We start from the raw sequence: 63,962 nt of genomic DNA, 5'->3' as shown, positions 1-63,962 counted from the left end.
GCTTAGGTTCGCAGTGCGGAACACTCACATTGTCCCAGCTTTGACTGCACACCTAGTACTATTCCAGACCTTGACTCTGGATGCACACTTGGCCTTGCTCCTAGCCCCTCTGCACTGACAATATATCTGTCCCACACATAAAGCCCCATATCTGACCCCCTGGACTTAACCTATTACGTTCAAGTCCACCGGTGCTTATCTAATGATGTAATCTTTTATGGGGCACTTCACGGACCAAATTATGCATAACATAATTTGCTACAGTCATTGGCTTCCTTGTTATCTAACATGCTAGTTACTTTGTCAAAGAAGTCATCAATTGGTTAAACACAATTTCTCATCCATAAAATTATACTCCCTCAGCTGTATAAATATTCTGTTACCATTTCTTTCAATACCATTTTTTTCCCCCAATATTTTCAGTATTTTGTTATCCTCCTCTCAGCTGGGGCTTTTCCGAAATGCAAAGTCCAATAACTATATATTTAAGTTAATATTCCATTCAATGTAATTTTGAGAGTACATAATATTTTATGTGGTATTCATAACACAACAATGATAAAAATATCTTTGTTTTGATTGCACCTACCAACATGCATACATTATTACATTACAGTTAATATGTACCAAGGGCAACTTATTGGTCCAATGCTCCCCTTTCCCAATTACTTTTACATTGAAGTGATTGAAATCCAAGTGAAGTTTAAATGGCATTAAAAAAAAACCCTTCGGAATGGATGATGTTCATTACGTGGTTGGTTAGAGTCAGTATCAGCACAATTACTATCTTAAACTTTGAATCTTCAGATGTCCTAGTTCAAGCTAAAACTAAAGACAAATAATAACCTCCTCAGACATTCCCCTGCAGGTGTATCTGTCATTTTAAAGTATGCCCCTTCTTTGAACAAGCTCTTAAACATCACATCTGAATCAGTTTCCATCTGATTACACTCCTTAAGGATGTTCATCTACGTGTGAATTAATAAAACAATGAGATTGGGGGCATTTCTATTCAACCTGTCAAAGGAATTTTGGGGGTGTGGGGGGGTGTTTAGAAATAGTCAGTGAGGTAAACAAACATAATCGTTGAGTAGCAAATGACAATAGTGCTACCTTCCCAATATTTAACTGAAGGAAATAATGGGTTATTGGGGCTGTATGTTGTGACAGACAGCCTGACACCTTGCATGTCATTTTAATATTACACTTATTCCATCCCCCTGGATATTCCAGATTAATAAATCAAGCTAATTACAAATCAATAACATTAGCCAATTCTGAAACATGACGCGCTGAGCATTGGGATCCAGACATCATGGACAACTGGCCTCAGTTCCCCGCTCACATCTGGCAGTGTTCTCCGTCTGAACCAGGGGCCGCGGAGCGTTTTTGAAAGTGGGGGGGCTGCGCGATCACTGATCACTGGCCTTGGGGATACCCGTTGAGGGAGTGGAGCAACCGAGTGGGGCGAGGGTGTGGAAGGGGGGGTGTCCCCCCTCCCAGGGTAGGGACTTGTTGAAATTTGATGTATTCAAATCATGTATTCAAATCATGTTATAGAAGTATAATTTCAATGTTTTTTATATGAAGTATTTTTAAGAGGTAACTTTTTAAGGGGTAACTTTTTCCACACCAAGGATGGTGGGTGTATGGAACAAGCTGCCAGAGGAGGTAGTTGAGGCAGGGACTATCCAAACATTTAAGAAACAGTTAGACTGATACATGGATAGGACAGGTTTGGAGGTATGGACCAAAAGCAGGTAGCATAGCTGGGACATGTTGGCGGGTGTGGGCAAGTTGCACCGAAGGGCCTGTTTTCACACTGTATCACTCTATGACTACATTATACCTCCACCATGCATGAATGCTTCAAAATCAAGTGATCGAGTTTTATTGCCATATACTCAAGCATAGAAACATAGAAAATAGGTGCAGGAATAGGCCATTCGGCCCTTCGAGCCAGCACTGCCATTCAATATGATCATGGCTGTTCATCTAAAATCAGTACCTCTTTCCTGTTTTTTTCCCCATATCCCTTGATTTCATTAGCCCCAAGAACTAAATGTAACTCTCTCTAGAAAACATCCAGTGAATTGGCCTGCACTGCCTTCTGTGGCGGAGAATTCCACAGATTCATAACTAGCTGCGTGAAGAAAGTTTGTCTTCATCTCAGTCCTAACTGGCCTACCCTTTATTCTTAAACTGCGACCCCTGGTTCTGAACTCCCCCAACATCGGGAACATTCTTGCAGTTACAGTAAGTGAAAATCTAGCAGACAAGCAGGATGCTTTCACCAACCACCCCCATTTCAAGGCCACTATCTTCCACTGCGTCTACCCAGTGCTTGGTACTTACTTCCAGCAGCCACTGGTTGCCCTCCAGGATGCACCGAGCCACAGCCTGATCCATGCTGGTCACCTGGACGAATTTGGCACAGAGACTCTCACGGCAGCAGTGCAACGCTTCCGACGCCTCCGACAGCCCGGCACTCTTGCACTGAGGCTACTCCCTGGCCGGAGCTGCAGTGAGCGACTCGCCAGCCTGGAAAACACTCGCCAGACCCACTCCCCATCCGCATCCGTCCCCGCCGCTGCTTCTGCTTCCAACACCCGTGGCCCATGCAGTTTATATGAGTTTTGTAATTTTCGTTGATCACATAATTTCTCACGACAGGGCGTGAGAAATTTATGATCAGCGTGAGAGCATGAGAATTTGTCCAAATGAGTGATTTTCACGCTCAAAGCGTGAGAGATGGCAGCCCTGCTTGTACCGAAATGCAGTGAAAATCTTTGTTTTACATGCTATCCGAGCAAATCATGAGTACAACTGAACCATACATAAGTACAACAGTTAATGCAAAAGAGAAAGGAACAGTGCAATAGAGTGACAGTCACAGAGAAAATGCAGATTAAAAAAGTGCAAGAGCTGCAATGAGGTAGATTGAAAGATTGGGACCATGAGGGGTCCATTCAACAATCTGATAACAGTGAGGGAGAAGCTGTTCCTGAATTCGGTGATACATTTGTTCAAACTTCTGCCCGATGGTTGAGGGGAGAAGAGAGAATGAAAGGGGTAACTTTTCCAAGGCAACAAAGTGTAGATGGAGTTGATAGGGGGTGGGGGGAGATTGGGTTGCGTGATGGACTGGGTTGCTCCACAACTCTCAGCAATTTCTTACTATCATGGGCAAAGCAATTACCAAACCAAGTTGTGATGCATCCTATCAAGTGTTTTCTATGGTGCATTCGTACAAATTGGATGGAATCACTGGAAACATGCTGAATTTACTTAATCATCTTGGGAAATAGAAGCATTGGGTTTGTTTTCTTAGCCGTAGCATCAATATGGTTGGACACGGGGACATTAGAAGTAATATTTATGTCGAGGAAATTAACCACAATAATCTCATTTAAATATTTATTATTTTTCTTGTCAAGATGGACAATTTACATTTTTCCACATTATATCTGTGTACCCACCTATACATCTTTAAACCCGTATACACTCCTGACATACAACTTTCCTACCTACCGTTGTGCCATCAACAAATTTAGTCGCCATAACTTGAGTGCCTTTATCCAAGGCATGAATTTAGAGCTCCAGGACCAATCCCAATTTATATCACTCATTGCACTTTGCCATCAATAACATACCTATTGGGGCCTGTAGTCTGTTTTCTGTTAACCACACAATGTTTTATCAACCCCCATATGTTATTTCTTATACCTTTATTTCCTTTAATAACCTTTGATACACTGCCTTATCAGAAAATTGTATGGTACAACAACCAGCTCCTCTTTATCCATAACAGAGCACACTTGAGCTAGTTTTCTTCATTTCTTATGTTTTTCTTTACAATAAAGTAAATAATAGCAACAAACGAAAATGATCTTCAAATACATCAAATAAAAGCAAACTTTTCTGGATAAAGTGAACGTCAGACAACATCAGCCAAAAGGTCAATTGATATTTTAAGTGAAAGACCTTTCAACAGAACTTGTGGGAATTCCCATTTCATAATGTGGCATTTTCATAACCTCAGCGCACTCCTAAACACTTTACACAATTTAAAGAACTATTGAAGTGCAGTTACTTTGAAATGAGGAAATATGATCTCCTATTTCCAAATAGAAAGAGAGCACATAGTGCAATATGGTAATCATTATGTAAACGGTTTTAATCAAATATATCGAGAGATAAATATTACCCAGCGCAGTTTATCCTTTGGATGCGGGCCAAGAAATTAGTACAATAATCTAGTGCAACTCTTCCGCCTATTGAAATATTAACCAAGATATTTTGACTCAAACCTCTGAAGTGGGATTAGAACTTGGTTTAGTGTTGTTGAGGAGTGGAGATTGACACAACAGCCTGCTTCTTCTTGTGTATGGCGTTCACAGTCTAAAGTTGTAAGACAACTTGTTCTGTTTGATCTTCTGTTTGTGCACGCCAGGTTGATTGCATTCGTCGAAACAGGGTGGACCACGTGAAGGTTGCAATCTTCCACCCCGACACAACAGTGTAACAGCAGGATCTTTAAATTTAGTGTCTGTGATCCATAGGCATGTTGTTTTCCTGAAGCTTATTAATAGGGAATTTGCAATTCTTTGCACAGCAGCTTTGATTCAACACACGGGACACTTGGTCCAAGTGTTCTGTTTTCCAGCAATGTTTTTTTTCCAAATACTGGAGGGAAGGGAATGAGCCAGACTGAGTGGTCAGATTCAGATTCAGATTCAGATTCAATTTTAATTGTCATTGTCAGTGTACAGTACAGAGACAACGAAATGCATTATTGGTGGTGAACCAAATGCATGAGTGGTGAACCGAAAGGTATTCCACTGTGGTGGAGAACAGGTCCACGCTGAACATATAAGAAGCAGAGAGTCAGTTAAATGGAAATCCACCACATTAGAAATAAGTACTGCAAAGCCACTAGTCCTATTACATATTGATTTTATTTGTCTCCCTGTAAGTACTTCAGCTGACAGGAATGTTCAAGAAAATTCCAACTTCAGTCATGCTTCTCCTTGTGGAATCTAGTTTCTATGTCTGTGCATGTGGCGCAGGGATTAAAACCTAGGTTAGTTTCAATGCTAAATTGTATCATATTTTAAGACACATGCACCATTATGCACTTTAACATGCCAAATGCAAAGTACGTTGCGTGGAGTGTTTCATATATTGTCAATCAAAATATTATTCTAATATCCAATAAGTTATTTTTCAATGGCATTTACAATTGCTTTGGCATGCTTAAAGGCTTAATTACATCATGGTGATGAAATGCTTGATCTTTCAGGGAATTGGTGGTGGGGGGGGAGGTTTGATGTGGAGTGCAGTGCCAGTATGAACGGTTCAGAACGGTATAAATCACACCCTAGCTACAATGACAGTGACGGCATGGTGGTGACAGTAGGGGCGGCATGGTGGTGCAGTGGTAGAGTTGTTGCCTTACAGCGTTAACAGCGCCAGAGACCCGGGTTCGATGTTTAAGGGTGCTTGTCCACACGGAGTTTGTACGTTCTCCCTATGACTGTGTGGGTTTTCTCCATGATCTTCCTTAGGTTTCCTCCCACACTCCAAAGATAGGTTAATTGGCTTGGTATAGTGTGAATTGTCCCTAGTGTGTGTAGGATAGTGTTAATGTGCGGGGATCGCTGGTCGGTGCGGACTCAGTGGGCCGAGACCCCTGTTCCGCCCTGTATCTCTAAACCTAAAAATAAAAACTAAAAGTGAGGTAGGGAGGAACAAACCTCAAAGAAAATACTTAAGAGAAGATCTGCCTGCAAGAAAATTTCAGCTAGTAGACAATGGTAAACTTGGAGTCCTTTATTTACAATGGCATAATACTGCAGATGCTGGACATCCAGAATAAAATATTTAAAAATAAACAAATACTCTGCAGAAAACAACATCTGTGGAGAAAGAGATAGCGTTGACCCCTCAAATTAACAATCTCGATGAATGGTCATCAACCTGAAACATTACTTCTTTCCCTTTCAGCAACTGCTGCCTGACCACCTCAGCATTTCCAGCATTCTCCATTTTTACTTCTCTTTTAACTACTGCAGGAGCAGGAGTTAACTTTCCCATTACACCAGCATGGATGTGAGTGACCCGCAGAGGGTGATAAATACAAAAATAATTTTGCACATGATGTCAAACTGTCATAGGACAGAACCATGCAAGCAATGCAGCCTGCATGCTTTTGCAACTCCCAGACTTTGTACACTTAAACAATCCAATCATATTGTTCAGTTTAGGTTTCAATCATGAGTTAACAAACATGTTAGACACAAAAGTAACTCAGCGGGACAGGCAGAATCTCCGGAGAGAAGGAATGGGTGATGTTTCAGGTCGAGACCCTTCTTTAGACTTGACCCGAAACATTACCCATTCCTTCTCTCCAGAGATGCTGCCTGTCCCGGTTGAGTTACTCCAGCATTTTGTGTCTATCTTTGGTTTAAACCAACATCTGTAGTTCCTTCCTACACATTAACAAACATGATCAGCACCAGGAAATTTCAAGCTTCGTGATGAAATAAAACTTCACTAATACTATAGTACCAGCTTGGAGGTTCATTTGAGTATAATGGGCTACAAAACCATAACCTTGAATGTCTATTTTATTAATGAGCATGTTTCTTTACTCTCAAAGTGTTCCATCACAACAAAAATCAATGCTGCACTGTATTGCCATCTGGTGGTTTATTGTGCCATTGTGAGCAGTATTTTGTTAAGATGCAGCAGAAAATATTGAAAATACTCAGCTAGTTAAGCATGTCAACCTAAAATCACGGTCAAACAGTATGGAAACAGGCCCTTTGGCTAAACTTGTCCAAGCTGACCAATTTGCCACAGTTAATCTGTTTCCATTTCCCCTCATTTCCCCCATATCCCTTTAAGCCTTTCCTCTCCATGTACTTCTCCAGATGTCTTTTAAATGTTGTTATTATACCTGCCACAACTACCTCTTCTGGTAGTACTTCTTCCATATACACACCACTGTGTGAAAAAGTTGTTGCTTAGGTTCCCATTAAATCTTTTACCTCGAATCTTAATACGTATGCCCTCCAGTTCTTGATTCCCTTACCCCAAGCAAAAAAACTGTACATTCACCCTATCTATTCTCCTCATTATATTATACATCCTTATACGATCAACCGTCAGCCTCCTGCGCTCCATGAAATAAAGCTCTTTCCTGCTGAAACTCTCCCTACAGCTCAGGCCTTTGAGATCTGACAACATTCTCATAACCTGACACATTTGTTTCTCTTTCAACAAATGCTGCTTGGTCTATTGAGTTTTTCCATCATTTCCCGGTTTTATTTTGCTTAAGCTTTAGTACAACCAAGGAGAAAATTGTGCTGCTACCTTGCGGCACTATGAGTAGAACAAGGTTAAATTGAACATAGTGTTAAATTGAACATATTTGTTGTGTGTTTGTCTGAGTCTATATGTCTGTGATGTTGCTGCTAGTGAGATTTTTCATTGTATCTGTACCTTGCTGTGCTTGTGCATATAATATACTTCACTGGACTTGACGAACCAATTCCAGCAGGTTGATGGATGGTAAATGTAACCTCTGTACGTAAAAAAGAAGAAAACTGGGATCTACCGATTGATTAAGTTAACCTTAGTAACAACATGGCACTTTGAGAATGTCGGAATGGTTAGACAAAGTCAACATTGAAGATGTAACTGGCAGAATAGATACGAGAGTATCAGTGAACCCGGTGTATTTGGACCTTGAGAAGATTTTTGATAAAGTCCGACAAAGATAGGGTGAAAAATGAATGCACATGAGGTTTGGGATAATATACTGGCATAGGTTGAAAGCTGGTGGGCAGGTAGGAAAAAGAGGATAGTGATAAATGGGACATTTCTCCCTGACAAGCAGTAAATATTGAAATATTACAGCATACATTGCTGGAGCCCTAACTATTCACAATATTTTTCAATGATTTTGTCGAGAGAACAGAATGTAATATTTCCTACTTTAACAACAATGCAAAATTTGGTGGGGTTGTGAGTTGTGAATGGGGCACAAACATGCTTCAAAGACATTTTAGACAAATAACTGTGGGCAAATACAGTAAAACTCCTAAATCAGATACCTTTTGTAATGATAAATGGCAAAGACAAATTGTCTGGACTATTAGACATTATTGCCATTAATACCCCAGCACACTTCAATTTATTTCTGTTTCAAATGTTACAGAGTAGTTTAAAAAAATGTTAATCAGGTGAGTTTAAAGGCAACATGGGAGAGAGTTCCCAGTGAGTTTAAAGATAGCAAGGTAGCACCAGTTAGCTTAAATAGGTTGTGGGGGAAATGGTGCAAGAGTGTATATAAAGAAAGCAAAGGAACAGCGTGGTGGTGAATATAAAAGGAGCCCAAGAAACAAAACTCTGCGGATTTAAAGAAAACTAATGGGCCTGTCCCACTACTATACCACCTACTTTAGTCTAATCTGTAAATTTACAAATCATCCCTTGTACATTCTCATCCAAATTGTTGATGTAAACCGGAAATAACAATGGATCCTGCACTGATCCTTGAGCACTCTTCACTGGCCTCCAGTCTAAAAAATACCCTTCCATAACCACCCTTTGCTTCCTTCCATGAAGCAATTCTGTAACCAATTAGCTAGCTCTCCCTGGATCTCATGTGATCTAACCTTCCAGAGCAGCCTCCAATGTGGAACTGTATCAAAGACCTTGCTGAAGTGCATATAGACAATGTCTATAGCTTTGCCCTTGTCAGCCTCTTTGGTTATCACTTCAAAAACTCAATCAATTTCATAACCTGCGAACTCCCAAGTACAAAACTATGCTGCCTATCCCTAATTAACCCCTGTCTATCGAAATGCATATATATCTTATCACTCAGAATCCCCTCAATTAACTTACCTGCCACAGATGTCAGGCTCGCTAGCCCATAGTTTCCATGCTATTCCTTGCAGATTATTCTTATCCCCAGGATTTAAAATATTCATGCATCACCTCTGGAGCATTGGGTGAGTTCCCCACTGAAAACTGGCTCCCATTTATAATGGGAGGGCATACAGAGAGGTCGGATTGGGAATGGGAGGGGGAATTGAAGTGCTGAGCCACCGGGAGTTCAGGTAGGTTCTTGCGGACTGAGCGGAGGTGTTTGGCGAAACGATCGCCCAACCTCCGCTTAGTCTCACTGATGTAGATCAGCTGATATCTAGAGCAGCGGATGCAGTAGATGAGGTTGGAGGAGATACAGGTGAACCTTTGTCGCACCTGGAACGACTGCTTGGGACCTTGAATGGAGTCGAGGGGGGAGGTAAAGGGACAAGTGTTGCATTTCTTGCGGTTGCAACTGAAAGTGCCCGGGGAGGGGGTGGTACGGGAGGGAAGGGAAGAATTGACAAGGGAGTTGCGGAGGGAGCGGTCTTTGCGGAAGGCAGACATGGGGGGAGATGGGAAGATGTGGCGAGTGGTGGGGTCACGTTGGAGGTGGCGAAAATGGCGTAGGATGATTTGTTGTATTTGCCGGCTGGTGGGGTGAAGGGTGAGGACTAGGGGGACTCTGCCCTTGTTGCGAATGTGGGGATGGGGAGAGAGAGCAGTGTTGTGGTGTATGGAAGAGACCCTGGTGCGTGCCTCATCTGTGGTGAAGGAGGGGAATCCCCGTTCCCTGAAGAGCGAGGACATTTCCGATGCCCTGGTGTGGAACGTCTCATCCTGGGAGCAGATGTGGCGTAGACAGAGGAATTGGGAGTAGGGGAGTCCTTACAGGGGGCAGGGTGGGAAGGCGTGTAGTCCAGATAGCCATGTGAGTCAGTGGGTTTGTAGTGGCAATGGTCTCCTCCATTGCCAGAGTGAGCAACACCGGGAATTGGAGGAACAGCACCTCATATTCCGCCTGGGTAGCCTGTGGCCGGCTGGCATGAACATTGAATTCTCCCAATCTGGGTCTCCTCCATTGCCAGAGTGAGCAACACCGGAAATTGGAGGAACAGCACCTCATATTCCGCCTGGGTAACCTGCGGCTGGATGGCATGAACATTGAATTCTCCCAATTTTGCTAGCCCTTGCTGTCTCCTCTCCTTCCTTAACCCTCGAGCTGTCTCCTCCCATCCCCCCGCCCTCGGGCTCCTCCTCCTCCACCTTTTTCATTCCTTCTCCCCCCCCCCACCCCCTATCAGTCTGAAGAAGGGTTTCGGCCCGAAACGTCACCTATTTCCTTCGCTCCATAGATGCTGCTGCACCCGCTGAGTTTCTCCAGCATTTTTGTCTACCTCCCATTTATAATGGTTCTCTTTTCTTTTGGCACATAAGTTTATCTGTCAAATATTATGTAACATACTTTACCAGGTGAGCTTACCAAAAGAGCCCCGCTTACAGAACCCAGATCTTAAAACTGATCAGTGTTCCTAATAGTAGTTACAATTAGAGAGGAAATCTTTGCACAAAAAATAGTTAAGACTTGTATTCCCAATGACGTAGGTATGGTGACTGCATGAATACATTTGTAAGAACACAGTTAAAAATACTTCAGTTTCCATAGATTAAACTTCAATATTTAAACAGGCAATTGGAAATGGAAATATACAGTAAAATACTGAATACATAATAATCTACAATACTACATAAATCGCCAATTTAATTCAATATTTAATATCACTTAAAATAAACATATACTATAAAACATGGCAGTCCATGGCTGGTTATCAACTGGTTCCACAGTGTGTAGTCATTTTTAGCACCTGTTGCATTGATTACCACCATAAAGGTACTGTTATTCGGTCACTAGACTCTGTGCAATGTAGTATCATGTAACAAGTGAGAGCTCAAGAAGTTCTTTCTCAGACTGCAGCACAAAATTGGTCCATTCATGACAGAGTTCTTCATAAGTTGGTCCTTGGCCACCATATTCAGGTGGAAGAATCTGAACTGGAAAGTGCTTTCGAAGGCTGGACTGGTAATTATGTCCATGCATGTGAACCTGAAATAAGCACAATGGATTCATTTTTTTAATCCTCTTTTACTCTTTAGCCCATTTTAGACATACTCATGTATTTTATTTGTGAACTCAATAAAAATCTAAACAACTAACAAAGTTAATGGATTTGATATTACTGAGGACAGGGGGGTCTTCACTGGGATATTAGAAGAGCTTCACATGGAAATTCCACTGAAAGCTTTGACATTTGGCAAACATTTAGCACTTGTTAAATATATAGGTGTTTTAAATACTGTAACTGATTTGTTTTAATTTGGTAACATTTGTAGAATGTCATAAGATCATAAGTGATAGGAGTAGAATCATAAGCGATCGGAGTAGAATACGGTTGTCAGAGGCTATGGGGAGAAGGCAGGAGATTGTGGCTAAGCGGGAGAAATAGATCAGCTGTGATTGACTGGCAGAATAGACTTGATGGGCCGAATGGCCTAATTATACTCCTATCACATGATCTTATGACATGATTTAAGCCATTTAACCCTTCAAGTTTACTCTGCCATTTAATCATAGCTGATCTATCTCTCCCTCCTACCCATTCTCCTGCCTTCTCCCCATAACCACAGACATCTCTGAATGTATAATATTCATGCTGAAATTTCACCTCACAAGATTAAATAGATGCTGCAGAATTCATAATGTAGCAGATTGCACAAACATCTGATGAAACGTCTATCATCTTTGAACTGTTTCTTCCCACATGCTGGCTAACCTACTGAGTAATTTCAGGAACTTGCATTTTATTATTTCAGATGATTAGCATTTGCAATATCATGATTTTGTCAAATTGTTCATTGACTGTATTAAGGATGTTGTAACCATTCTGCTCTCAAAAGCGATTATAAAATCGAAAGATTGTTTTTTTATCAGTGAAATATAGTAGCATAAATACAGACATCTATTGGTTTTAAACTTTAACAACAGTGAATTTGCTGTTCATTTAAATGAGAGATAATTAGTTGCTGCTTTGGCCTAGTGACAACATTCCCAAGTAAATTAAAGAACAGCTCAAATAGGATTCTAAGAATGCTTTTGATATGTTTATGTTTCAATTAAAAGTAAAACATTATTATCACAGTTATTAGAATTTAAAAAATGAGGACACTTATTCCCTCTGCAATTAAAATAAAAAGGAAATTGCAAAGTTACTCACCCGTTCTTTGATTTTATCTGACAAGAACTTTGTAATAATAGCAAAGAATGGATGAAATAGCACAGGCTCATTGATCATGTGAATACCCCGGACCTTCAGTGGAAAGGAGTCCTGGGAATAAAACAAAGACTCTCTCATTATATTTCACTTTTGGCCTTTCTACTTTTTAATAAAATGCCACCTACTTAAGATCTCCCAGTTCTCAAGATGTTTTGAGCAAATATAACCCTTGCTTTGAAACAAATGCTCAGGAAAACCTAACAAGATCAAGTTTACTTGCTTCTATACCTGACTTCATAACTTTCTTTAATTGCTGCTCAAATTCTTTTATACCCTGTACAAAAAACACCTTGTCCAAAGATCCACTCTGAGTGAGTTCTAGGTCAATGGCCTAGTCTTGTCATTACCAGAGTGATGCCTAGATTCGGGGGATTAGCTACAGGGAGAGACTGGACAGATTTGGATGGTTTTCTCTGGAATGCTTGAGGTTACGGCTTGTAGGGAGACCTAATAGAAGTATATAAAATTATGAGAGACGTATTAGACAGTCAGAATCATTTTCCAAGGATGGAAAAATGAAATATTGGGTATCATATATATATATTTTTTAAAGTCAGGTATAAGGGGTAGCCCATTTAGAATGCAGATGAGGAAGAACTTTTTCACCCAGAGAATTGTGAATCTGTGGAATTCTCTGCCTCAGATGCCTATTATCTGGATGCTTTCAAGACAGAGTGAGAGAGAGCTCTTAAAGATTGCAGTCAAGGGATATGGGATGAAGGCAAGTTCGGGGTACTGATTGTGGATGATCAGCCATGATCACAGTGAATGGTGGTGCTGGCTCAAAGGGCCGAATGGCCTACTCCTATTATCTATTGCCTATTGCCTATTGAATATAGCATAAAATCAAGTATCTTCCTGGAACCTTCCGCATTCCCTTGCAACCTCCACAATGAAGAACAAGAACAGAATTGTGTGGGAGCCCAGTACCACAATGTAACAATGAAGTTTAACGCTGACCATCTTAATTGGATAATTGGATCATGTAACATTGACCTATTGTCATTGTTGAATTGAAACTCTGACATATCCTGCCTTATAGAATCATTACCATCATAAGAATGTCGACAGTTCAGGGACATGATCATTGCCACATTCTCAAGATAAATGGGGCTGAACAATAAATTACACATATATTTATATTAAAAAAACTCTTTGTACGCATTGCAGCACAGATTAGTTATGAACTTTAAAAAGTATAGCACATGAACAGGCCCTTCAGCATTCGAACAGGCCCTTCTGCACACGATGCCTGCATCAACCATGATGGCAAACTATCTAATCCTATCTGTCTCCACATACTCCACTTTACCATCCTTTCCACTTGTGTTGCCACTTTCAGGGAAATATAGATTTGCACTACAAAATCTATCTGTACATGAATGCTCCATTTGACCTCCCAAAATGCCATGTCACACTTATCTTGATTAAACTCCATCTGCTATTTCTCTGCCCAATTTTCCACTGTAGTAAATGCAGTTACTTGGATAATCTACTGGGAGCTGTAAAACGTTAGTATTTACAGACATTATGGAAGCATTGTACCCAGAAAATCTACAAGCTTGAGGTACAAAAAAATGATTGCCACCATTAATCCACTTTAATTACAACTCAAGAATATTCCATCATGATACTGACAGACCTGAAATGTCACCTATTCTCCTCTATGATCGTTGCTTTCGTTCGTCTGTCCGCTCGTTCGCTCGACCTTGGATTAAGTAGCGCAGGATAAAGCTGCAAATTCACGCACAGGATGGAAACTGGAAACTGAAAAGTAGGGAAAACGCCATCCACCTGCGTATCCCCCGAATTCCATCACTGATCATGTTATTGGAAGGCGGGCACTGACATTGTAAAGTTTAGGAAAACTTTAAAGATGCATTCTGGTATAAGTGGGATTAGGAATATGAGGCTCTGGGCCTTAACGATGAAGCCTGGATTTACCTGCATTTAACCAAAGGATCTGGATGTAGTGTGAAAGGAAACATAGTACAGCAGTACAGCACCAGGTATGCAGTGGCAGAGCGGGAGAATATTGCTATTAAGGTTTGTTATAAATGAAATCTTGAATTAATGATGAAAAACTTACTGCAATCACTTCAGCAATTCTTTTGGCAACTGTCGGATTGATATGCAAAACATGAGCAAATCGCCAGCCATAAAGATCGAAGATAACCTTCACACCATTTTGTTGGGTTTTGACCTCCTTCACAATCAGTTCTGATGTGATCAGACTGACGCGAAACACTTCATAGACTGAAAAAACCTTGGGATCCCAATGTTCTGGAAAGAGAAATGGGCAGTGATCACATACTGGTCATTTTTCCTTATTTCTACCTCATTTGGGAAAGAAAATTCACCCAATATTATCTCATAGAATTGCATTTGATTTACCATCTATTCCATTTCTAATTGATTGCCTCAAAAGTATATTAAGCATGATACTATTTCTATTCCCATTATTTACCTCTATCACTGATCAAGCATGATCCTACAACATCCTTAACTTCCAGCACCATGATGTCAAAGAGCGACACAGTGGCGCAGCAATTAGTTGTTGCCTTACATTGCCAGAAACCTGGGTTCGATCCTGATTATGGGTGCTGTCTGTAATGGAGTTTATACATTCTCCCTGTGACTTGCATGGATTTTAGAAACATAGAAGATAGGTGCAGGAGGAGACCATTTGGCCCTTCGAGCCAGCACCACCATTCATTGTGATCATGGCTGATCGTCCCCTATCAATAACCCATGGCTGCCTTCTCCACATATCCCTTGACTCCACTAGCCCCTAGAGCTCTAACTCTCTCTTAAGTCCATCCAGTGATTTGGCCTCCACTGCCCTCTGTGGCAGGGAATTCCATATATTCACAACTCTCTGGGTGAAAAAGTTTTTTCTCACCTCAGTCTTAAATGACCTCCCCTTTATTCTAAGACTGTGGCCCCTGGTTCTGGACTCGCCCAACAATGGGAACATTTTTCCTGCATCGAGCTTATCCAGTCCTTTTATAATTTTATATGTTTCCATAAGATTCCCCCTCATCCTTCTAAACTCCAGTGAATACAAACCTAGTCTTTTCAATCTTTCCTCATATGACAGTCCCACCATCCCAGGGATCAATCTCGTGAACCTACGCTGCACTGCCTCAATCACAAGGATGTCCTTCCTCAAATTTGGAGACCAAAACTGTACACAATACTCCAGATGTGGTCTCACCAGAGCCCTATACAACTGCAGAAGAATCACTTTACTCATATACTGAAATCCTCTTGTTATGAAGGCCAACATTCCATTAGCTTTCTTCACTGCCTGCTGTACCTGTAAGCCAATTTTCAGTGATCGGTGTACAAGGATGCCCAGGTGCCATGCACCTCCCCCTTACTTAACCTAACCCCATTGAGATAATAATCTGCCTTTTTGTTTTTGCCGCCAAAGTGGATAACCTCACATTTATCTATATTATACTGAATCTGCCACGCATCTGCCCATTCACTCAACCAGGTCATACTGCAACCTCCTAATATCCTCTTCACAGTTCACACTGTCACCCAGCTTTGTGTCATCCGCAAACTTGCTAGTGTTGCTCCCAATTCCCTCTTCCAAATCATTAATATATATGGTAAACAATTGCGGACCCAACACCAAGTCTTGTGGCACTCCACGCGCCACTGCCTGCCATTCTGAAAAGGACCTGTTCACTCCTACTCTTTGCTTCCGGTCTGCCAACCAATTTTATATCCATGTCAACACCCTACCCCCAATACCATGTGCTCTAATTTTAGTCACCAGTCTCCCGTGCGGGACCTTATCAAAGGTTTTCTGAAAGTCTAGATACACTACATCCACTGGCACCCCTGCATCCATTTTACTTGTCACATCCTCAAAAAATTCCAGAAGATTAGTCATGCATGATTTCCCTTTCATAAACCATGTTGACTTGGACTAATCCTTTTACTGCTATCCAAATGCCCCATTAGTACCTCTTTAATAATTGACTCCAGCATCTTTCCCACCACCGAAGTCAGGCTAACTGGTCTGTAATTCCCCAGTTTTCGCTCTCGCTCCTTTCTTGAAAAGTGGGATAACATTAACTATCCTCCAATCCACAGGAACTGATCCTGAATCTATAGAACATTGGAAAATGATCACCAATGCGTCCACTATTTCTAGAGCCACCTCCCTGAGGACCCTGGGATGCAGACCATCAGGCCCAGGGGATTTATCATCCTTCAGTCCCATTAGCCTACCCAATACTATTTCTCTAATGAAAATTTATTTCAGTTCCTGTACCCCCTTAGATCCTCTGTCCTCCAGTACATCTGGGAGATTGTTTTTGTCTTCCTTAGTGATGACAGATCCGAAGTACCTATTCAACTCTTCGGCCATTTCTTTGTTGCCCATAATAATTTCACCCGTGTCTGCCTTCAAGGGACCCACATTTGACTTTGCTACTCTAAAGAAGCTTTTACTGTCCCTCTTTATATTCCTGACCAGCTTCCCTTCATACTTCATCTTTTCAGCCCGTATTGTTTCCTTCTGTTGGCCTATAAAATTTTCCCAATCCTCTGGCTTCCGGCTACTCTTTGCTGTGTGATACATCTTTTCTTTTAGTTTTATTCTATCCCTAACTTCTCTTGTCAGCCACGGTTACCTCCTACTCCCCTTAGAATCTTTCTTCCTTTTTGGAATGAAATGATCCTGCGTCTCCTGGATTATGCCCAGAAATTCCTGCCGTTGCTGTTTCACCGTCATTCCTGCTAGGATCCCTTTCCAGTTTACTTTGGCCAGCTCCCCTCTCATGCCTTCATGGTCCCCTTTGTTCAACTGCATCACTGCCACTTCCGATTTAACGTTCTCCTTCTCAAATTGCAGATTAAAACTAATCATATTATGATCACTACCTCCAAGCAGTTCCTTTACCTCGCGTTCTATTATCATATCTGGTTCATTGGACAACACTAAATCCAGAATTGCTTTTTCACTGGTCGGCTCCATTGCAAGCTTCTCTAAGAATCCATCTTGGAGGCACTCTACAAACTCTCTTTCTTGCCGTCCTGAACCAACCTGATTTTCTCAGTCCACCTCCAGGTGCTCCGGTTTCCTCCCACACTCCAAAAAGATGAACTGGTTTGTAGGTTAATGGGCTTTGTTAAAATTGTAAATTGTCCCTAGTATAGACAATAAAATACTCTTGACTCTTGGTGTACGTGCAGGTTGGTATTAATATGTGGGGATCGCTGGTCAGCACGGTCTTGGTGGGCCGAAGGGCCTATTTCCCTGCTGTATCTCTAAGTTAATCTAAACCAGGATCATGTTGAACAGCTACAATATGCATAAATCAGCAATCAATTGGAATTTAGGACAGAACTCAAGTAGGACAGCTGAAGGCCCAAATAATCTTTGTATCCAATCCTCAGCTTTAACATAAACACATAACCCCATTCATTCAATTGGGATCATTAAACTGAGTTATCAAAAAGATTGAAGGCCACCTAATAAGAGGACCTGGTGCAGTATAAATAAGAATTGTACTAAGTAGCAAGAAATTAGGGTAATAGTGAAATGGAGACAGAAGTAACTGCAGATGTAGGTTTATAAAGACACAAGGTGCTGGAGTAACTCAGCAGTCATCTCATGAGAACATGGATATGTAATTCAGAGTATATGTAGTCCACAGTGATTGTGGTGAGGGTGAGTAGGAAGAGAGGAGGGGGGGTGAACAAAGCCTAGGATAGGTGTATACTGGTGAAGGGGAGTGGGGGTTGCTAGGCAAATAGTTGGACAAAGGCCAGAGATGCAAAGACAGAAAGCGTGAGATACAGATAGAAGATATGTGAACTGTGAATCCAAACGAAGGAATAGAGGTGGAAGGGGACTGGGGGAGGATGAAGGGGAAAATGGGTATGTTCCAGGTATGTGCATAAGGAAGAGAGTGGGGTAAAAAGGGGGGTGGGGGAGGAAAAGGGGTTGATAATTCATTGTTCATACTATTGAATTGTAAGCTACCGAAGCAGAATAAGAGTTGCTGTTTCTCCAATTTGCGTGTGGCTTCACTCTGGCAATGGAGGAGGCCCAGAACAGAAAGGTCAGAATGGTAATGGGAAGGGAAGGGAAGAGGAGGTATGTGTGAATCTTTGTCTCACATGAAAACACTGCTCAGGCCCCTGAATGGATGGGAGGGAAGAGTATGGGGACAGGTATTACCTTTCCTATGTTTGCAGAGTAAAGTATCTGGGGAGAAGGTGGTCATGCATGGAAAGGTATGAGTGAACCAAAAAGGTGCGGATGGAGCGGTCTCTGCACAAGGTAGAAAAGGGCGGGGATGGGAAGATGTGACTGGTGGTGGGAATGTTAAAGAATGATGTATTTGAATGCGGAGCCTGGAAGGGTGAAAGGCAAGGACTAGAAGAACTCCATCCTTGTTCCATTTGGGGCGAAGGAGAGCGAGAGCAGATCTATGGGACACAGAGAAAACATGGGTGAGGGATCCATCTATGACACCAGGGGGGGAAATCATGTTTACTAAAGAAAGTCCTCAGATGTCCTAGAAGGTAAAGCCTCGTCTTGTGGGCAGATGCACCAGAGCTGGAGAAATGGAGAGTACAGGATAGCATATTTGCAGGGGCAGGGTGGGAGGAGGTGTAGTCCAGATACGGAATGCAGGTGGGAGGGGGAGGGAGTAAATAGGTGTGAATTTGTAAATTAGAAGGAGGAATGTATACAAATTGTTTAGTTTAGTTTAGTTTAGAATTACAGTATGTTTGGGTAGCACACAACCCAATGGCATGAACATTTACTGCTGCAATGTTATGTGACAACAAAATCCTCCCCCTGGTAGAGTTACTGCCTCAATGCACCAGTGATAGGGTGGCACGGTGGCGCAGCGGTAGAGTTGCTGCCTGACAGCGCTTGCAGTGCCAGCGACCTGGGTTCGATCCCGACTGCGGGTGCTGTCTGTACGGAGTTTGCATGTTCTTCCCATGACCATGTAGGTTTTCTCCGAGATCTTCGGTCTCCTCCCACACTCCAAATATGTACAGGTTTGTAGGTTAATTGGCTGCAAGCACTGTAAGGCAGCAACTCTACCGCCGCACCATCATGCTCACTGGTCAGCTGATCATTGGTCGGCATGGACTCGGTGGACTGCAGGGCTGGTTTCCATGCTGTATCTCTAAAACAAAAAACTTACGACTGCCTTGGTTGCACTGGGACTTTGGGCTTTTTTTTGTACCACACTGTTTTTTTTTAATCTATTTAACTTGTTTTTTAATGTTTGTTTATTATATTAGCTACTATGTAGTGTTTACACACCAGTTGTGCTGCTGCAAGTAAGAATTTAATTGTTCCATGTCAGTAAATATGATATTAAAACACCCTTAACATTTGACTACACTTATGATTTCACCACTAAATCATTGCAAAATGCTTGCTCTCAATTAAAAATGGGACTCCCTTCTGGATCCTTAAGCATTTAGAACTTCATTCAACAGTTTGGTTCATGAATGAGAGGTATAGATGTTTACTATTCATAAACTCAATTTTTTTTAGACATTTACACTATGTTGCTTTAACACGGATCGTAGCAGGAAGCAGAATCATGATTGCAATGTTGAAACCTCAAAATAACTCAAAAGATTGTTAAGCGTTTGGACACGCTATAGGCAGGAAACATGTTCCCGATGTTGGGGGGAGTCCAGAACCAGGGGCCACATAGAACAGAGACGAGGAAACACTTTTTCTCACAGAGAGTGGTGAGTCTGTGGAATTCTCTGCCTCAGAGGGCAGTGGAGGCGGGTTCTCTGGATGCTTTCAAGAGAAAGCTAGATAGGGCTCTTAAAAATAGAGGGGTCATGGGATATGGGGAGAAGGCAGGAACGGGGTACTGATTGGGGATGATCAGCCATGATCACATTGAATGGCGGTGCTAGCTCGAAGGGCCGAATGGCCTACTGCACCTACTGCCTATTGTCTATTGAACTACTAATTTTTCCAAACATTTTAATACATTTTAACTTATTTTACTGTACATTCTTGTTTCCCCTTTTTGAGGAAATGTCTGTACAAAAGAGAACACTTAATGTCCTAAGTAATTAAAAATAGCAAATGTTGTAGTAATTCCAAACCTCATGCAGATATGGTATATTACTAGCTTAATTAGGAGATGGCATGGAAAACATATTGTGCATGAGAATGCTTATCCAGAAAGACTGCAACATCATATTTATGCTCATCCAGCAAAACCTATTCTAATATAGTCAAAATATTGCTATCTTGAAAGGAAAAAAAAAAGATGCATGGTGTCTAATCATTCTTTTATCCCAATTAAAAGATGTCTTGGCACAGTCTTCATATATATGAATGCATTGCACCACAAAACTATAAATGTTTAAACAATTTAGTCCAATTAATGAAATTGGAGCAGCATAGCAAACAAACATATGATACCACTTGTTTAGCATACATTATCTTGTCTTTTATTTGCCTTTGTCCCCTCGTATCGGTTATTTTATTTATGCTATCTATGTGCAATGCAGTAAGCTGGCCTTTTTAATTAAAAAATCAGTGGCAATAGATATGAATGATGCAACACTTACCAATTTTATATATCAAAACGCGGCTTCCACTGGAATCACGAGACCTCAAAACCCCATGGTAACCAGCCTTTAGGAGACCGATAATGGATAAAGGCCTCAGGTCTGCACTGATCTCAGGACATTCAGCTCTCCATTTATGGTAATTTGACAATAACTGTGAAATGAACGTGAAAGATCTTAATTGGGCAACGAAAAAGGACTCCTCGCTCTCTTCGTAATTGAAAAGTAGTGCCAAATATTTGCTTTCTTTTTAAAAATCAGTTTTTATCTTGTCCCTACAAAATGATGATTCTTCACACACAAGTCTAGATATTATATATAAATGTTCAACCAGTAGCAGTAAGTAGACTGCAAAACTAATTTTATACAAACTCTAAATTGGTATTTGTGCACATACCTGGAAATTTCCTTCACCCCTTCCACTCGCATGTTGGACGTACCCATGGATACAGGTGGGCGTGCTCCATGTTGGAGTCATAGAGTAATACAGTGTGTAAACAGGCCCTTCGGCCCAACTTGCCCACACCGGCCAACATGTCCCTGCTACATGTCCCACCTGCCTGCGCTTAGTCCATGTCCCTCCAAACCTTACCTATCCATGTATCTGCCTAACTGTTTCTTAAACGATGGGATAGTCCCAGCCTGAACTACCTCCTTTGGCAGCTAATCTGCATACAACACACATTCACAACATAAATATGTATATGCAAACAACCACTGGCACAGGGTACAAACACTGCTGATAGCTGAACTTAATGTTTGAGGCATGTGGTTGTGTTAGTTAAAGGTTTGTCCTTGCCTGGATTGCTGTGCATTCCACACATCGATATGTTATTCTTTCATCCAGTCAGAACCTCCCCAAGGAGGAACAACTATATCCCCAACCCCTATAATATATCTCTATGCTTTGTCAGTCCTCCATTATTTTTTACCAGTCATTTACCAGTGTCTCAGATGTTCTCTGCAATATTCCCCACCACCATAAAACCTTTGTTCAATGTCACCTCTAATATCTTGCTTGCTTCCTCATACCCACCCTAGGATCCTGGATCATCTCCCCAACCCACTTCAACACTCGCAATAATCACTACCCCAATCATTACCTGTTGCATTGGCTTCCCAGCACAACTGATCGTTTCCACCCACCTTTCATCTCCCATCATGTCCCCAATCTTCTGGCATCTCAACTCATCTCTGCCCTCATAAATTGTGGATGAAAGTATGTTGTGATTCTGCATGCAATCTATTTCTACAATATATTATCTCAAAAGTGCAGGCTCCCCAATGCAGCACATCTTCAGTGGAAAAGGTTATGCATTTAATACCTCACCTCATAAGTGCCAAGTCTTAATAATCCTGCATTCCCTTTAATTGCGAAGGATAGTCAGACAAGATTAGCATCAGTTGCCGGTGTGATACTCAAACCCACAATCATCAGAGCAAGAAAGAGGATGAAAAGCAAATGATACATAGTTGAAGAGCTAGTAGCCCTTATCATTTCAGATCATGAATGAGTAATCACTATGTGGAAGTCATATGGAGTGCAAAAACATACCTTTGGCCCAAAAAGCATCAAACACCCATTTACACTAATCCCAGTTTATCCTCTTTACATCTCCTCAAATCCCCAGCAGCTTCACCTGCACGCTAAGGGCAATTTACTTTGGATAATGAACCTATCAACCCATGATTTTGTGAAGCTAGAACAGCAGAGCAAACCCCTGCTATCACAGGGAATATGCCCCTGCTCCACATTATGGAAGGACTACCAGAAGATAAAATAACCAAGTGGCAGCCCCTCCAGAGGGCAGAAGAAAAATGCAATCAGCGAGCTGACCAACAACTGGCACATTTAAAAATATTGTACAACACTGAATTCTTTATGGAACCAGAGCAATACTACATTTTCCGCTGAATTTCAAAAGCGAGTCACACAAAGAACAGTTTCCACCTTAAAGTGTCATGGGCAATTTGACACTGCTATTGGAAGTGATCAAGAAATTGGGTTCCATTGTGTTTCCGTTTCTCTGAATGAAGCACCCCCCTGTATCTTCCACCAAGTAAGTCTCTTCAGTAGACTTCCTAAAATGGAAGTGATTCTTCTGTGGGATGGCTTCGTTTGTCATGACCTTGTATGATCTGGAGTCTGATGTTCATGCAGACCCATTGTCTACTGCCATTTCTGATGCAGGGTTCATCCTCGATACCTCCAAAGCTTAGTAGTGGCAGATCATTGCCATCTGTCTAGTAGTGTCCACCTTATTTTAGCCACCTCCAGTTATTCTCCTACACTTTTTTTTAAACAATCCTGGTTCCAACAACATTGCGGTACAACTCTCGCTAACTTCTACATATACACATAGAAAGCATTTTATCAGGATGCATCACAGCTAAGTTTGGGAACAGCTCTATCCTAGACCGCAAGAAATTGCAGACGCAGCCCAGACCATCACACAAACCAACTTCCTTTCTATTGACTCCATTTAGACCTCACGCTGCCTCAGCAAGGCCAGCAGCATAATCAAGGACAAGTCACAACCTGGTCACTCCCTCTCCTCCCCTCCCCTCTCCCATTAGGCAAAAGGTATAGGTGTGAAGATGCACACCACCAGATTCGGGGACAGTTTCTTCCCAGCTGTTATCGGGTAACTGAATCATCCAATCACCACCAGAGAGCAATGCTGAACTACTATCTACCTCCTTGATGACCGACAGAATATTCTTGATCGGAGTTTCCTTGCACTAAACCTTATTCCCTCATCATGTATCTATACAATGCAAATGGGATAATTGCAATCATGTCATGTCTTTCTGCTGACTGGTTAGCACACAACAAGAAGCTTGTTACTGCACCTCAGTACATGTGACTATAAATTAAACTGAACTGAGTTGTAGTTTGTCTGGTTATATGTCTCTCCACAAAGACACCTGCTCATCATCCCTTGATTGTGGATGTTTGGTGTTCAGGTAGCAGGAAGATTGGACTCTGCTGAGTTATCTTCCCTCAGCAGTCCTTAGCCGCCCGCACAGAATTCTCCGACCTTCCTATTACTGTGGAAAGTAAGGTATATTATCCGGTAATTAATCTGCGAATCCTTTGACAATAGACAATAGACAACAGAAAACAGACAATAGACAATAGGTGCAGGAGTAGGCCATTCGGCCCTTCGAGCCAGCACCGCCATTCAATGTGATCATGGCTGATCATCCCCAATTAGTACCCCGTTCCCGCCTTCTCCCCATATCCCTTGACTCCGTTATTTTTAAGAGCCCTATCTAGCTCTCTCTTGAAAGCATCCAGAGAACCTGCCTCGACCGCCCTCTGAGGCAGAGAATTCCACAGACTCTCCATTCTCTGTGAGAAAAAGTGTTTCTTCATCTCCATTCTAGAAACATAGAAAATAAGTGCAGTAGTAGGCCATTCGGCCCTTCGAGCCTGCACCACCATACAATATGATCATGGCTGATCATCCAACTCAGTATCCTGTATCTGCCTTCTCTCCATACCCCTGATACCTTTAGCCACAAGGGCCGCATCTAACTCCCTCTTAAATATAGCCAATGAACTGGCCTCAACTACCTTCTGTGCCAGAGAATTCCAGAGATTCACCACTCTCTGTGTGAAAAAATGTTTTTCTCATCTCGGTTCTAAAAGATTTCCCAGTTATCTTTAAACTGTGACCCCTTGTTCTGGACTTCCCCAACATCAGGAACAATCTTCCTGCATCTAGCCTGTCCAACCACTTAAGAATTTTGTAAGTTTCTATAAGATCCCCCCTCAATCTTCTAAATTCTAGTGAGTACAAGTCGAGTCTATCCAGACTTTTTTCATATGAAAGTCCTGACATCCCAGGAATCAATCTAGTGAACCTTCTCTGTACTCCCTCTATGGCAAGAATGTCTTTCCTCAGATTAGGAGACCAAAACTGTATTCAATACTCCAGGACCCTGTACAACTGCAGTAGAACCTCCCAGCTCCTATACTCAAATCCTTTTTCTATGAATGCTAACATACCACTCGCTTTCTTCACTGCCTGCTGCATCTGCATGCCTACTTTCAATGACTGGTGTACCATGACACCCAGATCTCATTGCATCACCCCTTTTCCTAATTGGCCACCATTCAGAGAATAGTCTACTTTCCTGTTTTTGCCACCAAAGTGGATAACCTCACATTTATCCACATTATACTGCATCTGCCATGCATTTGCCCACTCACCCAGCCTATCCAAGTCACCTTGCAGCCTCCTAGCATTCTCCTCACAGCTAACACTGCCCCCCAGCTTCGTTTCATCCGCAAACTTGGAGATGTTGCATTCAATTCCCTTGTCCAAATCATTAATATATATTGTAAATAGCTGGGGTCTCAGCACTGAGCCTTGCGGTACCCCACTAGTCACTGCCTGCCATTCTGAAAAGGACCCTTTTACTCCTACTCTTTGCTTCCTGTCTGCCAGCCAGTTCTCTATCCACATCAATACTGAACCCCCAATACCGTATGATTCAGTTTGTACATTAATCTCTTATGTGGGACCTTGTCGAAAGCCTTCTGAAAGTCCAGATACACCACATCCACTGGTTCTCCCATATCCACTCTACTAGTCACATCCTCGAAAAATTCTATAAGATTTGTCAGACATGATTTACCTTTCATAAATCCATGCTGACTTTGTTCAATGATTTCACCACTTTCCAAATGTGCTGCTATCCCATTTTTAATAACTGACTCTAGCAGTTTCCCCACTACCGATGTTAGACTAACTGGTCTGTAATTTTCCCGTTTTCTCTCTCCCTCCCTTTTTAAAGAGTGGGGTTACATTAGCTACATTCCAATCCTCAGGAACTACTCCAGAATCTAGAGTTTTGAAAAATTATCATTAATGCATCCATTATTTCTGGGCCCCCTTGTCCATTTTCCTAGTTACATCTTCAAAAAATTCCAGAAGATTAGTCAAGCATGATTTCCCCTTCGTAAATCCATGACCGATCCTGTTACTGCTATCGGAAATGTTCGGCTATCTCATCTTTTATAATTGACTCCAGCATCTTCCCCACCACCGATGTCAGGCTAACTGGTCTTTAATTGTCATCTGCAAATTTGCTAATGTTACTTGAATCCCTTCATTCAAATCATTGATGTATATTGTAAATAGCTGCAGTCCCAGCACCGAGCCTTGGGGTACCCCACTAGCAAGGCGTTTTTCTCTCTCTCCCGCCTTTCTTAAAAAGTGGGATAACATTAGCTACCCTCCAATCCACAGGAACTGAACCTGGGTCTATAGAACATTGGAAAATTATCACCAATGCATCCACGATTTCTAGAGATGATGTTATGATCTATGGGCCATTATCAAAAGATCAGCATTATCACAGATAATGCTGATGAAAGATAAATCAGCTATCACCAAATACATGTTCCTTCCAGGTGATAGATCTGACCCGACATTGACCCATGGTTTGTATGAGATGTTATGAGGGCGAAGACTTTCCTTGGGTGGTTCCTTTCTGGAGACCTGCAGGTCTCACCTTTTTGCACATGGTCTCTGATCTCCCTGTCATGCTTGTCACTTTTACTCATCCTTAAGGGCAACCATTCTCTTCCAGAAGTGAGGAATGAACACATTTGCTTATGCCATTTCTTCCTGGCTTGCCACACTTAACTTCCATTTCCAAAGATCAGCTTGCTCATCTCTCAACTGGAAGTAAGCTCTGAGAAGTGGCTCAAGCTCAAACTGCACTTCTTTCTTTCCATCGTGTCCAAATAATTTGCTCAGATGTTGCATCAAATCACCTTGTCTGGCAGCCTTCTCAATGTCCTGGTTAAATGGAACAGCCCACAGTGTCTGTACCGAACATGATGCCAAGTTAAAGTACAGGCCTCTTCAATGCTACTTCCATATCTGTCTCCATCACCGCCCATGGCTGTGTGTTCAAGACACTGAACAGCTTCGGAACCTTGCTAAGCGTCTCCTGATCAGTATCCTCAGCATCCAGTGTTCCTGAAAGTTTTGGTTAAAACATAATGATTACATGCAAATCCTTGTCAGAACAGTACCAAAATATTTGCTTTGTGTGCCTGTATCCTCACAAATATTCTCAGTCTATGGTTCCCTGTAGAGGGGTTTGCATTTGGCCAAAGCATCTTCTATTGTTGTCCCAGGATAGTAGCTCCTATTCAGATTCTGCTAAAGTATATTTGGTTTATTCAAGTTCTCAGCTTATGATTTAATTTTTCAGCACATACTGAGCTGGATATCCAGAGAGCATGCATTAATTACTATCCATGCCTTAGTCAGCCTCACCAACACCTTGAGAGCTGTTGGAACGACACCTTGGAGGGTGTATTTCCAACTACTTCCTCTCATCAATGAGTGGATGGCATTTGATTTACTGTTTCCTCTGTACAAAGCATCTACTTATTCATCCATTAACTATGACGCATTACATAGAGTGCCTGTTGCTCTATGTATTGACCCGTCTTCCAAGCTTACATGCACAGGAAGCACTTAAATATATTTGGTCAAATATAAAGTGTGCCCTTAACACTCATCTCCAGCAAATGTTAGATCGTTTGTGTACACCAAAAATATGGTGTTTAATGGCAAATGCTAAACAATCGGTTTGCCTGAGGTCTGGCCCCTTTCCAAGAAGCAGATCACCTTACGGAGTAAAAAAGGCAACCATTAAGCACTTCCTGAGTACTGACCCAAAACTTTATCTATCCATTTTCTCCTGACCTGCTGAGTTCCTCCAGCACTTTATCTTTTGACCACAAATGCAGGAGTTAGGTTTAGGGCTCCAGGGGGGGGGGGGGGGGGGGGGGGGGGGCTTAAATTTGTGAACAGGGAATCTTAATTGCTCGCCCATGTTGTTTTGTCAAAATGCCCTCTGCTGGTATCCCATAATGGCCACACTCTGTTAGGACATTAACCATTTGTTGACGTTTATAGTTCATCCATTTTTCTGGTTTTGCAACAACTGTCACAATCACTCAACTGGGGATTTATGTAAGACAACATTTGCACTGTCATCATGAGTATCTTCAAATGCTTTTGGTATCTGTAGTAACAGGAAATAGTCATTGATTGGATCTATATGTATAATAACTGGATCTGTTCTCAGTACAAATATGGGAGAATATTTCATACAGTATAATAGAAGTAAATTGACCTTTATTCAAATAAGGATCCTTGTCCACGCCACGACTTCGAATTTCAGTTAATTAATTGCAATATTCTCACACTTTGCAAACCTTAAAGTGCATGATCCTCTCCATAGGTCGTAGAACTCTAAAACACCTCATCTTGCAAGAGTTTTCATTCCGATTAGTATACATCAATGTCCTGATCTGGGTCTACAAACAAATATGCAAGCATATTTCATACAATGTCCTGGCAGTGCTGAATTATTTAAACTATTCACATCACTATGAGGTAACCAGGCTTAATTTCACATAAAGACACTAAGTGCTGGAGTATCTCAGCGGGTCAGGCAGCATCTCTGGAGGTTAATATGCTGACTGACCCGCTGAGTTACTCCAGAACCTAGCGTCCATTTGTGTAAACCAGCATCTGCAGTTCCTTGTTTCTTCATTTCACTTTCTCATGTTTAAACTATCTGACTTAAACACTCCTATTTTGCGTAACATTTAAAGCACCTCTCTGATGGCTGGCACACCTATCGCCCAGCACCCACTGTGATATCTGTAATCTTCAGAATTAGATTGAGGATAAATGTTCTCAAAATATTCCAGGCCTTGAGGCTCACTAACCCCAGAAGCCAAGCTCCCCAGATCACATGCTTGCTATTTAGCACTTATGAAAGTGGAGCCAGAGTGTGGTGATATTTTGATCTGCAGCTGGGCTGGATAATTTTAATGTACACGTTTTAAACTCTTAAACACTAACTCAAATAGTACAAATCACAGTAACTATTTAAATGTATTAGCGGTCTTATTATTGCCATTTCCACATAGAGATCCGGAACCCAGGACACACAGGCTGACTAAATAAGAAGAGCACACAAGCTGAACAATGCTGAAGAAGGGTCTCGACCCGAAACGTCACCCATTCCTTCTCGCCAGAGATGCTGCCTGTCCCGCTGAGTTACTCCAGCTTTTTGTGTCTATCTTCAGTTTAAATCAACATCTGCAGTTTCTTCCTACAAGAATAAGTACAGTACCTGGCAGCACCACGGAGGCCTCCAAATTTGCTAATGTTACTTTGAATTCCTTCTTCCAAATCATTGATGTATATTGTAACCAGCACCGAGCCTTGCGGTACCCCACTAGTCACTGCCATCCATTCTGAAAGGGACCCGTTAATCCCCTACTCTGTTTCCTGTCTGCCAACCACTTCTCTATCCGTCAGCACTCTACCCCCAATACCATGTGCGCTAATTTTGCCCACTAATCTCCTTTGTGGGACCTTATGAGGTTACTAGTGAGGAAAGGGTGTGCATGAGCATCATTTACTTGTCTTCGTATCAACATGGGGATGATGAGAAATTGGGTAAATGGATGGTATTTGGTCAGTTTGGATTTTATTCGTGGCCTTATTATAGGGGGGTTGCACGAAAGGTCACTGGGTCATAGGGCTTGACGCACGGAGCCGCTCAATCCATCTGGAGGACATCCGTAACTTCCGGTATATGTTATTAATGCAAGAAACGCGTACTTTCATACCTGTTAAAAACCGCCAAAATGTTAAATGTTTGTGCTGAAAAAAATTGTGGAAGTCGGGGTAAGTGTGAGAGACATGTAGCCAACTTTAGAATTCCGAAAGTGAAGCGAAATGAAGTTAAAGAGAAGCGAGAGCTGAAGGGACAACAGCAGCTAAAGTGCTTGGTAAACATTGGCCGTGCAGATATTGGAATTGAAAATATTGGGAATTATCGCGTTTTCTCACTGCATTTCATCAACAGTAAGGCATTATTTGTGTTTTTTCTTGATTCCTTTGGTATCTAAAAAGTCTCAGAAGTGATAAATCTGGCTAAATTTTTCTTCAGATGCGTTTTCATTTTGTATGTAAAACCCACTTGAGAACAATGGGCGATTTAAAAAATTTACAGCCAGATTTATCACTTCTGAAACTTTTTAGATGCCAAAGGAATCAAGAAAAAACACAAATAATGCCTTAGTTGATGAAATGCAGTGAGCAAACGGCCAATGTTCGCCAAGCACTCTGGCTGTTGTTGTCCCTTCAGCTCTCGCTTCTATCTGCCGTCATTTCTCCTCACTTTTGGAATTCTGAAGTAGGCTAAATGTCTCACACGCTTATCCCGATTTCCATAATTATTTACAGTGCAAAAATTGGCAATTTCAGCGGGCCCGCTACGCAGTTCATCACGTGTACTACACTTGTAGTAGCGTAGCAACAGTACGGATCATGGGTCGTGACCCGATTGCCGTGAAACATCCCTATTACACATTTCCACATTATCATCTAAATAACAGTGTTGTGGCCATAATAGACCTAGCTAGCTGTGCTGTTCTAGTTCGGGAGCATATATTTCAGTACTTCTAAAATGATTTTGGTGAAGTTTGTTTACTTAAACACAAAACTGCTTCTTCATATTATATGAAATCAATAAAATATATAGACTGACAACTAAAAAAGATGACCTCAGGGAATCAAACAACACTTCTCGCCTGATCTGCCGAGTAATTCCAACAAATTCTGTTTTTATTCAAGAAATTTTCACCTATTGATTTTCAGCTGGCGTTGACTTAAATGCTGTGCATTGACGTTTACACTCAAGTACTGAATATAAAAGCAGAGGGATGTAATGCTGAAACTTCAGAGGGCACTGGTCAGACGCATTTAGAATTCTGTGAGCTGTTTTTAGCCCCATGTCTGAGGTGGGATGCGCTAGCGCTGGTCCAGATGGGGTTTAGGAGAATAATCCCAGGGATGATGAGTGTTTAATGGCTCTGGGCCTGTACTCGCTGGAGTTTAGTAGGATGAGGGGGGAATTCATTGAAACTTACCAAATAATGAAAGGCCTGGAGGGAGTGGATGTGGAGGGGATGTTTCTGCTAGTGGGAGAGTCTAAAACCAAAGCATACAGTCTCTGAATAAAAGGACTCTTGAAAGGAGATTAGCAGGAATGAGTAATAAGTGTGATGAATCTGTTTAGGCCGTGTTTGGGTATTTTTAAAGCAGCGATTGATAGGCTCTGGAGAAACTCAGCATTTCTGCTGAGTAGCTCCAGTAGTTTGATTTTCGTTCAAGATTCCAGCATCTACAGTCAAGTGTCTGGCTCGAAGGGCCGAATGGCCTACTCCTGCACAAATTATCTATTGTCTATTGTCTCCATCTCTGTTACTTGATCTCGTCTGACATACATGCTGTTTTTCCTGTTCTGCATTGCAACTTTCAGGAACTGATACCTATTTGTTGGTATGTTTGGTGATTCAACATATTTGCATATCCTTTCCTCATTCAAAGTAGGATAAACATCTGTTTGATAGGGATGGAGCAGTGAAGAGTCATGATAGCTTCCACTCTTCCAATGCATGGTCTTGATTTGCCTATCAAAATGTTGCCCATCATTTCACCTTCACAGATGCTAACTGACCCATCAATTTCTTCCAGCAATCTTTCAGTTCTACTGCCGTGAACGCATCCTGATCCTCAAGGATGCTGTGACGAGTTGCTAGATCTGTTATTCATCTCATTTACTACCAAACAACATAAAGTAATATAAAGGGAGTGCAAAGAAGGCACTCTTGTAATAACACCTGCAACACCTACACTGGTGGAGACAAGGTCAGGTTGGTAATTGTTATTTTTAATTTGTTTTTTCACAAGTTGTTAAAAGTAGATTGTGCTAGCTCTGCCCTTCTAAATTCCATTAATGGTTGGACGAATTAGTCACTCTCAATGAAAGTGAAAGAGCAAGAGAGCTCTTCATGTGCTCTTTCTTACTTCTCCCATTCCACTAAATATTTCCTGAAGTAGTTTCAACATGAAAATAAGTACTTTTTCTTTAAGTGAGCATGCTCGTGGGTTAAGCATGATAAGTTTCCATGGCCACGCTTAACCAGAAACGAGGAGGCATTTTGTGAGTTGGTCAAAATGTAGTATTTAGCTGGGATAAAATACATTCAGGATAATTAAGGAATCTGATACACAATGCTGATAAGGAAGTGTTATTATTTTAGGTTGTTGCTTGACTAGTTTGTGGTTCAGTTCTGCAGATTTTTGGCAGCAATCCCCAAATGTTAGTAAAGGACATTTTTCCAAGCTCATTTGGGCAGAATGAATCTTTTGTGTCCTGATCAAGTGTCTGGGCTGCAGGGGAGTTGTTATTCCAATCTCTGCTTCCTTTTCCTTCCAGCAACACTGTGACTAGCAAGGTAATTTCACAATTAACAGCCAAGCAACACGATGTGCATAGAGATATTTGGATAAATTTATGCGCTGCATAATTTTTTTTAAATAACCCACCGTTTTTATCATGTTACCTTATTTTCAGATGGTGCTTTAAAGTGTAATCTTAAATTAGTGTGGCAGGAATTAAATTGATGCTCTCTAAATTGTTAGTTCAGGCTTCTTGAGCCCAATGAAGGCCATCGCACCAGTTTGAGCTGCAAATTAGGATCTATTTTCTCCAACTTTGCCATTTTGGAGAAAGTGCAACGTAACTTAACTTAGTATGCTGCCATCATTAAGGAGTGAAAAAAAGCTTTGAACTTCAGTTCAAAGCCAGTTATTCCAGGGACAGTGCTTATTTATTCAGCTGTAAATATTGCACTATCTGTAAACAATAAGTACTGTGAATGCCTCTGATCGGTCAGTTACCATGGCGCATTGACAACCTTTTGTAACTATTCTGCTGGAAATTGAAAGAACTAAATACCTGTAAATAACTGTCATGTGTTTTCAGGGAACAAAGAGAAACAGAAGAGTACTGCCCTCATTTATGCTGCTTTCACTTATCCTTAGCATTATCCTGCTAACCAGATTTATACGTAGACATCTATATATTAACCAGGATTCAACAAAAAAAAAAGCCGTAATAAGGAGTTGCACTGAATGCTGCAATCAGATGTAGCTCAACTCAAGCTTAAATGCAAGTGTTTGAACTTGTCAAGGTTCTCTCAGCCTGAACTCATATGCCCTGGCTAGCATTACTACAATCACCCAATTATGCTGACAACACATGGATGTTCAGTACTTTCATAGTTTTCTCCTGCAGCATAAGAAAAGCCCAATCTAGCTGCCCAATTTAACTGCACAAACTATGAAGTGCATGGGGTCATGAATGAGATCAATATGGCTAATAAGCAGCAGACTATTGCTCCTGTTGTCAGTAATTGCTCCTATTGATTTGTGCTCCATGATTCCCTCGTGTTTTCTTCTTAATCACATTAAATACGGTGGTGCGTTTTTATAGTAAATATCTACTTTTGCTGAGAAGTGACTCACACAATATAGGAAATGGTCTGCATTTTGCAGGATCTCATCTGGACCTTGATCACCCAGGACAGCATTGTACAGCTGGGACAGTTTGATCAAGGACATTTACCTACTAAACATTAACTTTAAGGCCCATCCTCTTTTAAGTATCAATGAAGAAATCAATGATGATCGACAATGAGATACAAATATGTTTGCCCATTTAGTCAGGTCCCAAGTTCCTTTTATGTGGTGTTGAGATTTCTTTCCTCAGGAGCAGCATGATTTACTGACACCCAGGTGAATTTCATTGGCTTGTACCTTTGTCCTTGCATCAGCTATGTCATGGTGACCATTATCTGTAATTCAAATTTTTTCAATAGTTCAATTTTGTTATATATTGAGTGTGTTGAAAGGGTGGAATATTTTTTTTGCTGCAAATTACTTTGCAGATTGCTGTTAACTGTGATTGTAATACACATTTGGAAGTTAGAGAAGTCAATATTCATACCGCTGGGGTGTAAGCTACCCAAGCAAAATATGAGGTGCTCTTCCTCCAATTTGCGCTGGACTTCACTCCGACAATGGAGGAGGCTCAGGACAGAAAGGTCAGATTGGGAATGGGAGGGGGAGTTAAAATGCTGAGCAACTGGGACAGGTAGGTTAATGCGGACTGAGCGGAGGCATTCAGCGAAACGATCACCGAGCCTGGGCTTGGTCTTGCCGATGTACAGGTGTTGACATCAGGAACAGCAGATACAGTAGATGAGGTTGGAAGAGGTGCAAGTGAACCTCTGTCTCACCTGGAAAGACTGTTGGGGTCCTTGGATGGTCGAGGAGGACGGTAAAGGGACGGGTGTTGCATCTCCCGCAGTTGCAGGGGAAAGTACCTGGGAAGGTGATGGTTGATCATGGAGTTGCGGAGGGAACAGTCACTGCAGAAAGCAGAAAGAGGTGGAGATGGGAAGATGTGGCCAGCAGTGGGATCCTGTTGGAGCTGGCGAAAATGTTGGAGGATTATATGCTGTATGCGACGGCTGATAGGGTGGAAGCTGAGGACAAGGGAGGCTCTGTCCTTGTTACGAGTGGGAGGGGGAGCGAGAGCGGATCTGCAGGATATCGAGGAGACCCTAGAGAGAGTTTCATCTATAATGGAAGAGGGAAACCCCCATTTCCTAAAGAATGAGGACATCTCCGATGACCTGGTATGGAAAACCTCATGCTGGGCGCCAATGCGGCATAGATGGAGGAATTGGGAATAGGGGATAGAGTCTTTACAGGAAGCGGGGTGGGAAGAAGTGTAGTCTAGTTAGCTATGGGAATCAGTGGGTTTGTAATAGATGTCTCCTGTGATGGAGACAGTGAAATCTAGAAACGGTAGGGAGATGTCGGAGATGGTCCCAGTGAATTTGAGTGCAGGATGGAAATTAGTCGTGAAGTTGATGAAGTCAGTGAGTTCTGCATGGGTGAAGGAGGTAGCATGCATGGGTGAAGGAGGTAGCATCGATGCAGTCATCAATGTAGCGGAGATTTCAGAGATAGGGCAGGTGTATGCCTGGAACAGTGATTGTTCGACGTACCCGACAAAGACAAGGGCATAGCTGGGGCCCATGCGAGTGCCCATAGCAACGCCTTGGATTTTGAGGAATTGGGAGGAGTTGAAGGAGCAACCTCCATTGTCAGAGTGAGGCCCAGCGCAAAATGGAGGAACAGCACCTCATATTTCGCTTGGGCAGCTTACACCCCAGCGGTATGAACATTGACCTCTAACTTCAAATAGCACCTTGCTTTCCCTCTCTCTCTCTCTCACAATCCCAAGTTCTCCCACCAGTTTTACTGCTCTGACTACATTCTATCTCTGTTCTGCCCACTCCCCTGCAGTCTCGACCCGAAACGTCACCCATTCCTTCTCCCGAGAGATGCCGCCTGTCTCGCCGAGTTACTCCAGCATTTTGTGTCTACCTTCGATTTAAACCAGCGTCTGCAGTTCTTTCCTACACATACTGTATTTGGATGTGTTGTTTCAGTGTTGTCACATTCAAAGGAGGATGCTCTGGGATAAGAAAATGCATTTCAAGTAGACACAGTGGCGGACTGGCCAGGGTGTCAGCTTGCCCGATGGCAAGTGGGACTCCTATATCAAGTCGGCCCCTGATGAAGTGGGCCCCCTTTGTCTCCTGGCAACCAATATTTTTAGACCCAGTCCGCCACTGAGTAGACATGTAACATTGGCTGAGCAACCGAGACAGCACAGGAACAGACACAGGATTTGAAACATTATCAAGCCTGTTAATACTTTGAGGTCTAACTTTCTGGCATCTTTGGGAAAATAATAGATCTATTTGAAGGGGAGATGTTATCGTTGCAGCAGCACGACAGAAGGAATGAATGTCAACACATTCGGAAAGGAAAGAAAAATTTAAATAGTACAAAGCCCACCAGAATAGAAAGAATTGAAAGACTATCATACATTAACAAATTTAAAAGGTGGTGACCTAGAAGGATGCTATTGCTTGTACTGTCAAAATTCGACTGAACTTTTCTGTACATTTGTATGCACTAAAAGGAGATTCAATGGAAATTGAACCACAATAGTTGAGAAGTTGCAGTGTTGGAAACACATAATCCAAACATCTCAGAGTTGATGGCCTCCTTAGGACTTCTCAACTACTATGGATAATGTGACTCTAATACTTTTTTTAAATTTAAAAATATTCTTTATTTGAGAAATAAATATATGCAATACATGAGCCTTACAAATCTCCATCCAACATTCTCTAAGGCTATACATACATTCAATACTGCTTACACAAATTTATCTCCCACTCTTGCCACTCGTGTGGTCCACTGGCGTGGAATCCCTTCCCTTATTTTGAGGGCATCTCCACCACACCCTGCCCTCCATGTCCAGCAGCGGAAGAAACCTAGATTGTGGTCCTCCCCCACCGAGCCTTGGCGTTGGCTGCACCGAGCTTCAGTGCATCCCTCAGCATGTACTCCTGCAGTCTGCAGTGGGCCAGTCGGCAACATTCCCCGACGGACATCTCGCTCTGCTGGGTGGTCAACAATGCTTGGGCAGACCAAAGAGCGTCTTTCACCGAGTTGATGACTTTCCAGCAGCGCTCAATGTCAGTCTCTGAATGCATCCCTGGGAACAGTTCGTAAATCACAGAGTCCTCTGTGACGGAGCTGTTCGGAATAAACCGTGACAGGGACCCTCGCAGACCTCTCCAGACTCTCTTTGCAAATCCACACTCTGCAAAGAGGTGGGCAACCCTCTCCTCTCCATAGCAGCCGTCCCGAGAGCAGAGTGCGCTGGTAGTGAGGTTCTGATGGTGCAGGACGGATCTGACTGGGAGGCCTCCCCTCACCGCCAGCCAAGCCAGGTCTTGGTGCTTGTTGGTGAGTTCTGGCGATGAGGCATTTTGCCAGACAAGTGAGCAGTCTGCTTTGGGATCCACGCCACAGGATCCATGGAGAAATTTCCCTGCAGTGCCTGCAGGACGTTCCGTGCTGACCACTGCCCGATGGACTTGTGGTCAAAGGTGCTGGTCTGGAAGAACCTTTCCACAAATGACAGATGGTGTGGCAATGTCCAGCTGACTGGTACATTGCGTGGCATCTGCGCCAGGCCCATCCTTCGCAACACCGTGGACAGGTAGAACCTCAGCAGGTAGAGACACTTGGTGCCCACGTGCCTTGGCTCTATGCTCAGCCTGATGCAGCCACACACGAAGGTGGCCATCAGGGTGAGGGCGACGTTGGGCACGCTTTTACCCCCGTTGTCTGCCGACTTGTGCATTGAGGCCCGTCGCACCCGGTCCATCCTCGATCCCCAGATGAACTGGAAGACGGCCTGGGTGACCCCAGTGGCGTAGGAGGGAGGGACAGGCCACACTTGCGCCAAGTACAGCAGCCTCGAAAGCACCTCACACCTGATGACCAATTTTTTCCCCCGTTATGGTGAGGGAGAAAAATATGGAACGCTTCACGAATTTGCGTGTCGTCCTTGCGCAGGGGCCATGCTAATCTTCTCCGTATTGTTCCAATTTTAGTATATGTGCTGCCGAAGCTGCTGTTTCAGTGATTGTAAGCAGGTATTTAAGCAACATTGGCTAACATTTGACTACAATGTGGTACAAGGGGTTGCGTGCTATTCTTTATACCTATGATGGGGATTGGATCAAGGTGATCAGGATAAGTGAATTTAGAGAGAAATAGAGAAAATAAAGCAAAGTGTGCTCTGCTGATTGCTCTGGGTAGAGTTTGCATTTGGAAAGCCAGAACTGGCTAAAAGATGGAGGAGCGTGAAGAAACTGACTACTGTGCCTGAAGAGTATGCAGTAATTTTGTGATTACCTTCTCAACGTATCAAATGTATCACTTGGAAAATATCAGAGCCTGGTTCTTCAATGTATAATCTGTGCCTTACAGAGCAAAGACAAATGGTGGGAAAAAGTTGAGTGATTTCAGGAAGGTGGTAACATTGGCCTAATTTAATTTTCTGAGTGAGCTGCTCTAATTAGTTTTAGTCTATTGTGAGGTACAGTGAAAAGCTTTTGTTGCATGCTAAGCAGTTCATGGAAAGACAACACATTATTCCAATCGAGCCATCCACAGTGTACAGATGCATGATACAGGGAATAACATTTAGTACAAGATAAAATCCAGTAAAGTCCGATTAATCATAGTCTGAGGGTCTCCAATGAGGTAGATAGTAGCTCAGGACTGATCTCTAGTTGTTGGTAGGATGGTACTGTTGCCTGATAGCAGCTGGGGAAAAACTGTCCCTGAATCTGGACATGTGCATTTTCACACTTCTATACCTCTTGCTTGATGGGAGAGGGGAGAGGGAAGAAGAGTGGCTGGGGAGCGATTTGCCCTTGATTATGCTGGTGGCCTTGCCGAGGCAGCATGAGGTCTAAATGGAATGAAAAAAAGTCAATGGAAGGGAGGTTGGTTTGTGTGATGGTATGGGCTGCGTCCACAATTCTCTGCAATTACTTGCGGCCTTGGATGGAACTGTTCCCAAACCATGTGGTGATGCATTCTGAACGCTTTCTGATGCACATTTGTAGAAGTTAGTGAGAATTGTTGGGGACATGCTTCCCAAGCTTTCTAAGGAAGTAGAGGCATTGGTTTGCTTTCTTGACCATTGCTTCATAAGTACATATACATTCTCGGAGCATAATTAGGCCATTTGGCCCATCAAGTCTACTCCGCCATTCAACCATGGCTGATCTATCTTTCCCTCTCAACCCCATTCTCCTGCCTTCTCCCCATATGGGTGGTCTAATACGAGTGATCCAGGACACGTTGATGGTGATATTTACTCCTAGGAATTTGAAGCTTTCAACCATGTCCATCGGGTGCCGTCAATGCATATCAGGGTATGTGTACCACTTTGTTTCCTAAAGTCAATCACTGTCTTCTTTGTCTTGCTGCCAATGAGAGAAAGGTTGTCCCAACTTGTTCCTGCAGTGAAGTTAGAAGGCACTATGAAGTGACTTAGGCAGGCAATGGTGTTGGGTAGGTAATGATGATGGGACTGAAGGCTAATAAATCCACAGGGCCTGATGGTCTCCATCCCAGTGTACTGAAGGAAGTGACTCTAGATATCATGGTCGCATTGGTGATAATTTTCCAACGTTCTATAGATTCTGTGGATTGGAGGGTAGCTAATGTTATCCCACTTTTTAAGAAAGGAGGGAGAGAGAAAACAGGGAATTATCAGATTCAGATTCAGATTCAATTTTAATTGTCATTGTCAGTGTACAGTACAGAGACAACGAAATGCATTTAGCATCTCCCTTGAAGAGCGACATAGCAAACGATTTGAATTAAAAAAAAATAATAATAATAAGTGTCGGGGGGGGGGGGGGGGGGGGGGGGGGGGGGGGTTCTATAGATTCAGGATCGTTGTTTAGTTGACTGTGGATGGTGGAGGGTAAACAGCTAATGTTATCGCCACTTTTTAAGACTCAAGGAGGGGGCGTGGAAGATGCGTTGGGCAATTTTCACCAACAATGCCTTCCGGTCGGAGGGCAATACCATATAGATGCAGTTTAAGGACCCTGATCATCGGAAATGAGGGGAAGATGCTGGAGTCAATTGATAAATCAGATGGCATCGTGGGCACATTTGGATAGCAGTAACTAGAAAGGATCGGTGATATCGGAAATGGGGAAGATGCTGGAGTCAATTATAATTTGGATAGCATAACAGGATCGGTTAGTCGCATGGATTTACGAAGTGGAATCATGCTCGACTAATCTTCTGGAATTTTTTGAGGATGTAACTAGGAAAATGGACAAGGGAGAGCCAGTGGATGTAGTGTACCTGGACTTTCAGAAAGCCTTTGATAAGGTCCCACATAGGAGATTAGTGGGCAAAATTAGAGCACATGGTATGGGGGTAGGGTACTGACTTGGATAGAAAATTGGTTGGCAGACAGGAAACAAAGAGTAGGGATCAACAGGTCCCTTTCAGAATGGCAGGCAGTGACTAGTGGGTTACCGCAAGGCTCGGTGCTGGGACTGCAGCTGTTTACAATATACATTAAAGATTTAGATGAAGTGATTAAAAGTAACATTAGCAAATCTGCAGATGACTCAAAGCTGGGTGGCAATGTAAACTGTGAGGATGATGCTATGAGGATACAGGATGACTTGGATAGGTTGGGTGAGTGGGCAGATGCATGGCAGATACAGTTTAAAGTGGATAAATAATAATAATAATACATTTTATTTATGGGCGCCTTTCAAGAGTCTCAAGGACACCTTACAAAAATTTAGCAGGTAGAGGAAAAACATGTAAGGGGAATGAAATAAATAGTAGAGACATGACTAGTACACAAAGTAAAGATAGAATACAATTCAAAACACAATATGAGGCAATTAATGCACAGATGAAAAGGGAGGGGGACGTGGGGCTAAGGATAGGTAGAGGTGAAGAGATGGGTCTTGAGGCGGGACTGGAAGATGGTGAGGGACACGGAATTGCGGATCAGTTGGGGGAGGAAGTTCCAGAGCCTGGGAGCTGCCCTGGAGAAGGCTCTGTCCCCAAAACTGTGGAGGTTGGACTTGTGGATGGAGAGGAGACCGGCTGATGTGGATCTGAGGGACCGTGAGAGTTGGTAGGAGGAGAGGAGGTCAGTGAGATATGGGGGGGGGCAGATGGTGGAGGGCTTTGTAGGCGAGGATCAGGATGTTGTAGGTTATCCGGTGGGAGATGGGAAGCCAGTGAAGTTGTTTGAGGACTGGAGTGATGTGATGCCAGGATTTGGTGTGGGTGATGAGTCGGGCGGCTGCGTTCTGGATCAGTTGGAGTCGTGATAAATGTGAGGTTATTCACCATGGTGACAAAAACAAGAAGATGGATTATTATCTGAATGGTGTAAAGTTGGGAAAAGGGGAAGTACAATGAGATCTGAGGGTCCTTGTTCATCAGTCACTAAAAGTAAGCATACTGGTACAGCAGGCAGTGAAGAAAGCTAATGGCCTTCATAACAAAAGGAATTGAGTATAGGAGCAAATAGGTCCTTCTGCAGTTGTACAGGGCCCTGGAGCATGGAGTATTGTGTGCAGTTTTGGTCTCCAAATTTGAGGAAGGACATTCTTGCCGTTGAGGGAGTGCAGCGCGTAGGTTCACGAGGTTATTTCCCGGGATAGTGGGACTGTTATATGTTGATAGAATGGAGCGACTGGGCTTGTAAGCACTGGAATTTAGAAAGAAGAAAAGGGATCTTATTAAGATTATTAAGGTATTGGGCACGCTAGAAGCAGGAAACATGTTCCCGATGTTGGGGGAGTCCAGAACCAGAGGCCACAGTTTAAGAATAAGGGATAGGCCATTTAGAACAGAGATGAGAAAAAATATTTTCACCCAGAGAGTTGTGAATCTGTGGAATTCTTTCCTCAGAAGGCTGTGGAGGCCAATTCTCTGGATGCTTTCTAGAAAGAGTTAGATAGAGCTCTTAAAGATAACGGAGTCAAGGGATATGGGGAGTAGGCAGGAACGAGCTAATGATATTCAGCCATGATTACAGTGAATGGCGGTGCTGGCTCCTATTGTCTATGAGCATCTCTGGAGATTGAAAGATAACAATCAGAGAAACAAAGCTGATAGCTTCCTATCACCTCTACCTAATGGTTTGCTTACTTAGAACTTCACAACTCTTAACATGTTACATCAGCTTTGACAAATATTCAGATGAATACTCGTGATCAATGTACACCTAGGACTGTACCAACAAAACAGACTTTCATTTGGGATAGTGTCAGCTCTGCACATTTTCCAAGGAACAATGGATAGTTTGGGAACTAGTCACGGCCTCATTATGGTCGCCATGAATTCTTCAACATGTTGAAAAATTAACGGCGACTAGAATGAAGCCGCCATGGAGAGTAGCGCGAATTTTCGAGCAGTAGGTGGGTCGCCAGGAGGTCCTAATGGGTTGCCAGGAGGTCGAAGGTTCTCGGAGGTTCTTGTAGGTTGTAGCCGATGCTGACCGGTGAATTTCACGGGCTCATGGAATTTCATTAGGGAAAAAAAGTAAGGCGTTTTCAGAAACAAGGATAACCTGCCGTTGTTTGGAGGCCGGTGACTAGTGAGGTGCCTCAGTGATCTGTGTTGGGTCCACTGATGTTTGTCATATACATCAATGATCTGGATGATGGTGTGGTAAATTGGATTAGTAAGTATGCAGATGATACTAAGAAAGGTGGTGTTGTGGATAATGAAGTAGATTTTCAAAGTCTACAGAGAGATTTAGGCCATTTGGAAGAGTGGGCTGAAAGATGGCAGATGGAGTTTAATGCTGATAAATGTGAGGTGCTACATCTTGGCAGGACAAATTATAATAGGACGTACATGGTAAATGGTAGCGAATTGTGGAATGCAGTAGAACAGAGGGATCTAGGAATAACTGTGATTAGTTGGCTGAAGGTAGAATCTCATGTAGATAGGGTGGTAAAGAAAGCTTTTGGTGTGCTGGCCTTTATAAATCAGAGCATTGAGTATAGAAGTTGGGATGTAATGTTAAATTTGTACAAGGTATTGGTGAGGCCAATTCTGGAATATGGTGTACAATTCTGGTCGCCAAATTATAGGATAGATGTCAACAAAATAGAGAGAGTACAGAGGAGATTTACTAGAAGTTGCCTGGGTTTCAGCACCTATGTTACAGAGAAAGGTTGAACAAGATGGGTCTTTATTCTTTGGAGCGCAGAAGGTTAAGGGGGGACGATAGAGGTCTTTAAAATGATGAGAGGGATAGACAGAGTTGACATGGATAAGCTTTTTCCATTGAGAGTAGGGAAGATTCAAACAAGAGGACATGATTTGATAATTAAGGGACAAAGGTTTAGGGGGAACTTCTTTATTCAGAGTGGTAGCTGTGTGGAATGAGCTTCCAGTGGAAGTGGTGGAGGCAGGGTCGATTTTATCATTTAAAAATAAATTGGATAGGTATATGGATGGGAAAGGAATGGAGGGTTATGGTCCGAGTGCAGGTAGATGGGACTAGGTGAGAATAAGTGTTCGGCACGGACTAGAAGGGCCGAGATGGCCTGTTTCCGTGCTGTAATTGGTATATGGTTATATGGTAATGTTAAATATCCGCCGAGCTTCACAGCCGTGTATCTCTGGCTTCTTAAAAGTTGTCTCCACTCCTTCGCCCCCCTCTACCCCCCCACCCCCTCTTTTAAGGGACTTGCGGTACACTGTGCTTTAGCCGTCTTTTTACAGCGCAAACCTTCTGTTCAGGTACAGGATACTGAGTTGGATGATCAGCCATGATCATATTGAATGGTGGTGCAGGCTCGAAGGGCCAAATGGCCTACTCCTGCACCTATTTTCTATGTTTCTATGTTTCATCGCAGTGTGTGCCTGTTTCACCTTGGCTTTGCACCTTTGCACCATGTGAATATTTCAGACAGCGCTCCCCCCACTTGCCCTGTCCCCCCGTCTGCCTAACAGCTGGTGAATGAAGCTGTGCGTGGGTGTGTGTGTGTTCGTTCCACTCTGACAGTCGCCGTTCCAGTTGCCAGTATTTCAGGCGACTGCCGGCAACTTGACAGTCGGCGGCAGTCCGCTAAAAAATCGCCAAAGTGGGACAGGCCCATTATGACTGAAAGGACAGACCCGGAACACAAGAGGAATCTAAAAGGCACATTTCAATGATTCTGAAAAGCAGGAATTAACTAATGAAAGACAAGTGCATCTTTGCTGCCTCAAATGTAACCTGGCTTGATTACAAGAAAAGTTGAAAGTTTCCACACAGTTGGTGACAAGATGAAAGTAGTGTTGGTTACACGTAATTCAAAACATCTCAGAGTTGGTGTCCTCTTTAGGACTTCTCAACTACTGTGGTTATTTCCTTCCACTTTTATCCAGCGTTATGAATGATGTTTGCACAAGTTGCTAAATGACAAACCAACATAAATACAGAGTAATAAACAAGTATCTACGACCCAATATTTGAAGCAATGATGAATTCTCACATTCTTGTTCATTGTGATCAGTAAAACCAGTCCTGTGATACATGGTCTTAAGACCATAAAACATAGATGTAGAATTTGGTCATTCAGCCTATCGAGTCTACTCTGCCGTTCAATTATGGCTCATCTATTTTTCACAACTCCATCGTCCTGCCTTTTCCACGTAACCTTTGACATCCTTACTAATCATAGAGTGATACAGTGTGGAAACAGGCCCTTCGGCCCAACTTGCCCACACCGGCCAACATGTCCCAGCTGCACTAGTCCCACCTGCCTGCGTTTGGTCCACACCCCTCCAAACCATGTATCCATCGAACTGTTTCTTAAATGTTGGGATAGTCCCTGCCTCAACTACCTACTCTGGCAGCTTGTTCCATACACCCACCATCCTTTTTGTGAAAAAGTTACCCGTCAGATTCCTATAAAATCTTTTCCCCTTCACCTTAAACTTCTGTCATCTGGTTCTTGATTCACCTACTCTGGGCAAGAGACTCTGTGCATCTACCCAATCTATTCCTCTCATGATTATTACCACCTTTTAAAAAATATTTTTAGTGTTTGTTTTAATGTTCTCCAGTTTGTCTTATGTGGGGGGAGGGGGAGGGGATCAGGGGAAACCCTTTTTTCAGGTTCTTACCTTGCCGGAGATGCAATTGATTTTCGCATCGCATTCTCCGGGTGCTCTGCGGCCTTCCATCGATGGAGCTGGAGGCCTCCTCGGACTGTCGCGAGCCCTACCGAGGGGCGCGGACTTAACATCGGAGCCGATCCCTTGCCTGGGATCGCTCCAACTGTGGCCTGCGGACTTACCATCAAGAGCTCGCAGTCTCGGGAGAGGCCGTCATGAGCTCCAATGTCGCGGAAGGTTCGACCAGCCCAGATGCGAGGTTCGATCTTCCAGCACGGGGGAGCTGACATCCCCCCCTGATGCAGGAGCTGATCGCCTCGACGTGGAGTGCCGGCTACGGGAGTCAAAATCGTCCTGTCAACAGAGGGCTCGAGGCCCCAGACCGCAGGAGAGGAAAGGGAGACTTGAACTTAATTTCGCCTTTCATCTCAGTGAGGAATGTGTAGGAGTCACTGTGATGGGTGTTCATGTTAAAATGTGTTTTGGGTGATCTGTTGCCTTTTATTTGTATGACTGACATGGCCAATGAAATTCCTCGTATGTTACAAAACATACTTGGCAAATAAGGCACTATTCTGATTCTGATTATACACCACAATAAGATCACCCCTCATCTTCCTGCGCTCCAAGGAATAGAGTCACAGAGTACTCTGTTCCTTGGTAATAGGGTACTCAACTTCTCCCTGTAGCTCAGATCCTCTAGCCCTAGCAACATCCTTGTAAAATGTATCTGTAACCTTTCCAGCTTGACAACATATTTTCTATAACATGGTGCCCAGAACTGAACACAATACTCTAGATGTGACCTCACCAATGTATTATACAACTGCAACATGCCTTCTAAACTTAATATTCAGACTGATGAAAGCAAATATGCCAAACGCCTTTTTGACCACCCTATCTACCTGCTACTTAACATTCAAGGAACCATGCACCTGCACTACGAGATCTCTCTGCTCTACAACACTCCCCAGAACCCTATCATTCACAGTGTAGATCCTGCCCATGTTAGACTTCCCAAACTGTAAGATCTCACATTGTATTAAATTCCATCAACCGTTCCTCAGCCCATCTGGCCAATCGATCAAGATCCTGCTGCAAATGTTCACAACCATCTTCACTATCTGCAAAACCACCCACTTTTCAATCACCTGCAAACTTGCTAATCTTGACGTGTATGTTCTCATCCAAATCAGTCTGAGAAGCAATCTAACACCATCACCCTCGGCTTCCTTCCATTAAACCAATTTTCTATCCATTCAGCTATCTCTCCTTGGACCAAGAATCTCTCAATCTCTGCTTTAAAAATACCCAATGATTTGGCCTCCACAGCTGCCAATGAATTCCCGATTCACCACACTCAGATTATTATTTTGAGGGTGTGGCGTCTGGGTCTAGACTCTCTCATTACTGGAAACATCCTTTCCGTATCCACTCCATCTAGACCTTTCATTATCCAGTAGGATTCAATGAGGCCCCCACCCCCTCATCTTTCTAAAACTTCAGCGAGTACAGGCCCAGAGACTTTGAACGCTCCTCATACATTAACCCAATGATTCATGCGATCATTCTTGTAAACCTCTTTTGCTCACTCTCTAAATAGTGTTGATGCAATATAGTCAGCATAGGATGAATGGAGATCAGCAACTGAGTAGGCATCAAGGTATCTTTCCAAGGAAGAACAATGCTATTCACAATTAAGATTCTGCTTATGTCCATGGAGTGAAGTTGTACAGATACTTGTAGTGTCAAAACTTTGATTTCCATATACCTCAAGCCTATTCAAGGTTTTTTGTGTGGATCCAATGCAACATGCAGACAGTTTTGTTAGTACCAAGATGCCCATTTGCATTGGTTGCATTTGATTACATCCTGAAATAAAACTATTAACAATACAGTGCCAAATTGGCATCCAGTTGGTACATTACCACGTGAGATACTAAAAGCATAACAAATATAAAATCTGAAGGGTCTCGACCTAAAACGTTACCCATTCCTTCTCTCCAGAGATGCTGCCTATCCCACTGAGTTACTCCAGCATTTTGTGTCTAGCATTAATATGCAATTACTAAAATATATGCCTAGTTCATCAATCAAGACCCAGCAGTTGTTCATGATGAGACATAGCTGCAGAGATGGGAAGGAGAAAGTGAAGAGAGTTAATCATCCAGAATGATATGATCTTTTGGAGATCCAGATCTTACTTTTCACCACAAGGGGGAACAATTATTCTGATATTATTGCTGGAAGAACGCCGAGTTTGTATCATCATGTCAAGCAAGTTGCCAGAAGTTTATTCAGTTGCGGTTAATAAAGGAGTTAGACAATACCACGAAGGAGTGCACGCAATAAGAATGGCATTCATTGTTAATGCACATCTAAAATAAGGAAATCAATGAGGATATGTTTAAGAAGGAACAGCAGATGCTGGTTTAAACCGAAGATAAGACACAAAAAGCTGGAGTAACTCAATGGGACAGGCAGAATCTCCGGAGAGAAGGAATGGGTGACATTTCAGGTCGAGACCCTTCTTCATTTCTGATGATGACTTTGAAGGTTGAAAATGAATTTTTTTGCACAAGGCCTTAATATAATATTTGTGACGTTTTGGGTCCAGACCCTTCTTCAAACTGGTTGGGGATAAGGGAAACAATGATATAGATGGTGATGTGGAGAGATAAAGAAAAATGAATGGAAGATATGTAACAAAAGTAACGATGATAAAGGAAACAGGCCATTATAAGCTGTTCGTAGGGTGAAAATGAGAAGCTAGTGCGAATTGGGTGGGGGAGGGATAGAGAAAGAAGGAATGCCGGGGCTACCCGAGGTGAGAGAAATCAATATTCATACCACTGGGCTGTAAGCTGCCCAAGCGAAATATGAAATGCTGTTACTCCAATTTCTGTTTAGCCTCACTATGGACAATGGAGGAGACCGAGGACAGAAAGGTCTGTATAGGAATGGGAAGGAGAATTAAAGTGTCCAGCAACCGGGAGATCAGGTTGGTTCACGCGGGCCGAGTGAAGGTGTTCAGCGAAACGATCGCCCAGTCTGCGTTTGGTTTCACCGATGTATAAGAGTCCACATCTTGAACAACGGATACAGTAGATGAGGTTGCAGGAGGAGCAAGTGAACCTCAGCCTAACCTGAAAGGATTGTCGGGGTCCCTGGACAGAGTTGAGGGAGGAGGTATAGCAACAGGTGTTGCATCTTCCGCGGTTGCAGGAGAAGGTACCTGGGGAGGGGGTGGTTTGGGTGGGAAGGGATGAGTTAACCAGGGAGTTGTGGATGGAACGGTCTCTGCGGAAGGTGGAAAGGGGTGGAGAAATGTGGCTCGTGGTGGGATCCTGTTGGAGGTGGCGGATATTTTGGAGGATTATGTGTTGTATGCGACGGTTGCTGGGGTGGAAGGTAAGTATTAGGGGGACTCTGTCTCTGTTGCAACTAGGGGGAGGGGGAGCAAGGGTTGAGCTGCGGGGTACCGAGGAGACACACGCGAGGGCATCATCTATGATGGGAGGGGGGAACCCCTGTTCCCTAAAGAATGAAGGTTCCCTAAAGAACCTCCCCCACCCAATTTGCAGTAGCTTCTCATTTTCACCCTACAAACAGCTTACAATGGTCTGTTTCCTTTATCATTACTTTTTTGCATATCTTTTATTCATTCATCTCTCCACATCACCGTCTATATCTCTCGTTTCCCTTATCCCTAACCAGTTTGAAGAAGGGCCTTGACCCAAAACGTCACCCAATACTTCTCTCCAGAGATGCTGCCTGTCATGCTGAGTTACTCTAGCTTTTTGTGTCTATCTCCAGTTTAAACCAGCATCTGCAGTTCTTATTTACACAATATAATATTCGTGATTGCCAATTGTAGCCGTTCACTGAATTTGTCAAGTTTCTGTAAAAGGGACTGAATGAAACAGGCACACACTGTTCCAATGCAGGCAGCTCAGTGTGGTGGAAAGAGTTGTTCAGATTACAAAACGCGGAGTGAAAAAAACTGACAGGATGAAATCAGGACGCGTTGAACATTTCTTATTACATTCCAGAATATCTTGAACAGTTGTTGAATAAACTTATGTCAAATTACTGATTGGCAGATGTGTCAGAACAGATTTGGATTTTGCACAACTGAGTTTTCAACAAGTACAAAAAAAAGAAACAATAGCTCAAAGTCTGTGGTTGCCATTTTGAAATGGATTAACCTGTATTTGTACAAGACAACACACAAGGAATCTGATTATTGCAAAACATCACTGATTGGATTGGATCAACTCCTCCTGTGGTTCACCTGGATGAATGTTGCATGATGGATCATCATTAAAACCATTTACGATATTGTACTTTGCCTAATGTATTTTAATTTGCACTTAATTAGTAAATATGCATAGCTGACCTTGGTTATAAATGTACTATATTTTATGTCTTCTTTTGTGTATATTTTATCCAGAAGAGCAGGTGTAATATTGTGACATGAGATCCTGTTAGCAATGCCCTCTAGTGGATGAGTATACTGAAAAATAAGAAAGGCTGTCAACGTGGACCTCTGCACATGCATCACCAAAGTGAACTCCACTTTCAGTAAAGACAGAAATATTTAGCAGGTCAGCCAACATTTGTTGAAAGAGAAACAGGTTTAATGGTTTCGGTCAATGATGTGTCATCAAAACAACAACAAAACAAAGTTGCAGAACCTGTGGGATAGGGGCAAGAAGCAGAGAGAAGATAAAGGCCATAGTGTGGCACAGGAGAGATTGAGTGGCACATGTGGGGGTAGTATAGGCTGAAAGAGGGTGATGCGGCCAGGAAATATCAAAAGGTATGTCTGACAGGAGAAAAAATAAAATTTAAAGGCCAGGACAGGTGAGAGAATGAACTGAAAATGATATATCAAACCACAATGGCAGATTATCCGAATTTGTTGACTTCAAGTCTCCAGATCCCCATCATCTTAATACTCCATCTCATTATTATTCTGATCTCTTCAGCATCCACCAAAGCTCAACACAAACTTGAAGAACAGCACCTCACCTCACAGTGGCAAACATCAGGGCTCACAAATTCAATACTTTCAGCTAAGCAGCTGTTTTAGATTTACACCTCACTATTCTGCCCTTTGGTATGTTCGTTGCCTCCCCCATGCTCCAAATTTCATTCCTCTCCCATTTCCACGGACCCTCCATGCAACCGCACTTACACCAGTCATTCACTAGCCTTTATTTACCACTCTTTTTCACAGTTTTTACCTCTCTTGGGAATTTACCTCGCTATTCTGTTTGTACTATACAACTTTACTCTAACTATTCCCATTTATTAAGAAAAGGTCAATCACCTGAAACGTTGGCTTTCTGTCTAAAAATGTTACCGGCCCCTGAGAATGCTTCCAGCATCTCTTGTTTCCGTCTCAAATGTTGCCTTTACCTTCAGCTCACTGCTCTGGTCCAAAGACCCCAATGAATCACAGAAAAGTCGGGCTGCGAGGATTGGACTTTTCCCCGCAGCCAAATATGCATTCTTCCGAGTCCTCTTGCATAGTCTGACTTGTTTCTTGTCTCTCCCGGATTTATCCGATTCGAACCCTACCTTCAGCGCCAGGTCGACGTCGAAGTCGCGGGCTCTGAGAAACTTGAGCAGAAATCCGTCCTCCAAGCCGAGTGGCCAGTCCAGGCTCTGCTTCAGCGCTCGGAGCCGGAGCTGCGATACCGAGCGCAGCACAGAGTCCGGCTGAGTCTCGCCGCTGCTCTGCTCCGGGCTGTCTTCCTGCGGCTTGCACTCCGCCGACATTCTGCGATTGAGAACAAACACTCTGACCCCACTCGGGATCATCACCATGACATCCAAACTTTGACGCCTAAACTTATACCGTGAGTGGCAGCAGGCATCCTCCAATCACGATTCTAACTTCATTTCAAGAATAAAGAGTGTTTGTTTTTTTAAATAAAGATTTCACTTTATCCGTAAATATATATATATATACACAAAATAAAACAATACGATGCTCGCATTACATTCTTAGTGTCCATCTAAACATTCAGTGTTGCTGTTTTAAAACACAGTACATATGTTTTGTACACAGCACCAATGCACTCATAACAAATATTGGAATAGTGAGCACAACAACAGCAACGAATGTACATGAAATAATCAATTATTCTCAGCAAAATACACCATGTTGTGTGTGGGAAGGAATTGCAGATGCTGGTTATACACTGAAGATAGACACAAAATGCTAGAGTGATCAATGAGACAGGCAGCATTTCTGGAGAGAGGGAATGGATGAGGTTTTGGGTTCTTATTCTTCTTGCATATTGCATGCACAGCCTAAGTTGCAGGACAACTTGTTATATTTGATCTTATTTGATGTGAATTTTAGGTTGAGGCCCTTCTTCAGACTTGTGGCTTGGTGCTGAGGTAAGGTTGTGGTTAGTGTTTTGCAGGGTAATTCAAGCATCTGATGGTTAATGGAAAGAAGCTGTTCTTGAAACTGGAGGTAATAGTTTAAGTTCCTCTACTTCTTCCCAGTGGAAAGATGTAACTAGTAGCGTGGATAGGGGAGAACCAGTGGATGTGGTGTATCTGGACTTCCAGAAGGCTTTCGACAAGGTCCCACATAAGAGATTAGTATACAAACTTAAAGCACATGGCATTGGGGGTTCAGTATTGATGTGGATAGAGAACTGGCTGGCAAACAGGAAGCAAAGAGTAGGAGTAAACGGGTCCTTTTCACAATGGCAGGCAGTGACTAGTGGGGTACCGCAAGGCTCAGTACTGGGACCCCAGCTATTTACAATATATATTAATGATCTGGATGAGGGAATTGAAGGCAATATCTCCAAGTTTGCGGATGACACTAAGCTGGGTTAGGTGTGAGGAGGATGCTAGGAGACTGCAAGGTGACTTGGATAGGCTGGGTGAGTGGGCAAATGTTTGGCAGATGCAGTATAATGTGGATAAATGTGAGGTTATCCATTTTGGTGGCAAAAACGGGAAAGCAGATTATTATCTAAACGGTGGCCGACATTCAGCGAGACCTGGGTGTCATGGTACACCAGTCATTGAAGGTAGGCATGCAGGTGCAGCAGGCAGTAAAGAAAGCGAATGGTATGTTGGCTTTCATAGCAAGAGGGTTTGAGTATAGGAGCAGGGAGGTTCTACTGCAGTTGTACAGGGTCTTGGTGAGACCACACCTGGAGTATTGCGTGCAGTTTTGGTCTCCAAATCTGAGGAAGGACATTATTGCCATAGAGGGAGTGCAGAGACGGTTCACCAGGCTGATTCCTGGGATGTCAGGACTGTCTTATGAAGAAAGACTGGATAGACTTGGTTTATACTATCTAGAGTTTAGGAGATTGAGAGGGGATCTGATCGAAACTTACAAAATTCTTAGGGGTTGGACAGGCTAGATGCAGGAAGATTGTTCCCGATGTTTGGGGAAGTCCAGGACAAGGGGTCACAGCTTAAGGATAAGGGGGAAATCCTTTAAAACCGAGATGAGGAGAACTTTTTTCACACAGAGAGTGGTGAATCTCTGGAACTCTCTGCCACAGAGGGTAGTTGAGGCCAGTTCATTGGCTATATTTAAGAGGGAGTTAGATGTGGCCCTTGTGGCCAAGGGGATCAGAGGTATGGAGAGAAGGCAGGTACGGGATACTGAGTTGGATGATCAGCCATGATCATATTAAATGGCGGTGCAGGCTCGAAGGGCCGAATGGCCTACTCCTGCACCTAATTTCTATGTTTCTATGTTTCTATGTTTCTAAGAGAGCATGGCCATCGTATTGGTCGTTGATGATATTAGCAGCCTTATTGAGGCAGCACTTCCGGAAGATCTCTTGGATGATGGGGAGGTCTGTTCCCGCCGTCCGCAGACCCGCAGTAGCAGCCTCCGCATCAGCAGCAGCAGCAGCAGCGGCAGCGGCAGCAGCAGCAGCGGCAGCGGCAGCGCTCCTCCACCGCTCCACCCGCTCCGGTCTCGGCCAGCTCCGCGACGGTGAGGTGAGTCGGCACCAGAGTCCCCGGCTTCTTCTGTTGGAGGCCGCTCCTCATTGCAGCCCCAACGACAACTGAGACCCGACGAGAAAAGGTCGGGTCTCCAGTGCAGGGAGAGATTTAAAAGTTTCCCCTACACACACACCCCCCAACATAAAATAACAAAAACTACATATAAACATAGACAAAAAATAATAAAAACGCGGACAGGCTGCAGAGGCCGCTGCTGACCAGAGTCGCGCCGCCTACCGGAAAATTTGGTAGCGAATTGAGGAATGCAGTTGAACAGAGGGATCTAGGAATCACTGTGCATAGTTCCCTGAAGGTGGAATCTCATGTCGATAGGGTGGTAAAGAAAGCTTTTGGTGTGCTGGCCTTTATAAATCAGAGCATTGAGTATAGAAGTTGGGATGTAATGTTAAAATTGTACAAGGCATTGGTGAGGCCAATTCTGGAGTACGGTGTACAATTTTGGTTGCCTAATTATAGGAAGGATGTCAACAAAATAGAGAGAGTACAGAGGAGATTTACTAGAATGTTGCCTGGGTTTCAGCAACTAAGTTACGGAAAAGGGTTGAACAAGTTACGTCTTTATTCTTTGGAGCGCAGAAGGTTAAGGGGGAACTTGATAGAGGTATTTAAAATGATGAGAGGGATAGACAGAGTTGACGTGGATAAGCTTTTCCCATTGAGAGTAGGAAAGATTCAAACAAGAGGACATGACTTGAGAATTAAGGGACAGAGATTCAGGGGTAATACAAGGGGGAACTTCTTTACTCAGCGAGTGGTAACTGTGTGGAATGAGCTTCCAGGGGAAGTGGTGGAGGCAGGTTCAATTTTATCATTTAAAAATAATTTGGATAGGTATATGGATGGGAAAGGAATGGAGGGTTATGGTCTGAGTGCAGGTAGATGGAACTAGGGGAAAATAAGTGTTTGGCACGGACATGAAAGGCCGAGATGGCCTGTTTCTGTGCTGTAATTGTTATATGGTTATAAGGGTTTGGACACGCTAGAGGCAGGAAACATGTTCCCGATGTTGCGGGAGTCCTGAACCAGGGGCCACAGTTTAAGAATAAGGGGTAAGCCATTTAGAACGGAGACGAGGAAACACCTTTTCTCACAGAGATGTGAGTCTGTGGAAGCCTCTGCCTCAGAGGGTGGTGGAGGCCGGTTCTCTGGATACTTTCAAGAGCTAGATAGGGCTCTTAAAGATAGTGGAGTCAGGGGATATGGGGAGAAGGCAGGAACGGGGTACTGATTGGGGATGATCAGCCATGATCACATTGAATGGCGGTGTTGGCTCGAAGGGCAGAATGGCCTACTCCACCAATTGTCTATTGGCTATCATCCCAAAATGTTCTCCCAATTTCACCTCACCTTCAACAAGCTGCCCATGACAGTAAGTTGCTGGGTTAATACGAGTTATTCAACCAATGTTGCCTCCATTCCTAAACCAAGATTATCCCAATTGGGAGCTGTCATGTATAGACGATTCATTTATAGGCATTCATTCAAAGGTACACTACCTCCCTCACCTCCGTTCGAGCACCCCAACATCACTTCCTCCAACCTATTTCATTTGGTGCTTTTTTGCAGCCTTCTCTGCATTGCAGAAACCAAGCATTGATTAAGCAACAATTTAATCAAACACTTGCGCTTTGTCCATTAAGGCCAGCTGGCCAAACTTTATTCCCCCTCCACTTCCCACAGACCTGTCTGTCCTCGGCCTCCTCCACTCTGAAGCCCTACACAAACTCGACGAACTGTGCCTCATGTTCTGCTTGGGTGGCCTGCAGCCCAGCAACATGAACGTGCAGACAAAGGAACTGCGGATGCTAGAATCTTGAGAAAAATAAAAAGTGCTGGAGGTACTCAGTGGATCAGGCAGCATTTGTGAAGGGAATGGACAGACAATGTTTTGGGGTGGAACCTTCATCAGACTGATGATAATGAAGTTTGAATTCTCCAATTTCAGATAACAATCCTCCATCTACTTACACCTTTCTTTCCATTCTCCAATCCAGTCGCTTTCTCCTTCTCCACATCCTCCATCTGTTCATCACCCACCTCTCCCTACTTCTGGCTTCCCCAATTTCTTTCCCTCCACCTTTCCCTTCAAACTACCATCCTTCCCTTTGGTTCTATATTTCACTTTCCACTTTCCTTTCATACCATTTTCACTCTTCTGAGCTCCACTTATCAACCTCAACCTTGTTAATCATCTGCCAATCAACCCTTACCTCGAGTTATCTGTCGATTTGCCAATTCTTGCCCACCCCTCCTCTCAACCCTTCAACCATCTACAGTATCTCCTGTCTATTCCATTAATCTGAAGAAGTCTAGACCTAAAATGGTGTCTGTCCGTTTTGTATTAGAGATACAGCGTGGAAACAGGCCTTTCGGCCCAAATCCATGACTATGTTCACCCGAACACTGGTTCTAAAGGAGACATTATGGATAATTTACGTACAACACTGTCGGTCATTGGAATGTGGGAGTTTCAAAAAGAGAGAGAGAGAAGAAAACCCAGATGGTCACATCGAGAATGTACAAACTCCTTACAGATAGCACCCGTAGTCAGGATCGAACCCGGGTGCTGTAAGGCAGCAGCTCTACCGCTGTGCCAGTGCCCCCTCCGCAGATGCTTGCTGCTGTTTTCTCCAGCATGTTTGTTTTTGGATGTCAAGTGTCAATCTCAGCTCCCCTCTTCATTTCTATGGTCTTCATTTGAAACAACACGATGTTGAGGTCTGGAGCCAAGTATTCCTGGATGAACCCAAACCAGACTTGAGTGAGCAAGTCATTGATGACCAAACACTGCTTGACAGCACTTCAATGACACATCAGTGCTGTTGAGCGGTAATTAGGCTCATTGGATTTGTGCAATTTTCCATAATCAGGAAGATGCCTGAGCTGTAATTGCATTGCAGCAGCTAGGCTACAATAGTAGCTGGTTCTGGAGCACAGGTCTTCAGCACTACAATTGAAATTTTGACTGGATGCAAGCCTTCGCTGCACCCAGTGCTCTTGGCTATTTGTTAATATTAACAGATTGGCTGAAGACTGGCCTCGGTGATAGAGATTTCAGGGGGAAACAAAATGACTAATTGATTCAGCATTTCCGGATAAACAATGTTGTGGTTGCTCCAGTCCAGTGTTTTTAGTGTTCACATGCTGGGCTATGCCATTGGTGTATTTGGGAATGTATTGGAGACATTTTCTCTCATTGATCAATTAATTGACCACTACCTCAAAGGGCCAAATGGCCTCCTCCTGCACCTATTTTCTATGTTTTACCAGTAGGACTGCAGAAGTTCATTAATATCCTTTGAGATCCTCAGCTGGGTCTATTCCATGTGCTTCTTCAATTTCACATATATACATCTTGTATTGCATCACATGTTTTGATGTCTCCTGCAACAGTTGCATAATATCTGCCTAATTGTGGAGATTTTAAACATTCCATAACTCCACCCTAAACTAATTGAATTGGTGCTTACTGTAATTTTAGAGTTTACATTATACTAAATGTATCAAATAACACACTGCTAAATATAATAATTTATGAAACACCATTAGGTATCATGTTAACCAGTTGTAACCATCAACAACACTACAATCACATCCGTGGAGTCTTTTAAGTTCCTGGGAACCATCATCTCCAAATAACTTAAATGGGGGGCCACCATCGACTCCGCAGTCAAAAAGGCACAACAGAGGATGTACTTCCTGCGGTAGCTGAGGAAATACAATCAGTCACGGGCAATGATGGCCCAATTCTATACAGCCATCGTAGAGTCTCTCCTCACTTTCTCCATCATGGTCTGGTTTGGCTCAGCCACCAAGCACGACACCCGGAGCTGCAGCAAATCGTCCGATCAGCTGAGAAGGTTGTTGGCTGCTCCATAAGTTGTCCCTCCATTGACGAACTGTACACTGCAAAGGCCAGGAAGCGAGAGAGTAAGATCATCTCTGACCCCTCTCACCCTGGCCACAAACTCTTTGAATCACTTCCCTTTGGAAGGCGACTCCAGACCAAAGATCCTAGAGGAGCAAGATAGACCACTCCTTCGAAATCCAATGGACTGGCGTGTAGTACGTGACGGAACGTCACGGCCGCCATTTTTCAATGCGACACGCGACTTCCGGTATGCCACCCGCTGTGATCCAAAGCAAAGATTATAGAGCTCCGCTATAATCTTTGATCCAAAGCAAAGATCCTCGAGTATCTTGTAGCGGGAACAGCCCCCTCCTTTGCGTAGTTTCCCTTGCATTGTATTGCCTTAACACACACTGCACAAAATTAAATTTAACGTATACATATTATATATATTTATATGAATGTGTGTCTGTGTGTGAGAGGCAAGTTAGAGATAGTTAAGTTTATTCTCATGGATCAGAAGCTACTTTGATTTAAATAATCACTATTAATTTATTTGTCTTGTAAGATGATATACATAAACCATAAAGGCAATTATATATATAATTATATAGTAATAATATATATATGCATATATATATTTATACACACATATATATACACATACATATGCACACATACAAATACACACATACATATGAATACATTTATATGCATACATACACACATATAAACATATATATACATACATATATACACACATATACATATACATGCATATATACACATACATGCATATATATACACATACATATATATTTATACATATGATTAACATGTAGAGGAACCAACGAGAGAGCAGGCTATTTTAGACTGGGTATTGAGTAATGAGGAAGGGTTAGTTAGCAATCTTGTTGTACGTGCCCCCTTGGGCAAGAGTGACCATAATATGGTTGAGTTCTTCATTAGGCAGGCAGTGACTAGTGGGGTACCGCAAGGCTCAGTGCTGGGACCCCAGCTATTTACAATATATATTAATGATCTGGATGAGGGAATTGAAGGCAATATCTCCAAGTTTGCGGATGACACTAAGCTGGGGGGCAGTGTTAGCTGTGAGGAGGATGCTAGGAGACTGCAAGGTGACTTGGATAGGCTGGATGAGTGGGCAAATGTTTTGGCAGATGCAGTATAATGTGGATAAATGTGAGGTTATCCATTTTGGTGGCAAAAACAGGAAAGCAGACTATTATCTAAATGGCGGCCGACTAGGAAAAAGGGAGATGCAGCGAGACCTGGGTGTCATGGTACACCAGTCATTGAAAGTAGGCATGCAGGTGCAGCAGGTAGTGAAGAAAGCGAATGGTATGTTAGCTTTCATAGCGAAAGGATTTGAGTATAGGAGCAGGGAGGTTCTACTGCAGTTGTACAGGGTCTTGGTGAGACCACACCTGGAGTATTGCGTACAGTTTTGGTCTCCAAATCTGAGGAAGGACATTATTGCCATAGAGGGAGTGCAGAGAAGGTTCACCAGACTGATTCCTGGGATGTCAGGACTGTCTTATGAAGAAAGACTGGATAGACTTGGTTTATACTCTCTAGAATTTAGGAGATTGAGAGGGGATCTTATAGAAACTTACAAAATTCTTAAGGGGTTGGACAGACTAGATGCAGGAAGATTGCTCCCGATGTTGGGGAAGTCCAGGACAAGGGGTCACAGCTTAAGGATAAGGGGGAAATCCTTTAAAACCGAGATGAGAAGAACCTTTTTTCACACAGAGAGTGGTGAATCTCTGGAACTCTCTGCCGCAGAGGGTAGTCGAGGCCAGTTCATTGGCTATATTTAAGAGGGTGTTAGATGTGGCCCTTGTGGCTAAGGGGATCAGAGGGTATGGAGAGAAGGCAGGTACGGGATACTGAGTTGGATGATCAGCCATGATCATATTGAATGGCGGTGCAGGCTCGAAGGGCCGAATGGCCTACTCCTGCACCTAATTTCCTGGAATATGTAGGAAGTTTATTGTAACCTAGTGCTACTTGCCTGAACAATGGATGATATATCACTTAAATGCAATTGTTTTCAGTTGTGTGGAGAGGCCTGTATATTGAAAATGCGTTTTGCCTCTAATATGTCAATTAACCTTAAATGTAGAAGAGCTTATTAAAATCTTCTTACAAAGACCATTAAGTATTTTCTATCTATCCTCTTTTGGACCCAAGGCATAGCAGAGCTGCCAACTCTCGGGCAAGAGGTAAGGGAGGGAGAGATGGAAGGGAGGGAGATCAGGAAGAGAGGGGGAGAGAGAGAGAGAGAGAGAGAGAGATCGAGAGAAGAGAGGGGAGCGAGAGATCGAGAGGAGGGGAGAGAGAGATCGAGAGAAGAGAGGGAGAAGGGGGGAGAGGGAGAAGGGGGAGAGGGAGAAGGGGAGAGGGAGAAGGGGGGAAGGAGGGGGTCAGGGAGAAGGGGGAGGGAGAAGGGGAGAGGGAGAAAGGGGGGAGGGAGAAGGGGAGAGGGAGAAGGGGGAGAGGGAGAGTGGAACGATAGCACATTATAACGCGCAGCCGTCCCATTCCGACCAAAGATTATAGAGCAGAGCTCCACTAGTATCTTTCATTGCGGCCGCTGCCACCGAACCCCCCGACCCACCATTGCACCCAAAGGTGATAGAGCAGAGTTATATAATATTTGATTGCACCCTTCTTCACGGCGGGCTTGTGATCTTTGCTTGTGATGTCTTGTATGTATGAGAGTGTTGTTTGCTATGTCACTATGTTCGAGGAATATAACGGGTAACAGCCGCCATTCTCGGACTTGAATCTGAGCTCGAAAAATCTCCTGGTCACTGGACCTAATGTGTCCCGCAGGCCATATTGTGGAGACCAATCCCTTACAAAACAAAACCAAAAACGTACAGAAGTGTTCAAATTGTCTTTATTATTGTGGTGAGTAAAGATCTATTAAAAATAAGTCTAATAACTTTCTAATGTACCGACAAACCCAGTTTCCCAATGGCCGTTGATGGGAGAACAGAAAATAACATTTTCACGACAGAATATCGACTGAAAATAATAAAAATATTTTCTCACCTTTCTTTTTTATTGGGGAACCTAAATAATGACAGGTTGGGTCGTTTAGATTTACGATTAGAATACTTGATAGCAGAGCAGTGAGATGAAATTTAGATAAGGGCGCCATGACAGTGTGGGGGAAGCCCAATAAATGCCTCGAAAAATGGCGTCGACGATCACACACGTCATACTACGTGTTTTTCGAGGAGTGGTCTATCTTGCTCCTCTAGGATCTTTGCTCCAGACTGTCAAAGCTGCCACAGCCAGACATAAAAACAGCTTTTACCCCCATGAGTAGTAGCTCTACTCAATAACCAAAAATCTGTAGTCTCTGGTATTTTATTTAATTCACATGTTTAATCAATAATGTTTTATTAATGTTTATTGTTTTATGCGTCATTCTTAATTGTCACTGTGTCACGTTGTCGCTTGCGAGTGGAGCACCAAGGCAAATTCCTTGTATGTGACATACTTGGCCAATAAACATATTCATTCATTCATTCAATAGTAGTAATAATTATTGCAATCAGAAGAAGGGTTCCGACCCGAAACATCACCTGTCTCTTTTCTCCTAAGGTGCTGCCTGACCCGCTGAGTTACTCCACTACTTTGTGTCTATCTTCAGTATAAACCAGCATCTGCAGTTCCTTTCTACACATTATTGCAATAATATTTTTCTAAACATTTGAGATTGCGTCACCAATTTGACTTTTAACAATTTCTCCAAGAAGAACAATCCCGTGCACTCCTCTCAATACTCTGTTCCTGGTCCTCTCTTCATCACCACTACCCTTATGATTTATGGCTATCTATTCCACACAGTTCAGTCTGGTCTTGGCATTGTGTTGACAAAACATGGAAACCCACCAGGTATTATTTGTACCCTGGATAGACACAAAAAGCTGGAGTAACTCAGCAGGACAGGCAGCATCTCTGGAGAGAAGGAATGGGTAAAGTTTTGGGTTGAGACCCTTCTTCAGACTGGTTAGGGATAAGGGAAACGAGAGATATAGACGGTGATGTGGAGAAATAAAGAACAGTTAATGAAAGATATGCAAAAAAGTTACGATAATAAAGGAAACAGGCCATTGTTAGCTGTTTGTAGGGTGAAAATTAGAAGCTGGCGCTATTTGGGTGGGGGAGGGGCAGAGAGAAAGGGAATGCTGGGGCTACCTGAAGTGAGATAAATCAATATTCATAGTAGCTGGAAGCAGCCCAAACGAAATATGAGTTACTGTTCCTCCAATTTGCGTTTAGCCTCACTCTGACAATGGAGGAGACCTAGGACAGAAAGGAATGTGTGGAAATGGGAAGAAGAATTAAAGTGTCCGGCAACTGGGAGATCAGGTTCCGTGAAACAATCAGATTCAGATTCAGATTCAGATTCAGATTCAGATTCAATTTTAATTGTCATTGTCAATGTACAGTACAGAGACAACAAAATGCATTTAGCATCTCCCTGGAAGAGCGACATAGCAAATGATTTGAATAAATAATAATAAGTGTCCGGGGGGGTGGTGATTGGCAGTCACCGAGGTACGTTGTTGAGTAGAGTGACAGCCGCCGGGAAGAAGCTGTTCCTCGACCTGCTGGTTCGGCAAAGGAGAGACCTGTAGCGCCTCCCGGATGGTAGGACGGTAAACAGTCCATGGTTGGGGTGAGAGCAGTCCTTGGCGATGCTGAGCGCCCTCCGCAGACAATCACCCAGTCTGTGTTTGCTGTTGCCGATGTATAAGAGTCCACATCTTGAACAATGGATACAGTAGAAGCGGCTGGACGAGGTGCAAGTGAACCTCTACCTAACCTGAAAGGACTGTCACAGAGTCGAGGGAGGAGGTATCGCGACAGGTGTTGCATCTTCTGTGGTTACAAGGGAAGGTACCTGGGGAGGGGGTGGTTTGGGTGGGAAGGGATGTTAACCAGGGAGTTGCGGAGGATACGATCTCTGCGGAAGGCGGAAAGGGGTGGAGATGGGAAAATATGGCTAGTGGCGGGATCCCGTTGGAGATGGAAAACTTTTGGAAGATTATGTGTTGTATGCGAAGGAGTGAGGGCCACATCTGATAGGATAGGTGAACCCCCGTTCCCTAAAGAATGAGGACATCTCTGATGACCTGGTGTGGAACACCTCATCTTGGGCGCGGATGCGTCGTAGACGGAGGAATTGGGAGTAGGAGATAGAGTCTTTGCCGGAAGCAGGGTGGGAAGAAGTGTAGTCGAGATAGTTGTGGGAGTCAGCGGGTTTATAATAGACATCAGTCAATAGTCTATTTCCTATAATAGTGACTGTGAGATCAAGAAAGGGGAGTGAGGTGTCAGAGATGGTCCAAGTAATTTGAGTGCAGGATGAAAATTGGTGGTGAAGTTGATGAAGTCCATGAGTTCCACTTGGGTGCAGGATGTAGCACCGATGCAGTCATCAATGTAACAGAGATAGAGTGCGGGAATAGGGCCAGTGTAAGCCTGGAACATGGATTGTTCAACGTACCCTACAAAGAGGCAAGCATAGCTGGGGCCCATGAGGGTGCCCATAGCCACGCCTTGGGACTTGGAGAAAGTGGGAGGAGTCATGGAGAAGAGAAAGTAAGCATGCAGGTACTGCAGGCAGTGAAGAAAGCTAATGGCAGGTTGGCCTTCATAACAAGAGTTGTCATAACATGTTTCTGTTGTTGGGGGAGTCCAGAACCAGTGTCCACAGTTTAAGAATAAGGGGTAGGCTATTTAGAACGGGGACGAGGAAAAACTTTTTCTTCCAGAGAGTTGTGAATCTGTGGAATTCTCAGAAGGCAGTGGAGGCCAATTCTTTGGATGCTTTCAAGAGAGAGTTAGATAGAGCTCTTAAAGATAGCGGAGTCAAGGGATATGGAGAGAAGGCAGGAACAGGGCATTGCTTGTGGATGATCAGCCATGATCACAGTGAATGACGGTGCTGGCTCGTAGGGTCAAAAGGCCTACTCCTGCACCTATTATCTATTGTTGAGGGCAAGGACCAGCTCCGCTCAGCAGACTAGAATGTTAGTAGAGGGAAATTGGATGGTTCTGCGGTCGAGGAAGAAATGGAGGGACTTTACGCCTTTCTGGTGGATGGAGGTGTAGAGTGACTGAACGTCCATAGAAAAGATGAGGGTGTGGGGGCTCGGAAAGCGAACATCATTAAAGAGACGAAGGGCATGTGAGATATCTTGGACATAGGTCGAAAAAGATTGGAACAGGGGGTTAAGATGTAGCCGAGGTACGTGGAAATCATTTCCGTGGGGCAGGAGCAGGCAGAAACGATGGGTCTCCCAGGGCAGTTGCGTTTGTGGATTTTGGAGAAAAAGAAAAACTGGACTGTGTGGGTAACCCTCACTAAACAGACAACTGCAGGCAATGGAAATATGCAACTATGAAAAGTGAAACAAATGACCTTTCATCAGAGAAATTGAACATTATCAACTTGCAGAGAAGGAGGAGGGATAGTCAGGACAAAGAAAAGTCTGTTATAAAGTATTATCAGTAATTGCTGGAATTTGTTTTGCTCAACAGGCATGGTGGGATTTTAATTTGTGTTTCCGGATATTTCGTTTAGGCAAGAGTGATTCTATTCCAATAATTTAACCACTAGATTTAGGGTCTTTTTTTAATCTTTAGAAAGCTGCCAACTTATTTTGATCCTCATAGTATGCTAGGATTATTTTGGAATGTATTGACTGTTGCCATGGTGTTTTGATCTTGGCAGCCACCTAGATAGATATAATAGTAAGATTAAATGAGAACTTACCAGTTTGAAGTTTGATCTTTATTTTATGTGAAGTTATGTTGAGGGACTACGTGAAGAAGGCCCGTCCAGGCGCACATGCGTCAATCTTCAAAGCAGCGGTGTGAAATCACAGATGATAGATACCGAAGGATAATAGTAAGCTACGTGATACCAACTTAACTTACCTTTGATCTTTATTAGGGTGGGAACGGAGGGCACGTAGTCCCTCAAAGTAACTCCTCATAAAATAAAGATCAAACTTCAAACTGGTAAGTTCTCGTTTAATCTTACTATTTTACTTCGGAGTCACGCGAGTGACTACGTGAAGGTTTTAAAGCTTCTGTGATTTCAGGCCGTAGTTTCAATTCCGGCGTATCACTGCATTTGATTGACTCTATGAGTGAAAGACAGTATGCAACCATAACATTTATGTAATCAGTTAATGGTTTATTTATGATAAACATTTTGTGTCCCCTTTTAATCACTGGGAACATTTAATACTGAATCCAAAACAGTACCACCAAATACACCAGGGTCTGCAATCTCTTTGTGGTAATACTTGTAAAACATCCTTTCATTTGCCCATCCTGCGGCCGCGAGGATATGGTCTATTGGAACGTCCAAATCCTTGGCCGCAATGTTGCCGCCACCCTGGGGGAATGAGATTTAAATTTGTCAGTATCAATTCCTGCATCCAATAGCACCTGCTTCAGCCATCTGGAAATTGTTTGTGTTGACACTTTTTTGTGTGTTTTTTTATGGCTGACAAATAATGCGGATTCTACACCTCTAAGGTGCTTGGTAGCCTCAATGTAGTGTTTCAAATATGTCACTACACAAAGTCTTTGATCTGTAGGATATGCTGTAAAGACCAATTTACACCCCGTGACTCCTGGTCTGCTCTGTTTTAGCAAGTCATAGACATAGAATGTAATTTCCACTGTTGT

The 63,962-nt window shown here is 43.1% G+C and overlaps 1 protein-coding gene and 1 non-coding gene across 3 annotated transcripts; both read right to left on the bottom strand.

Annotated features, from left to right (window-relative positions):
- Nucleotides 1-10,636: 10,636 nt before the first annotated feature.
- ttpa (tocopherol (alpha) transfer protein) lies at nucleotides 10,637-50,155 on the bottom strand. 2 transcript variants are annotated; one of them, XM_055633985.1, is made up of 5 exons: nucleotides 49,922-50,155; nucleotides 20,808-20,961; nucleotides 14,302-14,495; nucleotides 12,153-12,263; nucleotides 10,637-10,984 (listed from the first exon to the last, which is right to left on the bottom strand). In XM_055633985.1, the coding sequence occupies exons 1-5, from the start codon at nucleotides 50,120-50,122 to the stop codon at nucleotides 10,811-10,813; spliced, it is 834 nt and encodes a 277-aa protein (XP_055489960.1). In that variant the 5' UTR covers nucleotides 50,123-50,155; the 3' UTR covers nucleotides 10,637-10,810. The 2 variants fall into 2 exon arrangements, with proteins under 2 accessions (XP_055489960.1, XP_055489962.1); XM_055633987.1 differs by lacking the exon at nucleotides 49,922-50,155 and adding an exon at nucleotides 26,599-27,026.
- On the bottom strand, nucleotides 37,181-37,284 carry LOC129696774 (U6 spliceosomal RNA). The gene has a single exon (XR_008723401.1). It is a non-coding gene; the product is annotated as a U6 spliceosomal RNA (small nuclear RNA).
- Nucleotides 50,156-63,962: the final 13,807 nt, after the last annotated feature.

The sequence above is a fragment of the Leucoraja erinacea genome, chromosome 4 (genome assembly GCF_028641065.1).
Source record: "Leucoraja erinacea ecotype New England chromosome 4, Leri_hhj_1, whole genome shotgun sequence".
Taxonomy (NCBI): Eukaryota; Metazoa; Chordata; class Chondrichthyes; order Rajiformes; family Rajidae; genus Leucoraja; species Leucoraja erinaceus.
Note: the sequence above shows the minus strand (reverse complement) of the source record. Positions and strands in the feature narration are given on the sequence as shown.

Coding starts and splice junctions, on each gene's coding strand:
- ttpa (XM_055633985.1), bottom strand. CDS start 50,122: ATGTCGGCGGAGTGCAAGCCGCAGGAAGACAGCCCGGAGCAGAGCAGC. Junction 12,264..14,301: donor GAATTGCTGAAGTGATTGCA/GTAAGTTTTTCA, acceptor TTTTATTCCCAG/GACTCCTTTCCACTGAAGGT. Junction 10,985..12,152: donor CAGATAAAATCAAAGAACGG/GTGAGTAACTTT, acceptor TGCTTATTTCAG/GTTCACATGCATGGACATAA.